The sequence below is a fragment of the Odontesthes bonariensis genome, chromosome 19, assembly GCF_027942865.1.
Source record: "Odontesthes bonariensis isolate fOdoBon6 chromosome 19, fOdoBon6.hap1, whole genome shotgun sequence".
Lineage (NCBI taxonomy): Eukaryota > Metazoa > Chordata > Actinopteri > Atheriniformes > Atherinopsidae > Odontesthes > Odontesthes bonariensis.
Window position 1 is genome coordinate 25229920 of NC_134524.1, and position 72089 is coordinate 25302008.

General features: G+C 42.2%; 1 protein-coding gene across 1 annotated transcript; it reads right to left on the bottom strand.

Moving 5' to 3' along the window:
* Positions 1–26535: 26535 nt before the first annotated feature.
* Positions 26536–53765, bottom strand: LOC142369303 (uncharacterized). The gene is made up of 3 exons (XM_075451640.1): positions 53578–53765; positions 47645–47925; positions 26536–27463 (listed from the first exon to the last, which is right to left on the bottom strand). Exons 2-3 carry the CDS (start codon positions 47897–47899, stop codon positions 26762–26764), a joined length of 957 nt encoding a protein of 318 aa, XP_075307755.1. The 5' UTR covers positions 47900–47925; positions 53578–53765; the 3' UTR covers positions 26536–26761.
* Between the last annotated feature and the right edge of the window lie 18324 nt (positions 53766–72089).

The following is a 72089-nucleotide window of genomic DNA, read 5'->3' on the forward strand; positions in this document are numbered from 1 at the left end:
TATTTGAGGACATTAGTCAAATTGTAGCATTTTAGCTTCAGAAGTTAACAACTGAAAACATTAATCCCTACCTGTCCTTGTTGCAATTTCCACCGTGTGGGGTCGGGGGGGGGGGAATAGGGGTTCGCCCTCCTCACTTCTGATTGGTGATAGTGCTTCTCTCACACGCCACTCTTGTCAGTCATTTGTTGTCACGAGAAGAGAGCGGCGGTGATAGGTCTAGTGTAGTTTTGAGGTTCACAGTTCCACTCGCTAGTTGACATGCTCACCCCCCCCCCCCCCCCATTTTTTTTTTCTCCTCGGATCTACGCGATTCAGAAGAATGACCCATTTTGATTTCAAAACGGCGAATTTTGCCGAAAGGTGGCAAGTTTGCATGCCTGCATTTTGGCTAAAAGAAGGCTATGGCTGACTGTTTCGAATGCCTTTTTAAGATCAAGAAACACAGCTCCAACCACTTCACCCTTATCTAATGATTTTTTTATGTTTTCTATGAAGCAGCAGTTGGCGATCTCAGTTGAATACCCAGCTCTAAAGCCACACTGCTGTGGGTGGAGGAGTTGATTCTCCTCCAGGTGCTCAGTTAGTTGAGCTGCCACCACTTTTTCAATCATTTTTGACAGTACAGGTAAAATTGCTATCGGCCTATAATTGTGCATTGAGTCCTGCTTTCCTGATTTAAAATTGGGACAATCGCAGCTTTTTTCCACCCTGAAAGAAATTTACATTTTCTAATAGACAAATTGACAAGATGTGTCAAAGGTTTAACGAACAAGTTACCATAACGTTTGAGAAAGAAGGAGTTTATATTATAAATATCATTTGCTTTGGAGTTAGACAGTTTTTGGATGGTCCTTGCTACCTCAGTCTCATTCACTTCTTGTAGACAAAAGTATCCAGAAGAAGTCTGCAATGATGTGACTCTCTCAAACTCTTTTGTGAGCTCTTCTATATATTGTACAAAGTGCTTATTAAATTCATGAGCCATGATGGCGTTTTCATTAATAGTTTTGCTGTTAATTCCTTAATTCCTTTGGGCTTGGTATTTTTATTAGTCAGATTATTTAAATGTTTCCAAAGGGAATTATTGTTGCCGATAGAATTGCCTATAAGGTTTGTATGATATGAAGCTTGTGCTTTTCTGAGCTCTTTCACTACTTTATTTCTAAAGCTTTTAAAAGTAAAATTGTCTGTGCTGAGTTTGGATTGTAGTGATTTCTTCAGGGCTAGATCTCTCTTTTTCATGAGATTCCTTATATCATTATTTAGCCACGGGAGACTATTTTCCTTTTCTTTGCACTTTTTTTTTATTGTTAAATTTGTTAATTAATTGAGTGCTCGCAGCAGTGATTGAATTGCAACATTCATCAACATCTTCCAAGGCTAAAATATGTTCCCAATTGAGATGTTTTAGTTCCCTCTCAAACTGTGGGATTTTGGATTTCGGGATGAAGGATTTTGTGCTATTGTCATTGTTCTTTAATTTACCAAAGTAGCAAAGTCTCTTTTTAGTCAGCTTCCTAGCAGTCAAAGTCAAATTGTGGTCAGATAGTCCCGTTATTAAGTTATGTTTTTATAATGCGCTCAGGTTTGTTTGTAAATGCCATGTCAATTAAGGTTTTTGACTGCCGGGTGATCCTGGTGGGCCCTTTAATCATTTGATGGTACAGCGGAAACCGCTTATAGTGGTCACGGATATAGTAATCAACCGCTTTTATCATTTCTATACAAATGCTGTTTAAATAATTTGTTTATAGTAATCAAGAAATCCACTTATAATGTTCATTTTTGGCCATTTTATGAATGTAAACATGTGCAAAAATGATTTTAAAACTACGTGTAGCTATTTTATTTTTTACTCCCTTGATTCCTTTCTGGACGTCTGCCTCTGCCTCGCTAGCTAACGTAACGAGTTAGCAAGCAAGCGTGCGAATCATGCTGGAAAAAGGAAATCATTTTCTCTGAATGAAAAACGTAGTCTCCTCGAGGCGTATGACAAATTACCAAAAACGAGCCAACGAGATGCTGCGGCGAAGCTTGGCATTCCTCAGGATACCTTGTGTAGTCCAATTAAGCAACGAGAGACGGTCATGAATGCTAACGACGGAGAAAGAAAACGACGGCGGACTGCGCAGTACTGTAATTAAACTTGCATGATAATAAAATTCAGTAAATGCTGAAGCTATCCGTTTCATTTCATTTTTCTCATTGAAAAACAATACAAATGGCATTTAGATGATATTCTGCATAAAAAAAATAAGTGAAATACCTGTACTGTAATACAAGATCGGTTTTATTAATCAACCGCTTATAGTGTTCAAATTGGCTCTGGACCAACGTGATCACTATAAGCGGTTTCCACTGTGATTAAGTTTTGTCATGATTGTTTTAAGTCTTTGTTTGCAAACTTTTTCAGTCCAATTAATGTTAAAATCCCCGTACCATATTGTTTCTTTGTAAGTCTCAAGCTGCTTAATTGCACGAGTTAATTCATCATAAAAAGACACATTATGAGAAGGTGGGTTATAGAGAACAAAAACATTAAAATTCATGGATTGTGACAAAATTATATTTAAGGCTAGACATTCAAGAGGAGTGTTAAGTTCAATTACTTTACAATTAAATTGATCTTTGATATAAATTAGAACTCCTCCTCCCTTCCCAGAGTCTCTGTCCTTTCTGAAGCATTGATATCCTTTAATGTCTATCATATCAGTAGGAATATTGCTATGAAGCCACGATTCAGTCAAACAGAGGTAATCCAAATGGGAATCCACGAGGAGAGCAGCAATCTTCGGATGTTTAGTTGCCCCCCAAGAATTCCCTTTGGTTTGCCTTTAGGTTCCCATAGCACTCTGGCGTGATTCAGTTTCAAAGAATAGATATTGCTTTTGTTTTTGCACTGCGTGATTGTCTTTAGAACGCATTTGAGCTGTGTTTTCTGCACCAGTTTTAAAGACCCACTAAGGTCACAGTTCAAAATATTTGTAGCTTTTTGATCAAAGTAAAAAAAAAAAAAAAAAAGGAATAATTACTCTGTAGACCGACAGCCACTGTGTGCAATATCCCATAAATCTCATCTGAGTCAGTGGAACACCATCAACTTAAATCATTTTACTACATTAAGACAATGATCCTGTTTGAGGAAAGGGTCCCAATATCATCCCAAAGACTGAGGTTCAGATTCTCTCCGTTTCTAAACAGGTTCTCATTTCCAGAACCTTTTTATCATGTGCTCAATCCTTGTTGATTCGTGGATAACAGAAAATATTGGATATGTAAAGGAAAGTGAATAATGAAGCTTTCATGAGACACTTCTGAAGAGGACAGTCAGTATGTCTTTTAATGGGCTTCTGAGTGTAAATCTGAGAAATCACACACTGATACTGAGGAGAACTGGATTTCTACTGCTCCTGTGATTCTTTCCTGGATCACCCACAAGTCTTTATAATAATGCTATGACTCCTCTTCACACAACTTAAACTCTTCATGTCATTAAAGGATGTATATTGAGCATAATTAAGTCCCATTTTAAGATCTAATCATGAAATATGGCATATTGTGTACGTTAAACACATCAAATCACATGTTTTGGCTGCACACTTCTATCAAAAAGCCAAATGATATCAGACATTCCAAGTCTCCCGGAAGCTCCGGGAGTCTCCCTGATATTGATAGTTAATCACGGATGCCCGCGAGTCGGATAAAATATCCCGGATTTTAGACTATGCTAGGGAGTGTTTTTTTTTTTTTTCAATGCGTGTGAGAGCGTGCAGGCAACACAATAACTCGTGCACCATGCGCGTTTCGACTGCGCAAGCACGAGAGAGAGGGGTGTGGGGACAGGTGTGAAACCTGTGCGTATCTGTCCAAAGCGATGCTCTGTTCAACGAGCGTTCAAGGCGACTGCTTGTCAGAGGGCGCGCTGATTGGTTTAGTCAGCAAAATAAGCCAATAATGTTCGGTGTGGGAGGGCTTCGATTTACTCTCTGACAGTTACCTAAGTTACCACTCAAAACTGTGCATCCTGCCAAATGGCAGAGGGTGAATCCTCGAGTAAAAAAAACGAAAATATTAGACTCATTTTACAGCAGAATATACTAAAGTATATTCCATGTCTAGAGAAGGTGAAGAATGATGACACCGTGCGAGGTGCACTGTATGCAATAGTGACTTCAGTATTGCCCACAGCGGACTTAATGACTGTAAAACATGTGGAGGTAGGTGAACGCGCCATCACCTGCATTTTATTTCTGTAGGTTAAATGCTATATATGTTATAAAATGTTATAAAATAAAGCAAAACGTATCAAATACTTATTTAAAGTATCAATACACATTTAGTTACTAAATTGTGTAGGCCTATATCTAACTAGCCAGCTACATTGGGGGGGGGGGGTCTCGATAAGCATCTCCCTGAAATGAGTTTTTGGAACTTGGGATGTCTGTGATATTCAGATAAGTCTGGAAAGAACCATTCTACATTTGACATTGACCATCAAACATTTTAAATCACAAAAGATTTCAGCAAAACAACAGAAAGAAGTTCAGAAAACTCCAGCTTTAGTGGGATATGTGACAGGATGGTCAAAAAGTGCCCCAAAAGGTTAGAAAAGAGGAAGAAAAGGGCCAAGAAGTATGTTTCACACACAGCTAAAAGGATAAAGCTCCATTTTGTTTGGCCATCTGGCCGGCTTATTGAAATCTATAGCTGAGGTTGTGTTTCTGGGATGGTTTAACGCTTTAACGGTTAGCATTAGCGTTAGCAGACCGGGCTAACAGTGAATAGCAGCCAGGTTATCTGAACTTTTTACTCTCTGCTGCATGTTCTGACTGCCCGTGTCCAGCAGCAGGAATCAAACCAATGACACAGAGCACTTTGAAGACATTTCTGCTAACGTCTGACCGCTAAATTCATTCTTTTCTGGACTCACCTGCACGCAGCTTTCTGTTGCTATGCTACCAGATGTTCCAAGATGTTCCGAGATGAGCCGAGATGAGCCGAGGCTTCGCAGTGTGTGTCGGGTAATGGGCCGTTTCTCAATGTGCGTATTTGTCTGTAGTGATGTTTCCTATGACTCTGAAGCGCGTGTCCAGTAACTTCGGATGTATTTTGAGAAGCTTGTACCGAGGCGCGTGCCGATGACTATGTGGTGACGTCATAGGCCTTTCGAACCGGCCGTACCATGTGACCGGTTTAGGAGGGGTTTTTTTCTCAATAAAATGTATTGTTCTATGTAAATGTACAAAAAGCATGGCATACAAAACATTGTACAGATATCTGCAGTGCTGAGCTGACTGTAGAAATATAAACATGTTATTCTGTGTATGATTAAGTTGAAAAATTAAGAAATAATACATTATACATCCATCCATCCATCCATCCATCCATTATCTTCCACTTGTTCGGGGATCGGGTCGCGGGGGCAGCAGCTTGAGCAGAGAGACCCAGGCGTCCCTGTCCCCGGCCACTTCCTCCAGCTCTTCTGGGGGGACCCCGAGGTGTTCCCAGGCCAGCCGAGAGACATAGTCTCTCCAACGTGTCCTGGGTCTTCCCCGGGGCCTCCTCCCAGTGGGACGGGCCCGGAACATCTCACCAGGGAGGCGTCCAGGAGGCATCCTAACCAGATGCCCGAGCCACCTCATCTGACTCCTCTCGATGCGGAGGAGCAGCGGTTCTACTCCGAGCCCCTCCCAGATGACCGAGCTTCTCACCCTATTTCTAAGGGAGAGCCCAGACACCCTGCGGAGGAAACTCATTTCGGCCGCTTGTATTCGCGATCTCGTTCTTTCGGTCACTACCCACAGCTCGTGACCATAGGTGAGGGTAGGAACATAGATTGACCGGTAAATCGAGAGCTTCGCCTTCTGGCTCAGCTCCTTCTTCACCACGACGGGCCGGTGCAGAGCCCGCATCACTGCAGACGCCGCACCGATCCGTCTGTCAACCTCCTTCTCCATTCGTCCCTCACTCGTGAACAAGACCCCGAGATACTTGAACTCCTCCACTTGGGGAAGGATCTCATTCCCGACCCGAAGAGAGCAATGCTCTACATTATACATATGAGATAAAACACAATAGACAGAAACTATTTATCAGAAAAAAATATATCTATATCTACATATATCTCAGAAGAAATTAAAATCTATATATTTATCTATCTATATATATATATATGTGTGTGTATATATACTAATGGAGTTTATATTTAATTACTCTGAAGATATGATAAATAAATATATCCATGATACCCCATAGTGATGCTGACATGATTCTGTTGGACTTAAATGATGCACTAACTGAAGGTTAATCTGACTGATGAAAGTATTTTGGGAACAAAGAGGGAACAGGATGAGACCAAGAGGCTTCAGCTGAAGATGGTGTCATAAGTCTCCCACTAACAATCTCTGGGGAAAACAGCGAGAACAATAAATATGTAGTTCCACCATCCTGTCCTCACACCACACTGCTAAGATTCCAATAAATGTCAGTCTGCTGTAGTTCCCCTACAATCCAGCAGAGGGTGCTGTGACTAAGAGGAGGTGAACAAGTGGAATCTGTGAGATGCAGTTTTATCTAAGAAGCAGATGATGTTCTGGTAGAAGAGACATTTCCATCTTACTGACATGGCTGCGGGTGATAAAGTCAGAGGGTGGGACATGGTTGAAGATGGTTGTTCTGGGAACTACCAAGAAGCTGAAGATGTAAAAAATCTACTTTTATGGAGGAGACTAAGAATGACAAAGAGTTGTGTTCCTGAAAGTGACTTTTCAGTGATTCAGACCTGATCCCACTCACTGGTGATTGATGGAAATGATCAACATGACCATCTAACCCAACTCCAGCAGAGTTGCTTCATGGTTCACATGAGATACACAGAATAATTAGGTTATACGGCGACATCAAAGCGCTTTTATTTATTTTTTTATTCAAACATGTCACATAGACAAAACAATGACATACTCAAATGTAAACAGTTTTTTTTTTAACTTTACATATTCACACCTCCACATATAGAAAATAAAATTGAAGGATCTTAAATGCACAAGATAAAAAAGGGATAATAAATAATAAAAAAACGAGGAGAAAAGAAAAGGTAAGTCCATTCTGAACAGTTACAGGGGGGTTAGGACAGGTTCATATTTTCTATGAGTGTGTATAATGTATCTGCATGGGGATTATTTATATGTTTCAGACATTTTTGTAACAAGGATATATCATTTTTTAATGTAAGCCATGAAGGTGGGGATTTGGCACATCGACACTTGTGAATATAATATGTAGTGATGATGATGAGGTTATTTATCAAGAACTCTGTTTTTTTTTTATCTTTGAGGAATACGCCTACTTGGATGTTTTGAAAAAAACAGAAATCCGTGTTTATGGAACTTTGTTTTGCAATTACAACAGTTTTCTACAACAAATTGAATTCTTCTTTTTAACAAATCATTTTAGGGATAGATGTTGTTTATATTTTTGAAATGAACTTCTTTACATTTTGGGGGAATTTGAAGTATTTTGTCCCAATAGTTGATTTTTCACATTTGTTATAATCCCTAAGAATGAATGAGCTTCTTGCTATACCTGGATATAAGGTGTTTACTGAATACTGTCTTAAAAATGTATTGTTACATTTTTCACTTACTAGGTCCAAATCATCTAACTTTATTTGATGTAAACTTGGAGTTGGAATGTTCAAGATATTTTTCTTTACTGATTGGATAAGGACTTGTGGGATATTCTGTATGACTTTCCTATAAGTCTCACTGGAACAACTCATGCTATATTTAGCATTAAAATAATTCAATTCAACTATGTTTCCATTATCATCCAGTATGTGTTTAACAGACCAAATTTGTTTAGTCATCCAGTCTTCCATAAACATAGACTTCCTTCCATTCAATATTACCTTATTATTCCACAATGGTATATTATGAGGGCTGAAATTATGCTTGAACATCAGTTTCCAATTTAACAAATGCTGTTGATGAAATTTGGATAGTTTTATGGGCAGTTTTTAAATTTCAAAATCATGTACTCATAGAAAAGCAATACCTCCAACTTTGTTAAAAACAAGAGAAGGTAGCGAGAACCATATCTCATCATCATTTCTTAAGAAACAACAAAGCCATTTGATCTTCAATATACCATTCATAATTTCAAAATCAATTGCTTTTAAACCACCATCCTCATAATCCTTTATCAAATCTCCATTTTTGATGTAGTGATGCTTATTTTTCCATATGAAATGAAAGTTTATTCTATTGATTTCTTTTGTAATTCTAGGTGGGATGGCGAGGGAGTATGCTGGATAATTAACCTTGGTTAACATGATTCTGCCGAATAGCGTTAAGTCTCTTTGTAGCCAATTATTTAAAGTTTTTTTAATAATTGGCTATTTTGCATATTCTTTTTTTCACTAACTTCTTCACATTTAGTTATCCAAATCCCTAGATATCTAGTCTCCTTTTTGACAGGCATATCATACAACAAAGAATCAGAACAGTTATGGATACTCATGAGTTCACATTTGTCCAGATTCAGGTGCAAACCTGAGGCCTGAGAAAAAAATATTTATTGTTTCAAAGGCTAATGGAATTTGATCCTTATTTCTTAGAAAGATAGCAAGCTGACTTATAATCAATTTGTGGTTGTTAATGTCTAAACCTTCAGTGTTTGAATTTAAAACAGTAATAGCTAGTAGTTCAGTGGCTTTAATAAATAAAAGAGGTGAAATGCTGCAACCCTGCCTGATGCCTCTTTCTACCCTGAATCTGGAACATGTACCTTCTGAGAGACTGAACCGGTGGAGGTACCAGATCGGCTCGGGGGCAGATGTCTGCTGAACGCGTCACAGAATATGGCTGAACGCTAGCCTGGCTGACGCGTCCACAATCTCGATGAGATGGTGGTCTGGGAACTAGGTGTGCATTTTCTCGTATTTGAGGCGTGGTTTACGAATGGCTAGAGCCGTTTATTGGGCGCTACGAATGTCTATCAAATGACGTCAGGTTCTTCCCATGCTGCTTTGCGCGCGATTCATAGCCAATTGTATCACTTATACCAGATGACGACAGAAATTCGACGAGGAAGAAGAAAAAAATGGAAAATAAAAGTAAACTTGCGCTCTAAGCTACTTAAATTGACAACAAAGTAGGCCTATATGCTATATTCTACATGAATTTTTATGTTGTAGAGTTGTGAATTTATTTTGATAATAGAGAAATTGAGCAGCCTTGCTTTGTTGTCTACAGTAGTAGATCAACCCTCATCTTACTTTGAAGCTCCCAGAAGTGACGTCAACGAAGCTTTAGCAGCAGAAAAGCTATCAGGCTTGTGTTGATGATAATAATAAACTCCTGGACTATGTACAAACTTCCAAATGCATCGTTTTGTGATTACAGACCATATTTGTACAACTGTAGAAGTTTGGTGTCATGACATGTGATTTTAGTGTAGTAATTTTGGAGATACTGCCAGGGTCCGTTAGCGCTTGTACTAAGCTATTCGGGATAACTCGGTAACTCAGCTGATGTTCAGCCAATATCGGAAAAACTTCGGGTGGGCTACTTGGCTGGATGTCACGGTTCAAATGACCCTAGGGTGAATCTACTCCGAAACACTTTCTAAGGCTGCATTGAACGGTAACGTTGTGTCCGCTGTCATGTTGGATTAACGCTCTACAAGCTTCGGTGTAGCGCATAGACGTCGTCATCGTCTTGCTGCCCCCCCCCCGTTCTGTGATTGGTTCCCAAACTCTAGCAAAAATAAGGGCGGTGGTTTCCAGGCTGACTTTGCAGTGAGAATGAAATCGAGCGCAAAGCAGCATGGGAATTCCCAGGCTAGCTGAACGCTGGAATGGGAGTACATTGTGATTGGCTGTACATCGGACAGTTGTGATTGGCTCGTTTTTTTCTTTCATCTCATAACCTTATGTGTGCCTTGCACATGTACACCCCGATTTACCTTTGTGTATACATGCCACATGTTTCTGTACATTTTGTTAAAAATCTTTAATAAAAATTTTTTTTTTTTAAAAGTTGTGATTGGCTCAGACAAACTTTGTTGCATTCGACTTTCACAACAAACAGACAGAAAGATAATTGGATGCCATTTGTTTAAGCAAATTTTTCAGTTTGTGTATTTGTCTTATTTACCTAGACTATGGCCCAATCCCAATTCACCCCTTGGCCCTACCCCTTACCCCTTCCCCTCCGTTTTGCGCGTTCACGTGAAGGGGTAGTGTTGTCCCAATACTCTTCCAAAGCCGTTCCCCTTAGCCCTACCCCTCTGTTGTAGCCCTTCAAACGGAGGGCTTCGGCCAGGCAGACTCCGTTTGAAGGGGTATGATATATTTCCCAGAATACAACGCGACTACCGGGAGATCGCGAGTCTTTTTAAAAATGGCAGAGGCAAGAGCACCACACAAATGTAAGTTCTTCTATTTTTTTTGCCATAATTTAACTGTTTTAATCGTTTTAGGTTGTGATAACTGGTGTATTGTGTGAGTTTAAAGTGGTGGCAATGTGTAGTTGTTTTCTGCTATAAACGCACATGGGAAAAGTTGCTATTTTACATGGAGTAATCGGTCAATGCATGTGAAGATGCTGCGAAAGAGTTGTCGTTTTTCAAATTGTAACACGAGTATTTACAAGCAATGTAGTTGGTTAACCATAGATACGTTCCTTTTGAGTGACATGAGCGTCATTTCGCTACCTATAATCACAAGTATTCATATACGTGACTGATTCACAGGGACTCAAGCACAAACAAAGAGCCTGATCAGGTTTAGCGCCGAAAACGAAGATCTGTTTCTAAAGTCATCCCCATCCCCAAAAAGAAGTAGGAAGTCCAATCCCATAATGGATTACCTGATACAGGAGAGCCTGAAGGAGCAGAAGCGCTACGAGCAGAAGACGGAGCGCTTTTTAGCTCTGTTTGAGCGCATGATAGACAAACTTTACGGTGAGTTGATGCGCCATGCACCTATTGTACACACAGCCACAATTACCGCATTCTGAAACACCTTTTTTAATTTTTTTACAATGGATGAAAGTGCATGCTATAATGTCATATCGTGTCTTGCTCCCCCAGAACATCACTGAGCCCATGCAGCACCTCCGATGCGCCCTCCGCTGTTCCTGCTCCGGTCATCTCGTTCTTGATGATTGCACTGTTGCCCGTTTATATTCATACTGTTTATATTCATACTGTTTATTGTCCATATTTGCACCACACACTTTACAGCAGACACTTTAAGCTGTTATTTCTGAAAATAAGCTGCCTTACCAGTCTGTAATGTGAGCCTAATAAAATAAATTAAGGACAAAAGGTTTGGGAGCATGATTATCACATCAACATCATATGAACGACTGGAACGGATATTGGTATGAAGAGATTTATTATACAAGGGATAACAAAAAAAATGGGGGTACATGTTGTGGTCCAATGGGCAATAATTTGTAGGATGACCCGTCTGCTGGAAAGAAAAACATGGAAAGATCAGGCTTTTATCCTCCCAAACCAACACATTGATAGCACACACAATGCAGTGCATTTATTTATGTCATCAAATCTGAACCTGGAACAAAGAAAACCGCTTCAAAAACGCATTGTTTATTCCAAACAGAACGAGGCGAGTAACAAAGGCTAAACGTTAGCTTATGCTTTCAGCTAGGTTAGCCAGGTTAGGATACTACTCCAATCAATAAATCAGCAAATCCAACGAGACAAGCAAATTGTTTCTATATTACACGATATCACAAATGTACAGAAGCACTTTCAAACACACACACACACAATCATTTTCACACGCCGGCTCTGGAAGCTACCAGCTGCTCACTCACAAGCGTTATTTGCATTAATTTCTTATTCTACATACCGTAACAAGATCCAGCAATGCTCCCAGATGTTGAAGACGCCTTCGCCTGATGGCACTCCGTCGATTCTACGCAGATATTTCTAAAAATATCCGAATAGCCCAGGAGAGCGCGAACACCACAGCACCGGTCATGTTTGTTTACTTCTGGCTAAAGCTGTCGCTTTTGGTTACGTAACAACTGACGGCGCGGACTTATTACGTTTGTGAGTGTGAAGTGCTGTCCCAATTCGAAGGGGTGACATTCCTAGCCCTTCGCCTACCCCTCCGTTTGAAGGGGCGAGGGGTAGGGGCGAGGGGTAGGCGAAGGGGTAGAAAATAGAATTGGGATTGGGCCTATATGTATATATATGTAATGTATGTAGATTTATATATATTGTATGTATATACACACATATCCAACAAAACAATTTTTACTAGTTTTATGTACATTTGTGTGCAGGAGTCCACACTCATATAGTCAAAGAGGTTATTGCTGCTCAAAGCTGAAAATGAAGCTTCTCTTCAGAGTGAACCAAGACAAAATGATTCAACAAAACAAACTAGATCTTAAAGCTTTGGGGCTAGTGGTGGTCAAGGTGTGGTACACACTATTTTGTAGGAAATATTTAATTTCTTCCTAAAAGCTCTCCATAGCTGCTGCCGATCACCGAAAGACCGAGAAAAAAACTCTCCTAGTTACGTTTACTATGGCTACTACAGCCAATCACAATGTACTCCCATTCAAGCCGACAGCCATATACTGTGACGTAATTCGGAAGCGTTGTGCCGAAGCGTCCCGACTCTGAACATCTGGTAGCATAGCAACAGAAAGCTGCAGGTGCAGGTGAGTCCAGAAAAGAATTAATTTAGCGGTCAGACGTTAGCAGAAATGTCTTCAAAGTGCTCTGTGTCATTGGTTTGATTCCTGCTGCTGGACACGGGCAGTCAGAACATGCAGCAGAGAGTAAAAAGTTCAGATAACCTGGCTGCTATTCACAGTTAGCCCGGCCTACTAATGCTAATGCTTGATAGAAGTGTGCAGCTAAAACATGTGATTTGATGTGTTTAACGTACACAATATGGCATATTTCATGATTAGATCTTAAAATGGGACTTAATTATGCTCAATATAAATCCTTTAATGACATGAAGAGTTTAAGTTGTGTGAAGAGGAGTCATAGCATTATTATAAAGACTTGTGGGTGATCCAGGAAAGTATCACAGGAGCAGTAGAAATCCAGTTCTCCTCAGTATCAGTGTGTGATTTCTCAGATTTACACTCAGAAGCCCATTAAAAGACAGTCTGACTGTCCTCTTCAGAAGTGTCTCATGAAAGCTTCATTATTCACTTTCCTTTACATATCCAATATTTTCTGTTATCCATGAACCAACAAGGACTGAGCACATGATAAAAAGGTTCTGGAAATGAGAACGGGTTTAGAAACGGAGAGAATCTGAAGTAATGAGTTTAATGGAATGTAACAGGATGGTTAAAAACTGTGCAGACCAGAATGGAGCAGCTGAAGCAGGAGCAGAAGCAGGAGCTGAAACAGGAGCAGAACCAGGAGCAGAACCAGGAGCTGAAGCAGGAGCAGAACCAGGAGCTGAAGCAGGAGCAGAACCAGGAGCTGAAGCAGGAGCTGAAGCAGGAGCTGAACCCCTCCACCAGGAACAGAGCCGGCTCATCCTCTGGGTCCACCGGGCCACAGGTCAGTGTGGAGGAGGTTTTTATTTTATTTCTTATTTATTTGGTTAGGACTCTGCACATTAATCAACATATCAGCAAAGAATCCATGTAAATATGCCGGAGTTAGCACAGCTGCTAAATTTCATCCGTTGTCCTCAGGCAGGTATCATAAAAACATACAGACAATACACCATGACAAAAAACTAAAGAACAAACAAACAGAAAATCTTACAAATACGAATACGAATACTTTATTGTCCACAAGGTGGAAATTTGTCTTCAGTTTCACCATAGACATATAAACATTTAAGACAATAATTTCACAATACACAAGCATTCAAGCACTGCAATTGTACAAAGCAAAAGAGGAGAACAGAAGTTATAAAATACAAATTTAAAATACTAAGTTAATATGAAAGTACATTAGCACTCAGTAGAGTATTTAAAAGAATAAAATAGCTGATGAGTAGTAAATATAGGGAATACACTAATAAATAAATAAATAATTACACCAATAAAGGACTGGGGGGTGGATTAAGTGTGAATTCCTATGTTATTTATCGCCCTTATTCCTTTAGGGACAAAGGAGTTCTTAAAAATGTTTTTATTAGCATTGGGGACCCTAAAACGCTTCCCAGAGGGTAGGAGTTTGAATGCACTGTGGAGAGGATGGGAGGGGTCATTTATGATTTTCCTGGTTTTGTTCAAAATCTGTTCATCATACATCACACTTAAATGCTTTTGCTGCTGTCCTATGATCTTTGTGGCCATATTCAGTATTCTCTGTAATTTATTTTTTCGCTGCATGTTCAGGTTCCCATACCACATTATCATATTAAATGATAGAACACTTTCTACAAGGTTTTTATACACTGTTTGCAGGATGTCCTCGTTCACGCCAAAGTTTCTGAGCCTACGTAGGAGATACAGTCGTTGTGAACACTTTTTATAAATAAAATCTGTATTTTTTTTAAAACTAAGGTTGCTGTCTAGAAGAGTGCCAAGATATTTAAAAACATTCACAACTTCCACTGTCTGTCCCTTTATGGTTATTGGTAAAAGCTCCTTATCATTTTGAAAGGTAAGTTCTTTAGTCTTACTTACATTCATTTTTAAAAAACTATTTTGGCACCATTGCTGAAGAGATGATGTGTGGCAGGCAAAGGCATGTTCTCTTTCTACATTATCTTTCTGCATTAAACCAACCAGGGCCATGTCATCAGCATATTTAAGTAATCTAAAATGTTGTTCTTGAATTTTGAATTCATTTGTATATATAGAGAACAATAAGGGAGATAAAATGGTACCCTGCGGTGCTCCAGTGTTTAACACAGTGGGCTCTGACTTAATATTCCCCAAGATAACCTGTTGAGGGCGGTCGGAAAGAAAATCCCTAACCCAATGAATAACTCCTCCATTAACCCCTAAATCAACAAGTCTTTGCAGCAGTACATGAATTTGCATAGAATTAAAAGCAGATGTAAAATCTATAAACAGGACTCTAGCATAATGAGAGGAAACCTGTAAATGTTTGGTTAAGACATTGAGAAGTGTTGTAGTTGCATCATCTGTACCCCTTTGACATTTGTATGCAAATTGTAGTTGGTCTAAGGTGTTGGACACACTGGACATTACTGTTTACTCACTACTCTCGCCATGCATTTGCATAGAATGGAAGTGAGAGCAATGGGTCTAAAGTCATTCATTTCAGTTGCGCCAGGTTTTTTTGGAACTGGCACAATATTTGACTGCTTCCATGTCTTGGGAACTGTGAATGTCTGTAGCAGTATCTGAAACAAGTTGGTCAGCACACCCTTTAGCTGGTAAGAGCAGAACTTGAGGACTTTACCACTCAAACCATCAGGGCCCGGGGCCTTATTGGGCTTAATACGGGTCAGGCTTGAGAGGATTTCATATTCAGTCAGATTAATTGAGTTGTATTCCGGCACAGATTTACAGACCTCCTCCCGCTCAGTGCTGAAGTCCATATTATCAAATCTACTGTAGAAGGTATTCAAGTCATTTGCAAAAGACAGGGTAGGGGGTGGGCCACCTCCTTGTTTTGTTTCCCTCCCCATCATTTGATTTAGACCTTCCCATGCAGTTTTTGCATTGCCAGAACAGAATTGCTTTTCCACTTTATTTTTGTAGTCCAACCTAGCCTTCTGAAATTTGCTTCTCAGTTCACACCTTTTTTCCCTCTCAAGTTCCACATTGCCCTGGACAAAGGCTTGTTTTTTCTCTATTATGCATGCTTTTAAGTCTCTCGTAATCCATGATTTATTATTGGCGTAGATCCGTACAGTCTTTGTCGGAATGACGGTGCTCTCGCAGAAAATTAAATATGAGGTGATAGTTTCGGTCAGTTCATGTGGGTCGTCACAGGAATTAAAAAAGATCTGCCAGTCCGTTTCGTCCAGACAGTCTCTCAGCTCCTCCTTACTTTCATCAGTCCATACTTGAATATTTCTCGTTACTGGCTTGTCGCGCTTCAGTTTCGCTCTGTACCGTGGCAGCAGGTGCACAACGTTGTGGTCCGATTTTCCTAGTCCAGGTCTTCCGATGGATTTATACGCGTCTTGTATGTTACCAAATGTAAGTCCCCTAGGATAAACACTGGCTGTTCCGTTGACCGAGCCATTGCATTGTTATAGCTGTCCGCAAGCTTGGATTCCCCCCTTCGAAGTCCGGTCCGGGCACATAAGTTAAATCAAAGTACATGCATAGGCCACCTCCAATAGATTTGTTTGATTTGTGCGCATCTCTATCTGCCCTTATCAGAGTGTAACCAGGCAGTATTGGATCTGGCCTGTCCTTTTTAAGCCAGGTCTCTGTGAAGCAGATTTACTTTGTCTATAGTCTCTGTCGTGCTGAAGTTTCGCTATCAATTCGTCAATTTTGTTGCTGATTGATCGGACGTTAGAGAGAGTCATTGTGGGCAGAGGGTGTTTGGATCGGCGTCTCCTTACTCTCTCCCGTACACCTCCTCTAGAAGTCCTCTTTTTAATTTTGGCTTTGGGCCTTGTTTTTGTTCGTTTGAGTTCAGGGTGTGTATTAAAAATATCCCCGTACAGATCCTCTTGCGTTGCTGAGGATTTCAGAGAAAGTAGGAACTCACGAGTGTAGGTCAGGACGCCGACATTCCTACCGTGAGAGTCTTCAAACGCCCAAACATTGAGGAGGCAAACGGCCAGCGCCAGCCACTGAATTAATCCAGAACTCATCTTCATTTTGTGCAAAGTGCAATGTCCATTCATTCACGTAAAATCCACAAAAATCACAAATTCCGAACACAAAAACAACAGGTGAAACTCAGGGTTAGCAGCAGAGCCGCGCCCCCGGAAACGGAAACGAGAGAAAGATTCACATCAAAGTTAAGTCCGTACACAAAAGGGAAAAGACGGAGAGGTGACCTATGAGAGCAGCTCTGGCTGTTTTCAACCACTGTTTAAGGCTCTTTTTAAAGGTGGTGGAATTGTCCCAGTTTCTAACACGAGTTGGCAGTGTGTTCCTCTGATGGACTCCACCATTTGGCCAAACTTAGTCCTTCATCATTGCACATCAGACTCCTCTAGTGCTCTGGGGTTTACTCTAGAGGATTCTGTCTTTATGAAATCCTGCTGATTCTAAAGGTTCCAAGCCTTGCGATTAAAATGAGATATTGTCTGGATAATAATTTATCCGGGAAGTCATGTTAAAACGGGCTCAAAAGGAGCCACATTTTGTCTTTTTGTGCGAATTCTTTTTTTAATGCGTGACGTCATAGGGTTGACACAGAAGTTCTCGTAGTCTAACTGTAATGGCGGCATCTATGGCTAAGACATCACAGCACGGTGGAAAATATTGTGTTGCTGGAGGAACAAATGGTGTTAGTTGCAAAAATAGCAGCTTCACTGAAGGGATCTCTCTGCACATGTTTCCCAAACCAAAAACTACTGGAACTGAGGCTGACAAGGAGAAGGCAAAGACAAGAGCACGGTGGATACAGTTTGTACGGAGGCATCGTCGTGATTTTGAAGTGTCCTCAACATCCGTGTTGTGCTCCGTACATTTCCATCACAACTGTTTCACTAAAAATGTGGAGATCGCTGGAATGGTTGGGAATAGGAGACGTCTTTTAGCTGAAGCTGTTCCAACTTGACATCGCTGGACCTGGTGTGCCGACGGAGACTGTCCCTGCTCGAACTACTGCTCGGGCGCGAAGACAGGTGAGTCTGAAATTTCCAGATCGGACATTACTGGACTTGTTTTTTTTAAATATAATAATGTTCGGTTACTGTTCGCTTCTGAGAGGCAAGTGTCGACCACTGCTATTGGCTGAGAGCACGGTGGATCGTATCACTGCGTCCTGCCGCCTGCCGATAGCTGCACCTGAATTGCTGCTCGGAAGCAGGGGACTGCTCGCTTTGCTCTTCGGTCTGCACACATATCCAGCTAGAATTGCTGTCTGGTCTCTCCGGTGATTGCGCCGGCTACGACATCCGAGGCTCCGTGGATCAGTCCTACCGATGGCTGCTGTCAGTCGTGCCGAGGCCGGGTGCCCATCTCCCTGCCGCCGACCCGTGAGGATCCGCAGATGGGGCCGCGCACTGGAGGATCTCCGACCCGTTAATCCACGCCATTGTTTATTAAGCTTACATTAAAACCATGTTATTATCACATACGTTTTTTTTAAGTGGCTGGATTTCAAAGTGCCCCTTCGTTAGGTTTCAACGTGTCAAAGACAGCGCAGCAGAATGCCATATCTGCGAAATCGCCATGTTCAAATCTTTTCCAGTTTACCACAGCAAACATACACTATTGTGTCATTTGATTGATAACATCTTAATAATAATCAGCGTGTAGTATGAGCGATGGCTGTTTTGTGCCGCCGATCCTGTGCCGAAAATGGTAACTTTCATTTCCATTACCCATACGGAGGTGCAGAGAGCCTCTACAATATAGATATTATATCAATTTAAATTCAACGAAAGTTTTTCCACATAATGTTAGAGGTGTGTTCTTTCGACCTGCTGATGTTTGTATCAGAATTTTGGTTCCTTTATGAGATATAGGTCCATTAAATGTATGTTATTATCGCAGCCAGCCATACTAGCAAATAAGGGAGTCAACCCTATGACGTCACGGTCATGTGGCCAATTTCGCACCAAAGGCCACATAATTCACACTTTTAAATGGCCGTTTTAACAAGTAATGCCTGGAAAATTTAGTTCAAGTTGGATTGATGGTTTTAGAAAAAGACAAAAATTTCATTTGAATGATAGATGAACATTCGTTTCAGTTCATCTTTAAAGATGAGACAGACATCCAAAAACAGCTGATAGCTATCAAAGTAGCTTTAGTCAAAGTTCCTCAACTGAGCCAATAAAAAATCTATTGATAACTCTCGGTAATCTCCAGAATGTCAGTTAGCTCATCATTTACCTGGAGCTGTGATCATTAAGATGGGGAGATAACTCATTTAGATTGTTCCATATTAGCTTTTAATCACCATTTGCACCATTTATGGCCTCAATATAGAATCTACTTTCACCTCATCCTTAAGACTTTATCTCTATTTTTCATTCATTTTATAATTTCATTGTTCAACCAGGGCAGATTATTTCTATGTTGCTTGGATTTACCTTTTTTTTTTTTTTTTTGTGAATCGTTATAATATCATTGAATTTTTTAATAAAGTTATCTGAGCTAGCCTCAATGTCGTTATTTTTCCAGAAATCTTTAACGCAGTCTGAAAAAGGTTTGGAGTTGTTCCCTGTACTTCCCAGACAGCTGTATGATGCTCATGACTGAAGCTGAAAGTTAAGGCTGTTCCAACACTAAAAGGGCACGAGGCTCAACTTCAAGCTGTGAAACTCTTTCAAATGTCTGTTGTGTTGGAATCAGATGTGTGAACGGCTTCAGGCTGTTTTTGTTCCCTTTCGTTTTAAGCTGACTGTGTTTGGCGTACCCTGATCATTTCAGTGGAAAATGTTCAGCACAGACTTGGAGTTGTATTGTGTTCTTGTGGTAACTACGTCCCCACAGCTATTATGTCCTTAAGAGTTTCTTAGAAAGCGCTTTGTGCCACTCACAGTGGGAAAATCTCACTGACAAATCCCACTTTGGCCCTAAAGATGTGATCAGCGGTGACTTTTGTGTGTTTGCGACTGGCGCTACGGTCCTGGCTGAACAGAAAGTAGCCACCAGAAATGCAAGACATTCGCTGTAGCCACTGCATGTTAGGCAGGACTGTCAGACAGAGACTGCAGATAGAGCGGTAACAGGAAAGGAGGAGGATCACAGAGCTGGTTAACAACAGATGCTGTAATCCTGGACGTGTCACTGAGAAGGAGCGTCTCTGCACCCCAGATGTTGAACTGCTGGCTGTGAGTTTCTGTCCATGTTGTCTGCTGACAGAGTTCACCTGAGTTACCTGCTGACGCTGTGTGTGACATCATCAGCTAAGCTGTTGCTAAGCTACAGAAACAACAGCCCAGCCCACTGATGGAGACCTCTTAAGGTTTCTACCACACCTTCCTCTCTGCTACACTTCAGCTGATTACATTTTATTTAGTTCTCTGTAACAGCAGCTGATCTTTAATAATAACTAATCCTGCAGGGATATAATTTACCTTCAGGGATTAATGAGTATTGTTGAGTTGAATTTAAATGAGCTCATTTACAAAACTGATTTTGTTTGATTCATTTAAATGTTGATTAAACTTTATCATAAAATCACATTCACTTAGTTAATGATAAAGTTTCCCGTCTCATGGCCTCCCCGTCCCAACGAGATGCTGTAAGGTGTGGTTGAGGTGCAGCTTTGAGCTTTCTTTCTAAGGCAGAAACTGAAGTGTTTTACCTTCTGTCAGTGTGAGGTCCCAGCCTGGAGCCCTGAGGCACCCCTGAGTGTGAGAGTCTTTCCCCTCGCCATCCTGGACACATGCCTAAAGTCTCTGAAGGATAGGTGGAGGCTCTAAGTTATGGGGAAAGGCCTGGCCCCACCCCTGGAACTGGCCCCACCCCTGGGCCTGGCCTGACCCCTGGGCCTGGCCCCACCCCTGGGCCTGGCTCCACCCCTGGCCCCGGTGACCCGCGTCCGGGCAAAGGAACGTGTCGTCCACTCATTTTATTCATCATAGGGGGTTTTATGAGTTGTTCTTTGTCTTCTGTGCTTTTTTATTTTTTATTTTATAGGTGTTCTGGTTAACAGAATGTGTGAATATCTGTTCTAGGTAAACTTCATGGAGGTTATTAGTCATGCTGTATTTTATGTTAAATATTTTTGTTAAGCAAACTGAATAATAGCAGAAATTGACTTTTGATTTGAGTTAAATAAAGATTTAAATTTGTTTTTAAAAAAACGTGCAGAAAACCGTTATATAATTTTTTATAAAAAAAAACGTGATACTTATTTTTTCCAGAACCGCCCAGCCCTAGTCCACAGTGCTGGATGGAAGAAGAGTTACTCTCATGTCTCCACATGAAGACTTTCAACTTTTAATTGGGGAAAATATTCTTTCATCTTCTACATATTCGTGAAGAACCCCTGATGAAAGGAACTTTGGTTGGAACAGAGTGTTTACAGGTGGGGTGTGATGGAAGCCAGAGGGAGGATGTGGGTAATCATGAAACTCTGAGCAGGGAGAAACAAATGGGAATGACCTGTTCTTACTGATTCCAGGTGGATATCCAGAGCAGAGGGGAGGATGCTGGCAGCGCTGCAGTGGTTGGGAGCCGGCCGCGGGCCGAGCAGGCCGGTAGGTGAACAGGAATGTGTCGGGGAACACTGAATGCTCGTCCTTAGCGTGGGAATCCAAAGCCAGGAGAATCATTGATGGAGGCGGCACTGAAGAGGACAAGAAGGCAGGATGAGTAATGGCAGATACACTCACTGTGCACACAGGAGTCTTATTACCTAATTAGCCTAATTACCACAGGGGCAGGGAGACCATCTGGTGAAGGCCGGCTTCTCCTGCAGCTCCTATCAGGGGAACGAGGACAGACGGGGAACAAGTGTGAGGGCAGGAGTAATCCAGACTCTGACCTCCTGGAAACCTGCTCAGCTCCACCTGAGGCCCAGAAACCACAGCACAAGCACAGCCGAGCATCATCGTGACCATGAGTCTGTCCCACACATTTTAAAGTAACATTCTTCTGTCGTCGTGCTGCCAAATTTACTGATTTAATGTGTGAGGAGCCTCTGACAGCATTCGTAAAGGTCTTTATCTTTTTCTTTATCATGTGGAACAACAGGCCTTGATCATGATCAGATCTTTAATAACTCCTGATGGTGGCCTGTATACACTGAATTATCCAAAGCCCCTGACTCACTTTTTATGGAGTATCTTTAAAACATCTCTCGAGTCAGAGCTGCAGAGCCACATCACAGCTGTTTTATAAATGAATTTCATCTTTCTTTAACCCCCAGCGAACCAGCAGCGTTCAAGGCCTGGCGCATATTTCCAAATATAAAAGCCGGCGACACGCCAAAGATCTGCTGTAGAAACATCTTGTGGATTTAGAGCCTGATGGAGCGAGCTGATTGTTTATTTATTATTATTAATAAACATCTATTCTGTATTAAAACAGATGGAGTTAAAACACAAACTTCATGGAACATTTCTGGTTTATACGGCTCCTGATTTACATGAGAAAATATTTCATTTCTTGATATTTCAACTAAAACAAATCTATGGAATAAAAACTTCTCCAGGTTCAGATCTCAGCTGCTCTCGAGGGAATCGTGAACATAAATAACAGGAAAGACACTGAAGACATTCATTTGTCTTTAATTCTGTCAGACAGAAATACATTCATGAGGCCAGATTGGCACATTTGTTGTTTATGAAAATATCAAAGAACTCAAAATGTTTAAAAAGTGAATGTAAACTGGTTCAGTGAGAGGCTGCGGGCCTCAAACTGGTCCCAGCAGCTGCACATCAGTGGTTGGACTGGTGGACTACCTCAGTGAAGAGTAGACGACATCTGGCTCTGCTGGCGACTCTGAAAACAAACACACACAGGTTCAGCTGCAGGAAACACAACTCCAGGAGAAAGGATTGGTGAGATACTTCTTCAGAGTCAGTGAAGGCAGTCAGATGCTCCAGTTTAAGAAGCAGAAGGAAGAGCAGCACAGAAGCTCCCAGAGTCTGCTGGGAGTGTGTGTTTCAGCCTCCTGAAGAGAAGAACTGCCACAGCAAAGCAGCTGTTTGTAACAGTGAACTGAAGCAGCTGCAGCTTTACTCTGTGCTGCTGCAGAGGCAGAGGTGGACCTGCACCTGCAGCGTGTTAAAGGCCTAAAAGCACTTTGGAAGCTTATAGAACGGCCTCAGTTCCCCAGTGAAAAGGGCTTCAGCCGGATGAAAGGGTACAAATGTTCCAAAGCATAGAGATAACCCATTCAGAGTTTTAGCAGCTGATACACACGGAGATCATGGAGACACATATACTTAGATATGAGATCAATAAGTGCTGCCAGCACACTGCAGAGGACCCAAACTCTGAATGCTGAGCTGGAGTCAGGTTGGGTTATCTGAGCATAGAGGCTGGAAGCAGGGGGAACAGCTGACCTGCTTCTGTCCAGAGTTGGGAATAAAGAGCAGCTGTACCTCTGGTCCTGTTGGATCTGATGACTGTTTGTCCAGAAGTGAGGTGGTCTGTCCTGACTGCAGAGTAGACTGCAGCTGGATGGCTTTCTGCAACATGAAATACATCCAGATTATATCCCTGCAGGTAAAACTTTAACATCACTGCTGCTGGGGAAAACATTAGATTTTCCTCCTGCAGCAGGATGAAGAAGACGTGATAAGACGTGCTGGTCCCACTCTGTATTACAGCAGTACCAGAGAACAATAACTGACAACAGCTGATGTTTCCTGTTTGATTTTTATTTGGGTAAAAAGAACAATGTGTTCACCTAAATGATTCATTCATTCATCTTCTTTGCCTCCTGTATCCATTGAAGGTGGCCTGGAGTCTATCCCAGCTGCCTCTGGGCAGGAGGTGAGGTGCACCCTGGACATGGGACCAGCTGACCTAATCTGCAGGTTAAGGATACTGGAAGGACCCGGAGAGAACACAAGGGGGAACATGCTATAACTGAGGGAAACAATCCTTTAGAAGTCTTTGTTTTTGTGATGTTTATTTCTGCCACCAGGGGGCGAAGTGAGCCCACACATTTCCCTGACACCTGAGACACCGGAGAGGACAAAGGTCTGTGTCCAGCTGCTGTTTCCCTCTTTGTCAGGTCCTTGTTCTTCCATCCATGGAACCGAGCAGAATGAAACTTTCTCAGCAGAATAAACCAGCAGCAGCACATGAATAAAAGCATAAAAAATAAAATAAAAACTGATCAGATCTCCTCGTGTTTTAATGATCCATCACTGATATTCATCCTTTTATTGATTTACACATGAACATAGTCTGACATCTGAACATCTGAGCACTGACATCTCCAGTGTTCGGGTTAGTTAAGCCCGATAACCAGCAGATAAGCTGCAGATAACCTGCAGATAACCAGCAGATATCCTGCAGATAAACCAACAGATAACCAGCAGATAACATGCAGATATACCAACAGATAACCTGGAGATAACCAGCAGCAGATAACCAGGCGATAAGCTGCAGATAACCAGCTAACCTGCAACAGATAACCAGCAGCAGATAACCAGGAGATAACCAGCAGCAGATAACCAGCAGATAACCTGCAGCAGATAACCAGCAGATAACATGCAGATATACCAACAGATAACCTGCAGATAACCAGCAGATAAGCTGAAGATAACCTGCAGATATACCAACAGATAACCAGCAGATAACCAGCAGCAGATAACCGGCAGATAAAAAGCAGATAACCAGCAGATACCAGTCCAGTACCGTAGTCAAGCCTCTTTTGGGGAAATGTGGAGTGAAACACTTGATTTATGTCAACAAAGTAACATTGACACGACTCAGCAAAAGCCTACGAGGCCGAGACAGACAACGAAGGCGCTTCAGGATACTGTCGAAAACCACACCTTGGGACAGCATGTAGTTCCAGATAGCAAACACACATTTTGTGTCTCTGTGTACTATCCGGTTCTGGATAACATGGTTGGAGATCAAACTGATTAAATTCAGTTAATATACATCTGCCATTTGTTGCCACCCCTCAAAAATTCATGTCCCCCCTCGCCCCCCCATAAATATTTTTCTAGATCCGCCCTTGCCGAGTCCCAAAGCAATTTATTGCCCCTCTGAGCGATGCCTCTGCTGCTTTGTGCTGCTTTCTTGGCACTTTTTACCTGAGACTGATGACCACAGACACTATCTTTTAGTCTTCCAACATGTTTCCTGTGAAGCAGCTTTGCTCATCAACTGTCTCTGCTTTGTTCAGCTGCTGGGTGTTCTGTCTCATGCTCTGTATCCCAATAAAGTCTCAGACTTGTTGGTTTCAAACTTTGAAGACTGAGAAAAATTGAGTGGAACCTGGAAAAGGCTTGAACTCAGTCCCTATGAAAAGAAAATGAAAAGAGAAAGTTTAGGATTCAACCTCTCAGTGTGTAGTTGATCCATGTAGTTGTCTTATCCACCAGTGACCTCACATTTCCCCTGATGATTGAGGGAAGAAATGCTTTAAACTTTCTCCTCCTTTTCCTCCAGGTTGTTCCTGCTCTGCATCCTAGACGTCTCCTCTTCAGCTCATCCAGATTTGGGGTATTTTTCCAGCCATTTCTTGGGCTTTTGTGAAGCTCAGTTAGCTGCACCAACAGGTGAACAACTTTCCCGTTGCTACGGTTACGCATCATAACAGATGTGAAAAACTACCAGAGTGACCAGCAGAGGTCCTTCCAGCAGCATCCACACCAGCTCAGAAACATGTTTCAGAAGTCTCTGTTTTCACAGAGAAAATCTGAAGAAGATGCAAAGAATTCTGGAATAATGGTGCTGACCTGGTTCGGTTCCACCTGAACCCAAAACATTTCATCCGGAGCCAAAAGCTTCCATCCAATTTGTATCATCAATCTACATTCATAAATAACTAAAGCTGACACATGAGTTTATCATTTTATTTTTTAAACTAGAATTATATTACGGTGAAATTCTGCAGTTAAAGAAAGAGGAAAACCTCCATTTAACCAGGAGTTACAACAGATTATTATAAGTTAGTGTTTATATATGGCGAAAAACACTAACTTCATGGTCGCACTGGAGGAAACTCAGGTATTCTGCAGAAGCACAGGAGTTCATCCCCTTCAGATCATGAATATCTGACTGTGATTCCTGCTTTTAAAAGAATCAATGAGAAATCCCCAGTGAGACGACACTGCCACCAGGAGATCAGATTGGAACATTACACTATTGTTTGGATCCAGCACTGTGTTCTTCAACAACCTTCAGTTTTACAGATCATTACGGAGGTTGAAAAAGTAAGTTTCAACCCAAAGTTTGGACTAAAATCCGTTCACACGTCTGATTCCAACACAACAGACATTTGAAAGAGTTTTACAGCTTGAAGTTGAGCCTCGTGCCCTTTTAGTGTTGGAACAGCCTTAACTTTCAGCTTCAGTCATGAGAATCATACAGCTGTCTGGGAAGTACAGGGACCAACTCCAAACCTTTTTCAGACTGCGTTAAAGATTTCTGGGTCTTTGGGGCAGATAATAAGGGTCAACTTTCCCTCGTAACCAAACACACATTTTCTTCAAAAATATCTGTGTAGCAAGAAGATGAAAAGCATGAGAAAAGTTAACATCTGCCCTTTAATGAAATGCAGAACAATGAAATACAGACGAGTGTAAAGCTCGACTTCACATCAAACTGAAATGATATATTGCTTCTTCAGATGTTTACATAAATACCCACAGCTGGTACAAAGCTACTTAGTGGATCTTAACTTTAAACAAAACAAATATGTTCAGTATAACAGAATAAACATGTTTCTACTTTCAAACAGACTGCATTTTGTTCTGTCCATCAACTCACAATTGATGCCATGTTTGTCTTGAACGTCGGGAGATCCGTCCCCAGTTAAAGCAATCCAAACAAATTATAAAGCACTTTCAATGGTTCTTCAAACATGTGCTCCCCACAGAACATTCAGAACTAAAGTCCTGACAAGAGAAGGTGGTAATCCACAAAGAAGATTTTTAATCTGAACAAAGGCAAGGCTTCTGATTGGTAGTTCCTGTTGCTGCTGCCAGTTGAATGTTTACTTATCTGCCGTAAAAACTGTTGTTGATTTAAGCCAATCATTTCTCTGCAGTGTGACGACGACGTTGGTGTTTCTTTAGACTATCTAATCTAGTGAAAGCTGCCCCACACTGACCACAGCTGAAAGGTTTCACTCCAGTGTGAATACGTTGGTGTTTCTGTAGATCAGATGATTGAGTGAAAGCTGCCCCACACTGACCACAGCTGAAAGGTTTCTCTCCTGTGTGAATACGTTGGTGTGTCTTTAGATGACCTAATTGAGTGAAAGCTGCCCCACACTGACCACAGCTGAAAGGTTTCTCTCCTGTGTGAATACGTTGGTGTGTCTTTAGACTACCTAATTGAGTGAAAGATGCCCCACACTGACCACAGCTGAATGGCTTCTCTCCTGAGTGAATACGTTGGTGTCTCTTTAGATGAGATAATTGAGTGAAAGCTGCCCCACACTGACCACAGCTGTATGGTTTCTCTCCTGTGTGAATACGCTGGTGTGTCTTTAGACTAGCTACTGTAGTGAAAGCTGCCCCACACTGACCACAGCTGTATGGTTTCTCTCCTGTGTGAATACGTTGGTGTGTCTTTAGACTTGCTAATTGAGTGAAAGCTGCCCCACACTGACCACAGCTGTATGGCTTCTCTCCAGTATGAAGCCTCTGATGATACCTCAGATTTGATCGTTTAATAACTTTCCCACAGTCCTTACAGCAGTGCCATCTGGATCCCTCTTGGGCTCCATGTTTCTGCAATGACAGAGAGGAAGAAGACTTAGATCCTTTTGAAGTTCACACAAAAGATTTCTTTAAGCTAACCTACGCTAACCAACATATTCTAACTGGACCTGGACAGACCGAGCCACACAGGTCTCAATATTTCAGATCAAACGTGAACGCTGAGGGTGCGTTTATAAGTGCCCTCAGCTATCAGCACTGTGCTCTGATGTGTTCTGCACACGTTCAGCTTTTTAAGCAGTAAACTCTTGCTTTTTGCTCTTTTACCAATTATTTTTGTCATGATGAAACTCTGAAAAGGAACTTGAGCTACAATATTTCTAAATGATAGATAGATAGATAGATAGATAGATAGATAGATAGATACTTTAGTAATCCCAATTTGGGAAATAGTTTTGGATGGAATGAACCAGAGTCTTGTTCAAGTTGTTCACTTAAACACCATGTAGAGGTTGGGCTGAAAAAGGTTGATGCCCACTGGTTTAAAGGAATAAAAGCAACAGTGGTGGTAATACATGACATTCTTTATACTAACCGTCTGTTCCAGCTTACAACTCAGAGGTCTGCAGCCATTCAGCTCAACAGCCATCAGGGAAACACAGTCCGTTTTAACTTAACCTTTGTTTCTCTTTGTTAAAACAACTCTACAAACCTGTCATCTAACCATTAAAGACCCAGAATATTACCACCACTAGGTTCAATTCATGTAACCCAGAGACTTTAAACACAAATAATGAAGATTAGCTCCTGAACCTCTCAAATCTGCAGACTGAGAGCCAGAAAACGTCCCAGCACAACAATCTGCCCACTGATTTTCTTCCAGCAGATCATTCAGCCTGCAGCACATGTTGAGTCTAAGCACATCTGGATCTGCAGCTCAGAGAGAGGAGATTAAACCAGGAAACACTTTGCTGTTTTTAACCAGGAAAAACACAAACTGAGCAAATGGAACATTTATTAACCCCTTAAGTTTTTATGTCACGTTGCACACTTCAGCGCAAATCTGGGGTTTTCCTCAGCCCGCCTTTATATGTACCTACATATGTTATATACCGTTGGAAACCTAAGGGTCTTGTGATTCCAATGATGTATCCAGGATACAATCAGAAGTGTGGACACAGTTAACACTTGTGTAAAACCAGTCGCAAAAACATAAAAGTATCAAAGTCACCTATAAAGCCTCACAGTATTCTAAGAAAAGATACAATTCCAATAAAAACAGTCCTGTCACGTTGGCAATGGTCCAATTAATGTACTCCAGTAAAATAGTTAGTCTACAACAAGTATTTCGCCCGCAAAGACACAAAGTCTGCGGCGGCTAACTTTCAGAATTTCTGTCGGAAGCATATTTTTCCGCACATTTTCTGCACATTCTGCAGTTATTCGTCTTCTTGTGTCTACAAAATGGCTAAACGGACTTGGAAAACTAAATACACTATGGAGGAAGCCTTGGAGGTTTGTCTACGGCGGGACAGTGATGCTTCTGACGAGTATGTGTCAGAGGAAGACAGTGATGTGTCGTTCATTGACTCTGAAGAAGGAGAAGCATTTTCTGACGACGGAAACGTTACTCTTGACAAATAAGTATTATTTACATTTTATTGTTATTTTATTTAATATTATTGTACTCATAGCCCCCCCATGAGCTGTCACCTTACCGTGGTGGGGGGGTTTGCGTGCCCCGATGAGTCGGGGAGCTATGTTGTCTGGGGCTTTAAGCCCCTGGTAGGGTCACCCATGGCAAACAGATCCTAGATGAGGGACCAGACAAAGAACAGCTCATAAAACCCCCATGATGAAGAAGATTTTTGGAGAACGTGTACCTTCGCCCGGACGTGGGTCACCGGGGCCTCCCCCTGGAGCCAGGCCCAGGGGTGGGGCCCGCCGGCGAGCGCCTGGTGGCCGGGTCTGTGCCCGTGGGGCTCGGTCGGGCACAGCCCAAAGAAACTACACGGGTCCCCCTTCTGACAGGCTCACCACCCGTGGGAGGGGCCATGGGGGTCGGGTCAGTGTGAGCTGGGTGGCAGCCGAAGGCGGAGACCTTGGCGGTCTGATCCTCGGCTACTGAAGCTGGCTCTTGGGACGTGGAACGTCACCTCTGTGCTGGGGAAGGAGCCTGAGCTGGTGCACGAGGCTGAGCGGTTCCGGCTGGATATAGTTAGACTCACCTCGACGCATGGCTTGGGCTCCGGAACCAGCCTCCTCGAGAGGGGTTGGACTCTCTTCCACTCTTGAGTTGCCCGCGGTGAGAGGCATAGAGCAATTGTGGGCATACTTATTGTCCCCCGGCTGTGCGCCTGTACATTGGGGTTTACCCCGGTAGACGAGAGGGTAGCCTCCCTCCGCCTTAGGGTGGGGGGACGGGTCCTGACTGTTGTTTGTGCTTATGCACCGAACAGCAGTTCAGAGTACCCACCCTTTTTGGAGTCCCTGGAGGAGGCACTAGAGAGTGCTCCTCCGGGAGACTCCCTCGTCCTGATGGGGGACTTCAATGCTCACGTGGGCAATGACAGTGAGGCCTGGAGGGGCGTGATTGGGAGGAACGCCCAGAACTGTCCAGAACGTCCATATGTGCACTTGGCACCAGGACACCCTGGGCCGCAGCTCGATGATCGACTTTGCGGCCGTATGTCCTGGACACTCGGGTGAAGAGAGGGGTGGAGCTGTCAACTTATCACCTCCTGGTGGTGTATTGGCTCCGCTGGTGGGGGAGGAAGCCGGTCAGACCTGGCAGGCCCAAACGTATTGTGAGGGTCTGTTGGGAACGGCTGGCAGAATCCCCTGTAAGGAGGAGTTTCAACTCGCACCTCCGGCAGAGCTTCAGCCATGTCCCGGGGGAGGTGGGGGACATTGAGCCCGAATGGGCCATGTTCCGTGCCTCCATTGTTGAGGCGGCCGACCGGAGCTGTGGCCGTAAGGTGGTCGTTGCCTGTCGTGGCGGCAACCCCCAAACCACCCCCAGTGGTGAGGGAAGCCGTCAAGCTGAAGAAGGAGTCCTATTGGGCCCTTTTGGCCAGTGGGACTCTGGAAGCAGCTGATGGGTACCGACAGGCCAAGCGGAACGCGGCCTCGGCGGTTGCTGAGGCAAAAACTCGGGCTTGGGAGGGGTTCGGGAAAGGCCATGGAGAACGACTTCCGGACGGCCTCGAGGAGATTCTGGTCCACCATCCGGTGGCTCGGGGGGGGGAGTGGTGCACCATCAACGCCGTGTATGGTAAGGGCGGGGCTCTGCTGACTTCAACTAGGGACGTCGTGAGTTGGTGGGGGGAAGACTTCGAGGGCCTTCTCAATCCTACCGACATGCCTTCCGATGAGGAAGCAGAGTTGGGGAGCTCGGACGCGGGGCCTCCCATTTCTGGGGCTGAGGTTGCCGAGGTGGTTAAAAAAGCTCCTCGTGGCAAGGCCCCGGGGGTGGATGAGGTCCGTCCTGAGTTCCTCAAGGCTCTGGATGTTGTAGGGCTGTCTTGGTTGACACGCCTCTGCAGCATCGCGTGGACATCGGCGGCAGTGCCTCTGGACTGGCAGATCGGGGTGGTCCCCCTCTTTAAAACGGGGGGCTGGAGGGTGTGTTCCAACTATAGGGGGATCACACTCCTCAGCCTCCCTGGTAAGGTCGGGGGTACTGGAGAGGAGGATCCGCCGGATAGTGGAATCTCGGATTCAGGAGGTGCAGTGTGGTTTTCGTCCTGGCCGTGGAACAGTGGACCAGCTCTACACCCTCGGCAGGATCCTGGAGGATGCATGGGAGTTCGCCCAACCGGTCTACATCTGTTTTGTGTACTTGGAGAAGGCGCTCAACCGTGTCCCTCGGGGACTCTTGTGGGGGTGCTCCGGGAGTATGGAGTGCCGGACTCCTTGATTTGGGCTGTTCGGTCTCTGTATGACCGGTGTCAGAGTTTGGTCCGCATTGCCGGCAGTAGGTCGGACATGTTTCCTGTGAGGGTTGGACTCCGTCAGGGCTGCCCTTTTTCACCGATTCTGTTCATCATTTTTATGGACAGAATTTCTAGGCGCAGCCAGGGCGTTGATGGGGTCCGGTTTGGCGACCTCAGAATCGGGTCGATGCGGTTCTGTTGGTGTCGTCGGGCCGTGACCTTCAACTCTCACTGGAGCGGTTCGCAGCCGAGTGTGAAGCGGCTGGGATGAGAATCAGCACCTCCAAATCCGAGACCATGGTCTTCGGCCGGAAAAGGGTGGAATGCTCTCTCCGGGTCGGGAATGAGATCCTTCCCCAAGTGGAGGAGTTCAAGTATCTCGGGGTCTTGTTCACGAGTGAGGGACGAATGGAGAAGGAGGTTGACAGGCGGATCGGTGCGGCGTCTGCTGTGATGCGGGCTCTGCACCGGCCCGTCGTGGTGAAGAAGGAGCTGAGCCAGAAGGCGAAGCTCTCAATTTACCGGTCAGTCTACGTTCCTACCCTCACCTATGGTCACGAGCTGTGGGTAGTGACCGAAAGAACGAGATTGTGAATACAAGCGGCCGAAATGAGTTTCCTCCGCAGGGTGTCTGGGCTCTCCCTTAGAGATAGGGTGAGAAGCTCGGTCATCCGGGAGGGGCTCGGAGTAGAACCGCTGCTCCTCCGCATCCAGAGGAGTCAGATGAGGTGGCTCGGGCATCTGGTTAGGATCCCTCCTGGATGCCTCCCTGGTGAGGTGTTCCGGGCCCGTCCCACTGGGAGGAGGCCCCGGGGAAGACCCAGGACACGTTGGAGAGACTTTGTCTCTCGGCTGGCCTGGGAACGCCTCGGGGTCCCCCCCAAAAGAGCTGCAGGAAGTGGCCGGGGACAGGGACGTCTGGGTTTCTCTGCTTAGGCTGCTGCCCCCGTGACCCGACCCCCGGAAAAGCAGAAGATAATGGATGGATGGATGGATGTACTCATAGATAGACAGTTAGATACTTTATTGTTACCGAAGGAAATTGTGACTCAGCGTTATCATTCAGCAGCATTCTCATCAGTAAAGCTTTTTTCCAAGGTCCTATCCTTGGAAAAAACTGTACAAAATACAAATTTAAAGAACACGCCAGAAGGAGAGGTGAGGTTCCAATGCACCAGAAGGCATTCAGGGAGACCTTAGCCTTGGAGTTGGCAGAGGCAGGGTCTACCACCACTGCTGAAGCTGCACCATTTGTAGCCAGTCACCACAGACCTGTGCACATATCAGGGCACAGCACAGCTGGGCGAAGCAGGCCAAGACTCCCGTGAAGTGTGCCACGTGGGATGTGCCCCTGTGCTTTGTGCCAGGCAGAGACTGCTATAATGATTGGCATGTTGCCAACAACAAATGATGTCAATAAAAATTGTAAATAGTGTTCAGTGTTGTTTGTCATTACTTATATATATATATATATATATATATAAAGTAATTGCATTTAGAACAATCTATTTTTTTGGACTTTTATTGTATGCAAAAAGCTCTGGTTATAGACAAAATGTGTTTGTGCTTCAGTTACTCAGTAATACTGACAGATAATTTGGATGTGGGATTAGACAGTCCAAAGTGTAACCTTTCATTAGAGCCCAAGATCATGACTGTATATTGAACTTTTCAAATTGTTGAATTTCTTGTTGTATTACAGTCAAATTTGAAGTGGGAATGGGTAAGACTTCAGGCTGTAGTCCCATTGTGTTTTTCAGTCCGCAGCCCTATGCTAAAGTCACTTTTAAGACACACATTTGGGAAGAAAAATTTGGCAGGCATAAAAATCCATCTCTTTCACTGTATTCAAGCTACTTTCACCGCACATTGGTTGAGATCATTGGCAAGCTACCATCAGACCTCAGGCCCAAATGGTTACATAAGAACTATGAAATTACAAAAGAAGAACATCTTCCAAAACTTGACGACGTTGTCAGCTTCGTAGAGACATAGGCTGAAAAGAGGTCTGATCCAGTCTTTGGTGGGTTAGTTAGCTATAAGAAACAGGAGAAACCAAACAATTTTACATTGACTACAAAGGGGTTCAAAAAACATTTTCAAAACTACCCCACAGGTGTTAAGGCAGCTGCTGTTCAGGAGAACAAGTCTACACGTACCAAGTAACCAGCTAATCTAAAGTGTCTGAAGTGCTTAGAGCGCCACTTCTTGAACCCATGTCCACCTTTCCGCTCACTAACTGTGCCAGATCGCCTCGTGTTCGTTCAGGAGAAAAACCTGTGCCAAAACTCTTTCATGATGGGGCACAACACTGAGGTCTGCACACCCTATTGGGTACGTAATGTGCCTGGCTGCGGACAGAAACATAACAAATGGTTGCAGCCTAACCACACGAGCAAACAGAATACTACAGCAAGTCAGGACCCCACTGATGACAGTAAAACTACCCAACAAACAACCTACCAGATCACCTAATGTCACTTGTGGATTTGCTGGAGCTGGAAATGGTAAGGTTTGCGTACCTATTGTTCCTGTTGTGGTTACAAGCAAGGCTAGCAGCATCAGTTCTGTCACGTATGCATTACTCGATCCAGGAGACAACACCAGTTTAGTGTCGGAAGAACTCACCAAGAAACTTGGAATGGGACGGGGGCTGTTTAACCCTTTGGAGACGGCGCATTGAAATATCGTTCACTGGGGAACGATGGCGTTGTGGTTGTTATGGCAACAAAATATACATCTGCCAATAAAAAAAATGTTTGACTGACATTACTACAGCCTAACCAATCAAAAGAGAAAGACTTGGAAATGCTTAGTTGTGATTGGTAGGTTCATGCGCGTCGAGAGACCTGGTCATTCGGGGCTTCAGCCCCAAATCTCTCTGGACTGACATAAAGAAAAATATGTATAATAATAATAAGAAGAAGAACGAAGAAGAAGAAAAAGAAGGAGAGCTCCGTCACGGGACCACACTTTGAGCGGTGATAGACTACCGCGGCGCTGCTGTCATCATGCAACTTTGTAACCAGCTCAGACCGCAGGATTCTGACATGCCCAAATATGGACATGTGTTGATTCATTTTGTCGCGAAAATAACAAATAAAGGTTTCCCATCATGCAGAAGGGGTTTATTCTACATTGGTTTGCCATTTTGTCTGAGGGTGACATTGAAAGTAATAGCCTAAGATGGACATCAGGAATTTTTTCAGGGGAAAGGGGGCAGTGAGACAAGTGGAGGCTGAGAGCGTTACGCCTACTGAGAGCGTTTCAATCGCAGGTTCGTGAAAAGCATCAAATGAATAGCTTTTGATCATTCAATAGACTGGCTTGTCAACTAGCTAGGCCACCTCACTTTTTTTAGAGGACATATGAATTGCAAGAAAATATACTTACCTTTTACCTAGCGCCAGCGCCAGACCAGCGATTTCTTCTCCTGCCTGGGGTTGAACGGAGGTTGATTTTACTCTATATCGCCACCTCCTGGCCAGAAAAACTGCCGGTCCGGCGCTATCAGTTAGCCTGCTAATTCTGCAGTAAAACTCAGCTATGCTGCGTATAAACTTTGGTTAGGACATGCCAGTAGGATTATTTCTGCACACTCTTATGGTATGTATAGGTGTTTTTTGTATGCAATACACTTCAAAATGACATAAAAATCGCACATTGTGCCTTTAATAGGAGGGTTTCACTTGACGTCACTTCCGTATTTTTCTACCCAGGTGGTGGGCAGCCTGAGCTGGAGCCCATTGAAAACACTGTGTTTTGTCTGCCACTTTTTGCCCAAAATACCTCAGTTTTGTGCCGTTTTTGGATGTAGCAATCGGTCTAACCGAGAGAAGGGAAAGGGTTACTATCGGGTACCGAAGGTAATCGCCCATAGAGGTGAGAAATGGAAAAAAAACTCACAGAACAACGCCGCAAAAAGTGGATAGTTAACCCACGTTTACAGACTGGAGGAGCTGAATTTGCAAATGCTCGTGTCTGCGGTGACCACTTTTCAAAGGTATGTGGGAAATCTAACTGTTTAGTAGTAGTGCAGTAAAGTATTATGTTGCTAAATGCCAATCAACAGTAATGTAATACAGGCTACGTTTGGGCTTTGTTTTGAAGGCTGCCCCAGCGCGTTGTTAGCTACTGTCAGTGGACTGTAGAGCCTGGATCGGGCCGGATTTTTCTGTCCGAGCCCGGCCCGCAACCGACAGAAAAGTGCTCAAATCCGACCCGAGCCCGACATTAATTAAAATATTTGTGTCCGAGCCCGCCCGAAGCCCGAGACCAGTGACCAACGCAAGACGGCGCACCCTAATCAGTAAATACACATTGGTGACAGCGCACCATTATCCACCATAATCCATTATAAAACATACACATTAATGGCGGTGCACCATAACAAATGCACAAGCACTCTTCGACCAGAATAAACAACCATTAAACTCAATACAGAGAGAGAAAGAAGTTGACTAATAAAACAATAGAAACTCGAGTGACCAGAACAGTAGCCCAACTATGCTAACCAGAGCTAAATGCAAACCAACATGGAGCGAAGATAGGCTACTGTAAAATATCAGCAAGACCAGTAGTCAATTCAATAACATATTACTGAGTTACAAAGTTAGAAATCACTACAGCAGCCCTGTCATAAATTACCACCAGATCAAAAGGTTTGCATACCGTGAAATGTGCGCATTCTTTCGAAAGCCAGACTAGCCAGAGACATACCTGTAGTGTTACGATGGTAAAAGTGACAACAATAAAACCCTATGCGAAGGACATGACATGATATCAAAATGATGCCACGGCGGACATAATGATTAAATTAAACCTCTATGCCCCTACCTTGTTTTCTTCGTAGCGTCTGAGTGTGCATCATATCTTCTTGGTGCTGCTTTCCTCCAAAGTTTGTTACCATATTGTGCTCTTCTTGCTAGCCCATGCTGCAATGCATTCCTTGGCGAATGCAGTGATTAAACTTCAAGAAAGCTTAGAAGGCATACTACAACATATATTAAAAGACCGCGCTTTCACTGGCAACTGATACTTTGGCTATTATTAAGAAAACAAGGTAGGTTGGCTCACAGCATCTTCCGTGCTGATTCTGAATCGGCTGGTTCGGAGAGTCGGCGTTCAAACGTTGCCACTGGCAACTCGCTCATGCACACACCACAGATGCACACAGATGCATGCTGCACGGCATGAGGCACGAGTAGCCTACCAACATTTTCATTTATGCATATTCAATTATTTATGTTCATCACAAAAACTGATGTTTGCAATGAACTGAAAACTGTCCTCTGGCTGTTTATAATTTTCACGATGTCTGCTTGCTTTCGAGCCCGACCAGAGTCCGACAAGACATTCTAATTTTTTGTCCGAGTCCGACCAGGCCCGTCGGGTTCCGACCGGGCCCGTCGGGCTTCGGTCGGGTTGCCATACTCTAGTGGACTGTGCTCCGACGGTCAAGCTGAGTTACCAAAACACAGAGCTAAGACACCGTCATCGGTGTTTCATGCGATCTCTGAGAGTGGTTGATCTAAACAAAACAAATTTGTCACGTCGTCACAATCTTCACGTTTCAGTAGTATCCACGAAGTGCTTAAGTGATAACAGCGCACATTAGCTCCCAGGTTCTTGACAACAGAATCGCTCGCTCTCTCTCTTGTGCATTAGGCTAACAAAGACACAATGTCAGCATTGGGATATATGGATCTCGGCATTTTATCAAAACATGAATGCCAACATTCACAGCTCGGCATTCAACATGTTAAGCAGCTGGTCATGAACTGTGTTAAATTTTCATTTTAACACCCCCTTTTTTTTAAAAAAAATCCCGGGGGAAAAACCCCCTGACCCCCGTTAAAAATTATTTTCATGTCTGGGCTACAGCCCCGAATGTTTGCTCAAGCTACAGACGCCCCTGGGTAGGTTTATCTGTCATGTTAAAAGTACTGCCTTCAATCCTTCAATTAGCTGCGAATGTCCAGCTGCGCTCAGCCGTATTGACATTCCGTTCACTTTTTATGATGGCTGCTCCACCTTGCAAGCGCGTTCGCCACACTCGGGATGAAGTGGTACAAATGATGACTGAAAATAATGCTGACAGCGACATTGACAGCGAAACCGGTGGTATGTCCAGTGATGAGGAGTTGGCCTTGGACGAGGAGTTGTGTCGGAGTGATTCTGAAGCAAGGTAAGTCAAGTGACAGCTACGTATCATAACAACTTTAGCTAATAAGCTAGCTAACTTTTGGCTAGCTAACTCCGGTGAAGTTTGAAGGGATCTCGTTGTTTTTTGTTCCAGTATGTGGCCCATTCCCTCCTCTAGTATGTAATTGTGTTTGAAAAGGTTTTGACCGAGTATAAATGGTCTATTTACTACTGGTAGCGATTCATTCATTCAATCTGTCAGTCAGTACCTCAGTCAAGATTCTGACGCTACTCCCGGCCCGCTCACTTATTTACCTCAGGAAAATGAATATTTTTCATGAATTATATATGTAAAGGAACCGTGGTATCTCTGAAGCCCCGATTGAGCTCATTAGATGTATCAGCACATCTTGTGCTTTTCTGTTCAAGAGGTCCAAGCTATGACGTTATTTTCTTTGTTCTCACAAATTATTCAGAAGAGATGTAATGTCCAAACTTTGATTACATTGTTGTGGTATCCCATTCGAAAAATACTAAAACTACATGGCTATACAAATCTTACATGTTAAAAAATTTAGAAGGAAAATAATAACCGAAATGGGCCACTTTCATAGTAGCTGTGTCCTCTAAGTAGCTCTCTACACATTCCATGAAGGGTTATGCTAATGTTTACTATGCCTTATTATACATTTGATTTTATACTGTAAGGCCTATGTGCCATATAAGCATTGTGTAGTCCCTGTGAATCTTTTTGTAAGTTTTGTATAGGCTCATATGGTAGATTTTATATACTGTAATTCTTTTTCATACGCATGACTATACAAATCTTAATTTATGTGGAGGAAAAAAGGGCCACTTTACTGGAAGCCTACACACCATCTAAATGCACACTTCATGAATGGACAATGTTTGTGTTTACTTTGCCTAATTTATAAATATGATTATGTAGGCCTATAGTCCTATGTAGAGGTGCACCGAATAATATTCAACCGAAAATATTCGGCCGAAAACTAAAAAAAAAAAAAAAACACATTCGGCTTTTGGCCGATAACCAAATGAGTGGCCGAATCGGAGGCCGAATAGTGGTGAAGCAAAATTATCCAAGCAGACAACGTGCAGTGACTGAGTGACACGTAAAACAGACAGCTCTCTCTCCCTCTCAAACACACAATCACACCTACCTTACATACAATGACAGAACCGCGGGAACTAAGCTAGGGGCGAACAAGCGAGTGAGCTACAAACTGGCGCATCCTTAAAAATGTCGTTGGTGTGGAAATATTTCAAAGTTCATGAGGGCGAGAATAGATTTGCGGTTTGTGAGGAGTGTAAGACTAAAGTGTCTAGAGGGGGTCTCAACGCTAAAACTTTCAGCACGTCAGGTCTGATCAATCATTTGAAGTCCAACCATCCTTCAAAATGAGGAGTACGCGAGGGAGATCAAGAGGAAAGCTAATACCGCTAAAACAGCTTGCACAACTCCATCAGTGGCTGACATCTTTGAAAAGATCAGGAAATTCACAAAGGACAGTGTCAAAGCAAAGGGAATTACTGAGAGGGTAATGGAATACATGGCTTTAGATGACCAACCATTCAGTGATGTGGAGGATGTGGGGTTTCGGAGACTAATTCAACATATCGAGCCCCGCTACACCTTACCTAGCTGATGCAACTTTGCCGATGTTTGCTTGCCAGAGCTGTACAACAGCATCGCCAGTTGTGTGCACGAGCTCTTGGCCAAAGGCAGCGATCTACCTTACATTAGCTTCACGACTGCTATATGGAGCTCTGACAACAAAAAATACAACATATTATAAAAGTTTTATAATATGTTGTCTTTTTTGTTGTTGTATGAAATGAATGGAAAAAAAACCCAGAATGAATTGAAAATGGGAATTAATGAAACTCATCTCTAGTTATTAGTTATAGTTATAGTTATTAGTAATAACTTTTGAAGATTTCAAATAAACATTTATTTTCTTTGAAAAACATGTCTAAACATTTATTGTAAGACGTAGAGTTAAGCAATATTTAAAAATGGTGAAATATCTAACTTTTGATTACTTAACTGAACTGTAATACTCGGTTTCGGTATTCGGCCAAGTGATTAATTATTATTCGGTTTCGGCCACAAATTTTAATTTCGGTGCACCTCTAGTCCAATGTGAATCATTGTGCAAGTTGTATACTGTAAATATTTTTGGTACATGAGTAATATGTGTCCAACAAATGTGCTCAAAAGTGGTGTGTGCTGTCTGAGTGAGCTACCATGATTAGTTGTTTTTTTATGATTGTATGATCACCAGTGTCCTTGACTGCTTCCCTTCTAGCTTTCATCCGGAACCAGCAGATGACCTAGAGTATTCATCACTACTTTTGCATACATCCAAATTGTCCTGTTTCAATCCAAATACTCAAATACATTCTTTACAAACAAGAATTAATAAAGAAATGGTTTATTGCACCAGATTTTGTTGTATTTTTGTATTAACTTCCAGTGCATAGCTAGTTCTCTCTAATGGTAATATTTATGTCAGTAAAAGAATCCTCGCAACATTCTAAATTGATATAACTGTATTTTGCTCCCATAACTAAATGTATCATATCTTCTGAACAGTATGTCCTAGCCACATAAACTTTATACATTTATGCAGCACACAAAATTCTGATTATTTGATACACTCTATATTTTTGTCTATCTAGTACAGAAATATGTCAAAAAGGGATTTCTGTCTGGAATTTACATTTTTTTGACAGATTTTAGTACAAGTACTTACTTTTTTTTGTCAAGATATTTCATTACTCAATCAAACTATATGCTGAAATTTATATCCTTTTGTAGCTCTGGTTCTCCTGATTACAATGGTATATAGAACACATATGGTGTATGTAACATAATTTAGAAACAGAGAATTTTGCTGCAATGCAGCGTTATCAAAATTGTTCTTGAGTTGACGCAAAGCCATTGGCGTAATGATCAAAATGTCCAGATGATGTGACGCTTTGTTTTAACGGTGTGTCTGGTTCTCTAACGTAGCATGGCTACCAGTTCTCTTCCTCCTTCTCCTGCTTTCACCTGCTCCGTGTGTCAGATGTTTAGTTATTCCTCTGCCTCCTTTAGCGATAATGGTACATGTAACAAATGTAGTCTTTTTGTAGTTTTGGAGGCGAGGTTATCTGAATTCGAAGCTCGGCTCTGCACTGTTTAAAATCAACCGATAGCGAGCCAGGCCCCTTTTGCCAGTGTGGAGCCACCTAGCGTGTCTAGCTCAATTAGCCTCCCCCTAGCAGAACCTGAGCAGCCAGGATTACATCGTGGCTGGGTGACTGTCAGGGTGACTGTCAGGAAGAGGCATAGCTCTAAAGTCAAGCCCGTTGTTCACCATCGACTTGTCCACGCTTCTAACAGATTTTCCCCACTCAGCGACACACCCGCTGAGGAAAAAACCCTGGTAATTGGCAGCTCCATAGTCAGAAACGTGGCATTAGAGACACCAGCGGCTATAGCAAATGCATTCCAGCAGCTTCCCACCTGCTGCTACCCACCCAATCGATTAACACAAAGGGAGCAAATCCTCTTGTGCAAAAAAAAATTATTAAAACAGTTGAGTTGATTTGTGATCATCATATTGATATATTTTGTCTTACAGAAACCTGGCTGCAGCAGGAGGATCATGTTAGCATTAATGAAGCAACTCCCTCTGACTGTTTAAATGTTCACGTTCCTCGAACCACAGGCAGAGGAGGAGGAGTGGCAGCTATTTTCAGATCAGGGTTACTCATCAGTCCCAGACCCAAGATTAGTTTGAGCTCTTTTGAATATCTGATTCTCAGTTTTTCCCACGCAAAGTGGAAATCCCAGAAACCTCTTGTGTTTGTTGTTGTGTATTGTCCACCTGGCCCTTATTCTGAGTTTCTGTCTGAATTCTCAGAGTTTTTATCCCAGTTAGTGCTGAGTACAGATAAAGTCATTGTAGTGGGTGACTTTAATATTCATGTAGATGTTGAAAATGACAGCCTAATATGAACTTTAATTCTATATTGGACTCTATTGGATTTTCTCAGAGTGTTCACAGACCGACTCACTGCCTTAATCACACCCTTGATCTTGTTCTGACTTATGGCATTGAGAGTGAAGAGTTAACAGTGTTCCCTCATAACCCTGTCTTATCTGACCATTTTCTGATAACTTTTGAGTTTACATTACTTGACTATACAGTTTCTGAGAAGAAATTTACGTATAGAAGGTGTCTATCAGAGGATGCTGTAACCAGATTTAAAGAATTAATTCCATCATCCTTTTCTTCACTGCCATGTGCAGCTATGACAGAGGACGACTTCCTAAACTTTACTCCAGCAACACTTGACTCTCTTGTTGACAGCACTATAGTTTCAATGCGTACAGCACTGGACAATGTTGCCCCTCTGAAAAGGAAGGTAATCAGTCAGAAGAGGTTGGCTCCTTGGTATAATTCACAGCTGTGTGCTTTAAAGCAGACTGCAAGAAAGCTGGAGAGACAGTGGCATTCCTCTAATTTAGAAGAGTCTCAGTTAGTCTGGAAAGATAGTTTAACAATGTATAAGAAAGCCCTTCGTAAAGCTAGAACTGCTTATTATTCATCATAGATAGATGAGAAAAAGAATAATCCCAGGTTTCTTTTCAGCACTGTAGCCAGTCTGACTAAGAGTCCGAGCTCTGCTGAGCCAGTTATTCCTTTAACTCTCAGCAGTGATGATTTCATGAGCTTCTTTAGTAATAAAATTGTTTCTATCAGAGAGAAGATTGATGGAGTCCTTCCCACTATTATCAGTGATGTATCATCAAGTACAGCAGCTTTAGTAGTATCTTTAGAACCTGATTTGTATTTAGACAGCTTCTGCCCAGTTGATCTGTCTGACCTAACAACAGCAACAGTCTCTTCTAAACCATCAACTTGTGTTTTAGACCCAATCCCAACCAGACTGTTCAAGGAGGTTTTCCCATTAATTGACACTTCCATATTGGATTTGATCAATCTGTCTTTGTTGACAGGATATGTACCTCAGACTTTTAAGGTTGCTGTAATTAAACCTTTACTTAAAAAAAATCTACTCTTGATTCAGAAGTGTTGGCTCATTATAGACCTATATCCAATCTCCCTTTTATGTCTAAAGTTCTTGAAAAAATAGTTGCAGCTCAGCTTTTTGATCACTTACACAGAAGAGTTTCAGTCAGGATTCAGAGTGCATCATAGCACAGAAACTGCACTGCTGAAAGTTACCAATGATCTCCTCTTAGCCTCTGATAGCGGACTTGTGTCTGTGCTTGTCCTGTTGGATCTCAGTGCTGCATTTGATACGGTCGATCACAGTTTCTTATTACACAGACTTGAACATGTTATTGGGATTAAAGGAACTGCATTAGGCTGGTTTAAGTCATATTTATCTGATAGATTTCAGTTTGGTGTGTGAGGAAGATTCTTCATTTACAAGAACAGAGTAAGTCATGGAGTTCCCCAGGGTTCTGTGCTTGGACCGATTCTTTTCACTTTATACATGCTTCCATTAGGTAACATTATTAGACAGCATGGCATACATTTCCATTGCTTTGCTGATGATACTCAGCTGTACTTATCTATAAAACCAGATGAACCCAATAGGTTGGTCAGACTACAAGCATGTCTTAAAGACATAAAGACCTGGATGACTCAGAACTGTCTGCTTCTAAATTCAGACAAAACTGAAGTCATTATCTTTGGACCTGAGCGTTTCAGGGAGAAATTGTCTAGCATATAGTTACTCTAGATGGTATTTCCTTGGCTTCTAGTTCTACAGTGAGGAACCTTGGAGTTATTTTTGACCAGAACTTATCATTTGACTTGCATATAAAACAGGTTTCTAGGACTGCCTTCTTTCACCTTCGTAATATTGTTGAAATCAGGAACATCTTGTCTCAGAGTGATGCAGAAAAACTAATTCATGCATTTGTTACTTCAAGATTGGACTACTGTAATTCTTTATTATTGGGCTGTCCCACATATTTTCTGAAAAGCCTTCAGTTGATCCAAAATGCTGCAGCCAGAGTTTTGATGAGAACTAACAGGAGAGATCATATTTCTCCAGTTTTAGCTTCTCTTCATTGGCTCCCTGTTAAATTCAGAATAGAATTTAAGATTCTTCTCCTTACATATAAAGCTCTTAATGACCGAGCTCCATCATATCTTAAAGATCTCATTGTAAGATATTTTCCTAACAGAGCACTTCGTTCCCAAACTGCAGGTTTACTTGAGGTTCCCAGAGTTTCTAAAAGTAGAATGGGAGGCAGAGCCTTCAGTTATCAGGCCCCACTATTGTGGAATAAGCTGCCAGTAAATGTCCGGGAAGCAGACACCCTTTCCACTTTTAAGACCAGGCTTAAAACTTTCCTTTTTTATAAAGCTTATAGTTAGGTCTGTTGAATCTGATAGTGTGTCTGCTAGTGTGTCTTGTTCTGCCTCCACCTCTGGCACCCTCTATACTTTCATTACCCCCTTCCCGAACCAGGGTTTGAATCCCATTCCCGCTTATCTTGCCTCTTTTATTTCTCCCCCTACCCGAACCAGGGTTTGAATCCCCACCCCGCTGTGACTGGTGTGCAGTTGGTGAGAGGCTGAGGTAGCTTGTGGCTGTAAAAAGATGGTTGTTGCGGTGTGAGGAGCAGATCTATATAGGGAGTATAGGGAATTACTCACTGGGTCTGGTCCTTTATTTTATTATTTAGTTTTTCGTTAGCACAAGTTTCTTGTGTTTACCTTGAATAGGGATGGCTCAGGTAATCCTGAAACATCCCATAGTTAAGCTGCTATAGGCCTAGACTGCTGGGGGGCCTCATCTGTCACACCTTTCCTCACTTTACTCTCTTTATGTATATGTGATATTATTGTGGTCATTAACTCGTGTTTCCCTGTTCCAACAGATATCCTTTGAATGGTGTTACAGTGCCGCCGCAGCCGCGGCCCCCTTCCCCCCCTTTCTGTCTTCTCAAACCCCAGCTGGTCGAGGCGGATGGCCACCCTTCCTGAGTCTGGTTCTGCCAGGGGTTTCTTCCTGTTAAAAGGGAGTCGTTTCTCTCCACAGTCGCCTCAGGCACGCTCTGGCCGGGAGATTGGACCGAAAAACAAAAAGTTTTCAGTAAAATCTGTTGGTTTTCTTAGCTAGGAAATTGTTTTTGAATTGGCTCTATATGAATGAATTGGATTATTTTATGAATTATGATTATTATTAATTAACTGAATTCCAATTGGCTTGAATTGGACTTTCTATCTAAGTGCCTTGAGATGACATTTGTTATATTTGGCGCTATATAAATAAAAATGAAAATGAATTGAATGATGACACTAGTTTTTGACTGTCATCTATGTCAGTTCTGTTCATCACATAATTACAAAAATCACACAGAATGTGCATTAGAATGTATAGATTCCGAATCCATAAAAAAAAAAAACCTGTAAAAACGTATTTTTACCATGTGGGAGCCAACGCATGGGCAGTAAAAACATAGTTTTACGTGACTTGGGAGTCAATGTGTTAAGTGGGCTAAATCGCTTATATTAAAAGTATTGATGCTCCGATCGATCGGCTGCCGATCATGATCGGCCGATAATGCCCAAAAATAACCTGATCAGCGATCGGAAAAATATGCCGATCAAAAAACCGATCACGTGACGTAAATTACTAGCTTTTTTTTTTTTTTTTTGACATAAATTACTAGCGACCACTTTCTAATGTGGTACATGACGTGTGTACAGAACCGAACAGGCAAAACCTCTACAGTGCATGTCGACAACATGACCTCTCCTGTCTGGAATTTCTTCAAAGTGTGTCAGAAAGATGTGAAACTTACTGCGGTCACGCCATCTGCGGTTCGGAGAGGCACGGTCGCGCTAGCTACACTTGAAAATCGAGTGCCCGTTTACATCGCGTCGTACGGTAAAGCGTGTGAGCGGATTTATGGTGCATTCAAGTGCACCCCGTAAACTCAGAAATCTATATCAAAGTTGATTTTTCATTTGTTGGAATACATACACCTGTCATTACTTGGTTGTTTTTTAACTACATTCTTTTTAATGATTAAAACAAAATGATAGAACAAAATTATTGAAGCATATTCAGAATCAAACTCATTTCTGCATAGTCAGATTTAAAAACTTTATTTAGAACCAAATCAAAATGTTCTCTGCAAACCAGATTCTTGTTCTACATGTCCCCAGCTACCTCTGGCGGTTTAATTTCTATAAATGGTGCACTCTCTGCTATATGAAAGGCATGGAAATGTCAGATTCCTTCCGTGATCGACAATCGGGCAGATCATGATTTTGGTGATTGGTCCAAAAAATGCTGATTGGAGCATCACTAATAAAAAGTAAACCAATGAAAATTGCTGCTGTGATTTGATTCTTTTAATAAGCCATGTAACTGGCTATGATCCAAGGTGTTGAACAGTTGTGATGCAGGTGCGTGGCCGCAGCGTGCACATCTGATGCTGCTCACAGTGCTCCTCAATGTGCTCAGGGAGCTGGTGTGTTTGCCCAGACACATGAAAAATTAGAGGGAAGGCAGATAAGTATGATGGAGTATCCCTCAATGACGTCCACTATTTCTGCCTCCCTTCATATCAATGCTAACAGCCACCTAGCGATAGCCGCAGCTGTTATGGTGTTTGCTGCTCGGAAGCAGGGGAGTGCTCGGGCTGCACTTCGGTCTGCACGGTTTACACAGCAGGCAGTGATACAAAGGGAGAGAAAATAGGGCCAAGCGATGTGAGCTCTGACTTTTTCTGGAGGGAGGATTTTGTGATGCAAATGTATTACTCTTTTGAACGCATATTGTTTTGAGAAGTAAAACGCTTTATTTTCGGGACCCTAGCAAACTAGCCGGACTACTTTCATCAACACCAAAACGAGGCTGGAACACTGCTCACAGGACGCAGCAGGGGGTAAGAAGATGTTCATAAATGATGTTGATGATACAGTGGAAACCGCCTATAGTGATCACGTTGGTCCAGAGCCAATTTGAACACTATAAGCGGTTGATTACTATAACCGAATTTGTATTACAGTACAAGTATTTCACTTATTTTTTTATGGAGAATATCATCTAAATGCCATTTGTATCGTTTTTCAATGAGAAAAATGAAATGAAACGGATAGCTTCAGCATTTACTGAATTTATTATCATGCAAATTTAATTACAGTACTGCGCAGTGCGCAGACATACTGTAGGCTAACTCAAATACAGTACGTTACTTATTCTCTGTTGTGCCGCCGGTGCATTTTTTTTCTTACAAGTCAGAAAATAAAGTTTGAATTCAATCCGCCTTTCAGCACCCCTGCTCGGATCCATGCTCCTCCGTGCCGGTGTTCTGTCGATTTGTGCTACAGTACTTGGCGTGAAAACGAAACTTAGAAAATCGGCTTGGCGCATGCGCAAAACCACAAAGTAGCAATTCTCGACAAGTAGGAGAAATCGAATGAACACCGGCCTCCCATCTTACAAGAACCAGCCTGGAGCTTCCAGCGGCCACACGCGCATTCAATCCGCTCTCCAGCACCCATCCTCGGACATATGCTCCTCCATGACTTCCTTTTTCCAGCCATGATTCGGGCGCTTGCTGCCCGGTGTCAACTCGTTACGTTAGCTAGCGAGGCAGAAGCAGACGTCCAGAAAGGAATCAAGGAAGTAAAAAATAAAATAGCTACACGTAGTTTTAAAATTATTTTTGCACATGTTTACATTCATAAAAAGGCCAAAAATGAACATTATAAGCGGATTTCTTGATCACTATAAACGAATTATTTAAACAGCATTTGTATAGAAATGATTCCGTCCCAAGCCTTTTGATCCATATAAGCGGTTGATTACTATATCCGTGACCACTATAAGCGGTTTCCACTGTATAAGATGTCACACAGCTTCATGTCAGGAGAGGCGAACTATCCCTTTAACTTTGATGTGATTCTTTGTTTGTTCTTTAGTTTTTTTGTCATGGTGTATTGTCTGTATGTGTTTATGATACCTGCCTGAGGACAACGGATGAAATTTAGCAGCTGTGCTAACTCCGGCATATTTACATGGATGCTTTGCTGATATGTTGATTAATGTGCAGAGTCCTAACCAAATAAATAAGAAATAAAATAAAAACCTCCTCCACACTGACCTGCGGCCCGGTGGACCCAGAGGATGAGCCGGCTCTGTTACTGGTGGAGGGGTTCTGCTCCTGGTTCTGCTCCTGGTTCTGCCCCTGGTTCTGCTCCTGCTTCAGCTCCTGCTTCAGCTCCAGCTCCTGCTCCAGCTCCTGCTCCAGCTCCTGCTCCAGCTCCTGCTCCAGCTCCTGCTCCAGCTCCTGCTCCTGGTTCTGCTCCTGCTTCAGCTCCTGCTTCAGCTCCTGCTTCAGCTCCTGCTTCAGCTCCATTCTGGTCCGACTGATGGACTCTGCAACTGTCAGCACATACGATAAGATCCAGCTGTGGCGTGCAGCGTGTTAAACCACACCCACTTTTCTTCTTCTCTTGATAACCTTTCTGCACAGTTTTTAACCATCCAGTCACATTCCATTAAACTCATTACTGTGCTTTTTATTTAAATGTGAACTTTAAAATGCTTCTTTAAAGACCCACTAAGGTCACAGTTCAAAATATTTGTAGCTTTTTGATCAAATTCAGAATTTTTTTTTTATAATAGCAACTCTGTTGACCGACACCCACTGTGTGCAATATCCCATAAATCTCATCTGAGTCAGTGGAACACCATCAACTTAAAGGCCATGGCGGGATGCGCTCCGGCTGATTTCACCAGAGGAGGCAGGCGGACAGGGAGACACAGACACAAAACCGCAGGTCTCTCTGCTTCCTCTGTCCCCGGTGGTGTGAGCTGCTGAGGGCAACACACGCACCCACAGCACTTCGTACATCTACTCGCAATAAAAACTGCACTGAACCCAACGTTGTATTGCCTTCACCACTCAACAAGCATACTAATAGCGGCAGCCAGGAAAACCCATGGCACCTGTGACGTCACACGGAAGCCCCGCCCCCAGTTTGGAATTCCAGGAAGGATTTCCAAGCGGCAAATTCAAAATCGCAAATTTGATGCGTTTATGAAATGTTTTGGTGTAGAGTCCAATGATCATTATTATTCCTCTGTGTATGTATTATCATTATGTATTGGGTGTAGTGTCAGCTTTCTGTAGGCCTTTAAATCATTTTACTACATTAAGACAATGATCCTGTTTGAGGAAAGGGTCCCAATTAGGGTTGCCAACTCCCTGAAAAATAAATAAGGGACCCCTCATTAGAAGGGCCGGCCGACCCGATTGCCTTCTCTCTTCCTGGCCTGATGAATTTTTTAGCCCCTTTTTTTGTGAATGAAACGATATTTTAACTATCTAACTCGAACCGGAATTGAATTAGATGCATATTTTTTGAGTGACATGAACACATGGAAAACAAATTATTATTCAGGAATTCACTTTAATACAAAATCAACTGAATAAAATAAGTATCTTTCTTAAAGGGACATTATGTAATTTCTTCCCCCATCTAGTGGTGCAATTCTATTTTGCAAAGTCGAATGAATTTGCTCTCTAGCGCCTCGCGTTTTCAAATGTGCGCTGCAACTTCTTGAACTATGGCAGGCTGCATGTGTCAAGATTCAAGAAGCTATACTTTCAGACTCAATGTCCATACAAACAAAAAGACATCAAGACACACAGTACAAAGGATTACAAAACACACATACAATAACACTATAAATACAGATGACAGATAACATGTCAGTTAACAGAAGTTGACATAGCCTTTGGTGTGCAAGCAATGCAATTAGTCATATTCCGGGAGTTACCGGAAGTGACGTCGACGCAGCGTTAGCAGCACTGTTGCTGTCTGGAAAGTGTTCTTTTAAATAAACTCCCGGTAAACTTACAAACTTTCTAATGCCTCGTTTTGTGAGTTAAGAGCCTATGTGTACTACGGCAGAAGTTTGGTAACAATCAATGCATTATTAGTGGGATAATTTATGAGATAAAATCTATTTAGCATTAGCGCCAGTAATAAGCCATTCGGTGGATAGCCCTATCTTGACCAGTGTTGACCATTGCTAAAGATGCTTCTGATGGGGTATTTGGCTGGATGTCATGGTGGAAATGACGCTAGGTCATCGCTTTAACGGGACCAGGTTGAAGTGATGTATACACATTATTTTGCTAGGAGTTAGCTCCTTAGCTACCCGACCTAGCAGACCATGCTGTTTAGGCTGAGCATTCTTACGGTGTTAGACACATATATGTGTATATATATATATATGTATTACCATTCCCCCACACCCCCAACCCCGCTGGGTGTAGTAAGAGGTTAAAAAATAATATTACTACTTCATGGCATGCATAAGACCATCATTTACCACCGTCTAAACGTGAAGTCAAAATGACTTAATTTTTGTCGTTTTTCATAGACCGGAAGGACATGGCAGCCTCCATAGAGCTTGCCCGCTCTATGTAGATACAGACAAGTTATTCTTCACTCAGGAGGATAAGTGAGATTTTTGACAGAGATAAATTTACACCAATGAGGACTAATTTATGAATTAATATGTTGATTTGAGCTAATGAATGACTTAATATATTACATAGTGTCCCTTTAAAGGAGAAGTTTTTTTAAAACCTGGACCTTATTTCTGGCATAAAATACCTTCATCTACTCACCGATGACAGTTTGGTGAAAGTCGGCGTCCTTCGGAAGATATTTAGATCACTGGAGACCGGCTTATTTCCATATAACAGGGCAGAGACAATACAGCCTCTAAATAAGGCATTATCTGTCTTTATTTCACCGATACTTTAAGATCAATGAATGAATGAACACCACTATTGCTCTGTTAGCTCAGAGCTGCCCTGTAGTTTGTTATTTTATAGCAGAGTGGTGCAAAAAGTCTACATTAAGTGCTTTCAGAGGGTTACATGGTTCTGTAAAAACATTCAGAAAACAATACAGCAATGTACTGATATTAGAAAACGTACTTTGTACTTTTGAATACTTAAGTATTTTTAAAAGTAAGTTCTTCAGTATTTTAACTTGAGCAAAATTTTGAACTTGTAGTTGACTAAGATTTGACCATGAGTATCAATACTTTAACTCAAGTACTGGAGTTGAGTACTTTGTTAACCATTGCTTAAAGCAGTGTCTGCTTACTTTCACCCATGCTGCTGCCTTGTTGTCTTCCGCCATCTTCTCCGCGAGCAACATTAACTCCTCGACCAATGAGCTGACAGCTTATTCTCGGGTGTGAATATGCTGTCAGCTCATTGGTCACAGAGCAGGACAGGGTTTGGGAACAAGTTTACCGCACATTTTCATATAAAGCCCCGTTATTCTTTTCCATTGGCATGATACTGACTATTTTTAGACTCTCACAGTAATACGGGACAAAGTGCGTCCCTTTTCAGCTCAATACGGGACAGGTGCTGTTGTTTCTAAATACGGGACGATTCCGTTTTTCAAGGGACGGTTGGCAACCCTAGACCCAATATCATCCCAAAGACTGAGGTTCAGATTCTCTCCGTTTCTAAACAGGTTCTCATTTCCAGAACCTTTTTATCATGTGCTCAGTCCTTGTTGATTCATGGATAACAGAAAATATTGAATATGTAAAGGAAAGTGAATAATGAAGCTTTCATGAGAGACTTCTGAAGAGGACAGTCAGACTGTCTTTTAATGGGCTTCTGAGTGTAAATCTGAGAAATCATTAGAGATGCACCGATTGCAAAATTCTTGGCCGATACCGATTTCCGGTTTTAGAGGAGGTCTGACCTGCCATAACCGTTTTTTCCGATACCGATTTTCAATCTAAGAAATAATTATAATCATTTAATAGACACTATATTTGTTTGGCTTGAGTACCCTTTCCCAAATTTAATACAAGTACCCTTCTCCCAGACAACATTTGGCAGTGCTGTGTCAGAAAAGTACCGCCTACTTGGTCATTTGTACCGTGGACGATCAGTGCCATGAACTCCATTATTTTCCTAGTGGTGGCGATGGACTTTTCAGTGTTGATGTTGAACATAGCAGCCACGGTGGAGGGTTGTTGTGGTTGCTGCGACTCTGCTGCATCCCTCCTCTTAGCGGCAGTGTCCTGCTTATTTTTGCTTAACAAACCTAGGTGCTTCTTTTCCAAGCGTACCGCTTATGGTGATCACGTTGGTCCAGAGCGAATTTGAACACTATAAGCGGTTGATTACTAAAACCAAATTTGTATTACAGGTATTTCACTTGTTTTTTTATGCAGAATATCATCTAAATACCATTTGTATCGTTTTTCAATGAGAAAATTGAAATGAAACGAAACGAAATGAATAGCTTCAGCATTTACTGAATTTTATTATCATGCAAGTTTAATTACAGTACTGCGCAGTGCGCAGACATACTGTAGGCTAACTCAAATACAGTACGTAACTTATTCTCTGCTGTGCCACCGGTGCATTTTTTTTTTTACAAGTCTGAAAATAAAGTTTGAATTCAATCCGCCTTTCAGCACCCCTGCTCGGATCTATGCTCCTCCGTGCCGGTGTTCTGTCGATTTGTGCTACTTGGCGTGAAAACGAAACTTAGAAAATTGGCTCGGCGCATGCGCAAAACCACCAGCCTCCCATTTTACAAGAACCAGCCTGGAGCTTCCAGCGGTCACACGCTCATTCAATCCGCTCTCCAGCACCCATCCTCGGACACATGCTCCTCCATGACTTCCTTTTTCCAGCCATGATTCGCGCGCTTGCTGCCCGGTGTCAACTTGTTACGTTAGCTAGCGAGGCAGAAGCAGACGTCCAGAAAGGAATCAAGGGAGTAAAAAATAAAATAGCTACACGTAGTTTTAAAATTATTTTTGCACATGTTGACATTCATAAAATGGCCAAAAATGAACATTATAAGCGGATTTCTTGATCACTATAAACAAATTATTTAAACAGCATTTGTATAGAAATGATTCTGTCCCAAGCCTACTATATCCGTGACCACTATAAGCGGTTTCCAAAGTTTGTTGTTCCAAATGTCTTTGGCGTTGATCCTCCACGGCTTACTTTTGACTTGCAAGCATTACAAACAGCGTGTTTTGGGTCGTCCTGGCACAAAGTGAAATAAGTCCAAATCAGTGACATGTTTTCTTCCTGAGTCTTGCTAGTTTTTAGCTGTTTTGCTCTGGGTGCTTTGAGCTGCTAGCACCGCGCATGCGGGTCAGTTTGATCAGCCGAAAACCGGAAATTACGACAGTGACCGGCCGGTCACCGATTGGATATAAAACCGGCTTTTAAAAAAAAAAAAAAAAAAAAAAAAAAAAAAAAAAAAAAAATCGGTAGGGCCGATTGATCGGTGCATCTCCAGAAATCACACACTGATACTGAGGAGAACTGGATTTCTACTGCTCCTGTGATTCTTTCCTGGATCACCCACAAGTCTTTATAATAATGCTAACTTAAACTCTTCATGTCATTAAAGGATGTATATTGAGCATAATTAAGTCCCATTTTAAGATCTAATCATGAAATATGGCATATTGTGTACGTTAAACACATCAAATCACATGTTTTGGCTGCACACTTCTATCAAAAAGCCAAATGATGCTCAGATAAGTCTGGAAAGAACCATTCTACATTTGACATTGATCATCAAACTTTTTAAATCACAAAAGATTTCAGCAAAACTACAGAAAGAAGTTAAGAAAACTGCAGCTTTAGTGGGAAATATGACAGGATGGTCAAAAAATGCCCCAAAAGGTTAGAAAAGAGGAAGAAAAGGGCCCAGAAGTATGTTTCACACACAGCTAAAAGGATAAAGCTCCATCTTATTTGGCCATCTGATTGAAATCTATAGCTGAGGTTGTGTTTCTGGGATGGTTTAATGCTTTAACTGTTAGCATTAGCTTTAGCATTAGCATGCCGGGCTAACTGTGAATAGCAGCCAGGTTATCTGAACTTTTTACTCTCTGCTGCATGTTCTGACTCCCCGTGTCCAGCAGCAGGAATCCAACCAATGACACAGAGCACTTTGAAGACATTTCTGCTAACGTCTGACCGCTAAATTCATTCTTTTCTGGACTCACCTGCATGCAGCTTTCTGTTGCTATGCTACCAGATGTTCCGAGATGAGCCGAGATGAGCCGAGGCTTCGCAGTGTGTGTCGGGTAATGGGCCGTTTCTCAATGTGCGTATTTGTCTGTAGTGATGTTCCCAACAGGGTCTTGACTCTGAAGCGCGTGTCCACTTCGGATGTATTTTGTGAAGCTCGTACCGAGGCGCGTGTCAATGACTATGTGGTGACGTCATAGGCCTTTCGAACCGGCCGTACCATGTGACCGGTTTAGGAGGGTTTTTTTCAGTAAAATGTATTTTTCTATGTAAATGTACAAAAAGCATGGCATACAAAACATTGTACAGATATCTGTAGTGTTGAGCTGACTGTAGAAATATCAACATAATCAACATGTTATTCTGTGTATGATTAAGTTTAAAAAATGAAGAAATAATACATTATACATATAAGATAAAACACAATAGACCGAAGCTATTTATCAGAAAGAATTATATCTATATCTACATATATCTCAGAAGAAATGAAAATCTATATATTTATCTATAGATAAATATATATACTAATGGATTTTATATTTAATTACTTTGAAGATATGATAAATAAATATATCCATGATACCCATAGTGATGCTGACATGATTCTGTTGGACTTAAATGATGCACTAACTGAAGGTTAATCTGACTGATGAAAGTATCTTGGGAACAAAGAGGGAACAGGATGAGACCAAGAGGCTTCAGCTGAAGATGGTGTCATAAGTCTCCCACTAAGAATCTCTGGGGAAAACAGTGAGAACAATAAATATGTAGTTCCACCATCCTGTCCTCACACCACACTGCTAAGATTCCAATAAATGTCAGTCTGCTGTAGATTCAAGATTCAAGATTCAAAGTTTTATTTGTCACATGCATTGTTATACACGGTACAACATGCAGTGAAATGACTTTTGACCACCGTCCACAAAATACAAAATATAAACTAGGTAGCAAAGTAACATTACTGGAAAGTTAAAGTAAAATTAAAAATTCCTAAATAGAATCGTAGAATATCAAATACAATATATACAATATATAAGCAAGATTAAAGTACAAGGTAGGATTAAAAATATATACATATAGAATAAAATAGAGTGCAAAATAAAGTAAAGTAAGTAAATAAATATAAATATATGCACGTATGTGCACAGGTTAGAGTCCGAGCTATGTTCAAAAAATGCACCGTTTAAAGTCTGGAATATGTGCAAAAATGTGCAATTGCTGTTGAATGTGCAAAAAATGCAAGAAAATGCAGTCCGGTTGTGTGTGAGTGAGATGGTGGACTAGTCTCTGTTCTCATTCTGTAGTTCCCCTACAATCCAGCAGAGGGTGCTGTGACTAAGAGGAGCTGAATAAGTGGAATCTGTGAGATGCAGTTTTATCTAAGAAGCAGATGATGTTCTGGTAGAAGAGACATTTCCATCTCACTAACATGGCTGCGGGTGATAAAGTCAGAGGGTGGGACATGGTGGAAGATGGTTGTTCTGGGAACTACCAAGAAGCTGAAGATGTAAAAATCTACTTTTATGGAGGAGACTAAGAATGACAAAGAGTTGTGTTCCTGAAAGTGAGTTTTCAGTGATTCAGACCTGATCCCACTCACTGGTGATTGATGGAAATGATCAACATGACCATATAACCTAACTCCAGCAGAGTCTGGGTCCTCTATGACATGAGAGCTAACAGCATCACAGTGTGAACAAAAAGCAATCAGCCAATCAGCTCAGAGAAGAATCTACTCAATATTTAAACATGTGGGCTGAAAAACACTGTGGGGAACAACTCTGAGACACCTTCTGATTCACATGAGAAGACATTTTAGTTGTTATTTGATTTCATTCAACAGAAACAAAACAATTCAAACATCTCCAGCTTCAGAGTTTTTTTCTGGAGTTTTTTCTCTTCATTAACAGCCACTGAATAAAACTCGCTTTCACTTTAATCTTCTTTGTTATTGTTTTTGAATGGGCTCCGGATGGATGAATTTGACTACTATTGAATGAATTGGATGATGATAACAATGAATTGGACTGTATTATTGAAGCGTCTTGAGATGACATTTGATTGTGATTTGGCGCTTTATAGATAAAATGAAGTGAAGTGAATTATTCTGAGGAGCAGTTTATGTAGGTGAGCCACAGCTAAAGCGGAACAAGTCCAATATTCTCTCTGCCTTCTGCTTCTGCACAAGAGAAACAACAAAGAAAGCAGAGTGCTGCTGAGATAACAGCAGCTGAGTCCAGAACTCATTAATACAACATGAATAACAGGAAAGTTTCTGAGGACATTAAACAGCTTTGGCTTGTTGTCAGATTCTGATCAATTCATGAAGCTAAACTGGTGGTTTGGTGCAGCAAACTGGTCCCAGCAGCTGGACATCAGTGGTTGGACTGGTGGACTACCTCAGTGAAGAGTAGAGGACATCTGGCTCTGCTGGAGACTCTGAAAACAAACACACACAGTTCCAGCTGCAGGAAACAACTCCAGGAGAAAGGATTGAAGCTGATTATCTCTGGGACCTTCAGTCAGTATTGGGAACCTCATCAGTTAAAGTTTCCACTTTTAACTCTGCTTGTATTCTGCAAAGTGCTTTAAAGTGTAGTGGGGGAAAGTGTCTAAGGGTGTTGGTGTAAATATGTGCAACCCTCCTAAGCAACTATAGTGCAGGTAGGTGTCCAGAACAAACAGGACGGCAGAGAGATGTGTCTATAAATAAATTACAATTTTTATTAACAATAACGATTTCGGACACAATAGACTAAAAATAGCATCAGAGTTTGTAGACAGTCTATCAAAAATAGAGCCAGTAACTCTACAGGCCAATATTAGATTTCAGAATGATGCATTTAGGACCTAAAACACCACATATCCACAGAGCTACTTAAATATGGCACCAAGTTCACGGCTCACACTACACACAGATGAGGTGCTTAAACAGTTCAAGTCACAGCAAAAAAAGGTGCCCCGATGTTTGCCTGGTCTAAAACGGCTGTCTCAGGAAGAGGTTGCTCAATACCAAATAAAAGAATGGATTATGCCCTCTAACCATACAAATGTATTAAAAACGAATAAACAAATAAAGAAACACAGAGAACAAAGGCCCGCCCTAACAGCCCTAACAGTCCTGTCTAATGAACAATGCCTTTGTCAGTGTAGTGGACCTATTGACCCATCCCACGTGACGTCACAAAAAAGCGTCAGCCCTTTTGGACGTGAAAACAAGTAGTCTACCACAGCCAACAACGGAGGAGCGAGGAACATTCAAAGGAAAATATTGATTCGATCAGTAAGGTTTACATCATGCCGGCATATTGTTGCGCGCCTGGGTGTACCAACAGTCAGCAGACGAGGAAAGATTTGCCTTTTTACCGGATCCCCACTGACCTTGAGCGACGGAGAAGATGAGTCGCGGCGATCAACAGGAAAGACTGGCAACCTTCAGCATACCAGTGGTTGTGTAGTGACCACTTTGTTGGAGGTAAGTGTCGAATAAAGATCTATAACATACACATGAAAAATAAAGATAAAGCCTGAGAGGGATTTTCCACGGCACACCAGATGATCTCTCACGGCACACTAGTGTTCCCCCGTGCCATTTCAGGGTTGCCTTTCTACTAGATAAAACATAACACAGCGCCTTTAGTAAAGCACTACGACTTGGTCATTGCAATTCTCGTAATAGCAAGATTATAACACAGTGTCAACGGGTTTACATGTCGTTTATCCTGGTGAACAACGTTAAATGAAAAATGTAAACAAACCTTAGCTGTAAAAAGATGGCGCCCACCGGCTCCAGGGACGATCCACTGGTAAAAGGCAGGTCACATAGCCCGACACAAAATATTTGTAGGCATCCAAACTCTTGTATGCCTTTAGATCCTTTCCCGTGTATGGCGATGGGTTTTTTACAACATAAATATAAAGGTCGTGGGGGCCGAAGTCGGGTAAAGACGAGGCGGTGGCATGCTGTCGGACGTCTGTAAACAGCCCTAGTGGAAGCAAGTACACGTCGTTTTCTAAACCTCCAATTTTCAGCTTCTCCAAATACCTCTCCCTCTGCTGGCCCACTAAATGCCCGACCTCGCTGGATAGTGGAGTTTTTTTCTGCATCTTGTTCTTTCTTCTTTTATTCAATTTTCAGTCTGTCTGTATCGTTACTGTTACTATCGTTACTCGCAAATCGTTGTCTTCTATACGTCCAAAATGGCGGTTGCTTTACGAAAGTCACGTGACTGGGAAGGGTCAATAGGTCTTAAACAACCCAGGTAGTCAACCTGTAAGCACCTCTTTAGCTCTTCCCCATGCTGTATATAAAGCCTCAAAATGGCTGCCTTCAGCCTCTTGCTGAGCTTGTGTTGCGACCTCATTCAGGTGGTTCCCTTGCTGCTGTGCTTTGTCTTTATTAGTTTGTTTGTACTGTTCTGCTGTGCAGTGTTTGGTTGGTTCTACTTTTGTTTTGCTTGTGTAGTTCTTTGTCTTTTAGTGTGATTATTGATTTGATTATTAGGTTTGTTAACCTTTCCTTTTTTTTGAGTTTCAGTGTGGCCCGGGTGTCATCAGGTGGGAGGCTCGGCACTGTGGTGAGGACCTCACTTCCGTTTTTAAAAGTACACTGGGGCACTTTTAGCGTGTTTGTGGTGGCTTTTCAATTGTAGTGTTGCACCCCCTGCTTAAGAAAGAGACACACATCTGGTAGCATGCCTCCCACTGAGGCCCCGCCCACTGATTTTAATTTTGTTAGTCATTTGGCTTTTAATATGGTTCTAGCCGGCCTTTTAGCTTTGTCATTAAAAATACTTTACTAAATTTGTCTTGTGTTTAACCTTCTTTCGTTTCTTCGCAGCAGCAGCTTTACTTAAGTTTTATTCATAAAGATTATTTTAAATAAATAAATATATATTCTTTACTTTACTGTCTCTGCCTCCTCAGTCACGGCCCTGCGTCCTTACAGCAATTGGGTTTCAGTTGTCATATACTGAGGTGCGAGTCCCCAGGTGGCGTTGTTGGCTCTAACAGTTTCATCCTTTACTCCGCTCCTCGCCACATCAGTATGAGGACGCCCGTCAGCCAATCAGCCCAAACAAATTACATAAAAAACATATTACACTGGACATTCATTCAGTTTGCATAAAGCCTCATGCATCAGTATGTAACACTCACATGTACACGCCGTATGTTAGTGAGCAGTGCCCCTGCGTTCGGCCACGCTAAGGAAATCAGAACGTAAACAACAATTACCCTGCCGCACAATGTGCACATGAACGGGGTTAATTATCAACCGCATTATGGAATGAAAGCGTGTGCACCTGTACAGCAACTGATTTCTTATATTCAGTGGCGACTGAGCACGGAAGCCCGGCGTCCCCTCACACCGGCTGAGTTCCCCATGAGCCGGCAGAGGAAGAGAAAGGACCAACCTGCTACAGCCGACCTAAAGAAGCAGAAGGAAGAGCAGCACAGAAGCTCCCAGAGTCTGCTGGGAGTGTGTGTTTCAGCCTCCTGAAGAGAAGAACTGCCCCAGCAAAGCAGCTGTTTGTAACAGTGAACTGAAGCAGCTGCAGCTTTACTCTGTGCTGCTGCAGAGGCAGAGGTGGACCTGCACCTGCAGCGTGTTAAAGGCCTAAAAGCACTTTGGAAGCTTATAGAACGGCCTCAGTTCCCCAGTGAAAAGGGCTTCAGCCGGATGAAAGAGTACAAATGTTCCAAAGCATAGAGATAACCCATTCAGAGTTTTAGCAGCTGATACACACGGAGATCATGGAGACACATATACTTAGATATGAAATCAATAAGTGCTGCCAGCACACTGCACAGGACCCAAACTCTGAATGCTGAGCTGGAGTCAGGTTGGGTTATCAGAGCATAGAGGCTGGAAGCAGGGTGAACAGCTGACCTGCTTCTGTCCAGAGTTGGGAATAAAGAGCAGCTGTACCTCTGGTCCTGTTGGATCTGATGACTGTTTGTCCAGAAGTGAGGTGGTCTGTCCTGACTGCAGAGTAGACTGCAGTTAGATGGCTTTCTGCAACATGAAATACATCCAAATTATATCCCTGCAGGACATCACTGCTGCTGGGGAAAACATTAGATTTTCCTCCTGCAGCAGGATGAAGAAGACGTGACAAACAGAAACACTTTTGCACAGTTTGCTCCTCTTCTTAACACCTCTGCTGAGAGCAGTAAATAACCAAATATAGATGGTGAGAATCAGCCTGAAAGCGGAGAGTGGACGACCACGAAGCTGCAGCTTCTGTTTCTACAAGAGAACAGCTTTGAGCACAGGGTGGAAAACAGATCTGCTGTCACACTATCAGCAACCACAGCAGAGCTCTGTGCAGAGAGAAGTCTCAGCATCAGAGAACAGACTGCAGGAGGAAGCTGCAGCTGTGCTTTCACATGCACACTTTCTAACTCCACAGGACTATTCTGTCAGAGTTCATAATACAACTTTAGGTAATACAGTAACATTTGCTTGTTGTGTGGAAATAAACCGTCTAACGTGGTCCCAAACCAGCTCAAACTTCATCTCCAAACTAAACATCCGTCACTTCAGAACAAGAACACCAAGTATTTAGTTTGCCTGCATCAACACACTGAGAAACAGACAACTTTCATTAGAAAAACCTCCACGTGTTTTCTATGTGGAAGCTGAAGTCAAAGCAAATAAAAACAGCAACACAGGAGCAGAGGCGTGAACACTACCTGCCTGTGTAGCGCACTTGATTCTGCGTTGTGTCTTGTGGGAATTAACAGCCGGACAATAGCTGATCTGAAGGCACCTTTAATGCTCCTGCATTCAAATAGCAGAAAATAGTAAGCAGAAACAGGCTTTACTCATCGGTGTTCCACAGCGCCTTCTCCCACAGAATCCGAACAGAAAGGAAAAGCGTGCGACTTGTGTAAAATAACACCCTCCTCCTGAGGGTTCTCAGGAGGAACAACCAGGAGCTAAAGCTTCTGGTGCCACTATTGAGAGCATCATCGCGTACGGCATCACACCATGGTACGGAGGGTGCTCAGCAGCAGACAGGAAAGCGTTACAAAGGGTGATCAACACAGCCCAGTGGATCAGTGGCTGCTCCCTGCCCAGCCTGGAGGACATTGCCACTTCTCGCTACCTCAGCAGAGCGGACAGCATCATAGGAGACACATCCCACCCCAGAAATTACCTGTTCGACCTGCTACCGTCTGGACAACGTTACAGGTCACACAAGTCCAGGACAAATAGGCTCAGGAACAGCTTCTATCCAAGAGCCATCACTTTACTGAACAATAGAAATAAATAGATACCAAATCTTTACAGTTCATTCATCACCACACGCAATAATGAGAACTGTGCAATACACCTCATGTGCAATTTCGGAAAAATGTGCAATATTTTATATTTTATTACTGTGCCTTCATTTTATTTCATTTTATTTAAATATATTTAAACTTACTTAGTCTTGTTATAATTTCTGATGTCTTATAAGCACCTTTGGAGTTGCAACCAAATCTCATTGTAATGCAAATTATAATGACAATAAAGGCGATTCTATTCTATTCTATTCTAAAATAAGTACAATAATTAATAACTAAACCCAAAAATGGGCATAATAGTCTTAAGCAGTACATGAATAACAAAAAAAGTAATAATTAAACAAAATAATCCCAGACCAAAAATAATGAAACATCACATTCCTGCATTCAAATAGCAGAAAATAGTAAGCAGAGACAGGCTTTACTCAACGGTGTTCCACAGCGCCTGTTTAACCATGAACAGTACTATTTTCAGCACGTGGATGTAGCATTTTTATTAGCAATGTTTCATGTAGCATAGATCAGCTAAATATCTGGTAACACAGTTACACAGTGCTCCAAAACACACTATTTTACAAGAACAGTAGTAAAACTATCACTTATTAGGCTTAAAAAACACTTAATAGAACACAGAAACAAAACTTCATACCTTCTCCCACAGAATCCGAACAGAAACAAGCGACGGAGAACGTGGGAAAACCTTTCACGGACTGTAATAGTATGATCCATTAATTTCGTTTTCTTGACCCCGAGCTGACACTCAAAACAAAAGTCCATGAACTCAAAATGTTCAACAGTAACGATAATAATTCACATTTTTATTCACAGCACATAAAATTTTAATAAAAATAATAATTTTGACACAGGAAGTTACCTGCTGTATTGTCGTCTTTTCAAAATAAAAGCTAACGGTGCTCACATAATTTCCTATTCGAATAGCTTCTCGCTTGACAATCTAATGTAACAACATCACACTGCTACACCTGCAGAGCCTTTGTAATGAGATGCTCGGGCCTAACGCTGCTTAACAAACAGCTAAAGTTCCTCCGTCAGAGAACACAGTTTCAGACATATTGATGATGGAGTTTTAGAGCATCTGAATGAACTGAACACCGACATGAAAACCCGCTCACAAGCACCGACAATGGATTCTGCCCAAAGATGCACCTTTGGAAACAACACCTGGAACGGGCCAACCTGGACATGTTCCCCCTCTGAAATGACTGAAATGAAGTGTTGCAGCACTTTGGGGGATAAAAGATAACAGGTGAGCACCTGAAAAAGCCTCGACTGGGTTACGGATCCTAACAGCTCAGCTGGGAGGACCTAACTGAACTAAGACGAGACCGAGGTCTAGAGCTACAGGACACTTTGCTCATCCACCTTTGGACAGTTTTTGGTTGACTGCTGCAGAGGAACTGCTCCCATCGTCCAAATATATCTAAGAGAGCAAGAAGTGTCCAACAACCGTCTCACGGCTCTAAACAACAGAGCTGCTGTCCTGTTGGCTCTCAGTGTAAACCGTGATGCCATCATTCACAACACGAATAGAATCCGTAACGTGATGGAGGGCTTTGAGTTCTCCCAGGAACCTGAGAGCTTTGTTGTCGGGGGTTACCTTCCTGGTGGGGTCTCCCCTGGCACCTTGTCTCAGGGGTTGAGACAAAGGCCTTGATGGAGCAGCACCAGATTGTGAAAGCTAACCCCCCTGGAAAGGGAAACTGGGACACACCCGTGGGGTCAGGCCTAGAGAAGGAGCTCACCTCCCAGGAAAGGGAAACTGGGACACACCCGAGGGGTCAGGCCTAGAGAAGGAGCTCACCTCCCAGGAAAGGGAAACTGGGACACACCCGTGGGGTCAGGCCTAGAGAAGGAGCTCATCCCCCAGGAAAGGGAAACTGGGACACACCCGAGGTGTCAGGCCTAGAGAAGGAGCTCACCTCCCAGGAAAGGGAAACTGGGACACACCCGAGGGGTCAGGCCTAGAGAAGGAGCTCACCTCCCAGGAAAGGGAAACTGGGACACACCCGAGGGGTCAGGCCTAGAGAAGGAGTTCACCTCCCTGGAAAGGGAAACTGGGACACACCCGAGGGGTCAGGCCTAGAGAAGGAGTTAACCTCCCAGGAAAGGGAAACTGGGACACACCCGAGGGGTCAGGCCTAGAGAAGGAGCTCACCTCCCAGGAAAGGAAACTGGGACACACCCGAGGGGTCAGGCCTAGAGAAGGAGCTCACACAGAACTGTAATATACCAAACACAGTAGGTTGTGCTATTCTCCGATATGCAGAGAAAGAGCAGCTGGAGCTCAGGAGCAAGAGCAGGCGCCAATGGGGAGGTTGGTGGTTCCACTCCGGCTTCCCCGGCCACAGGTGGAAGACGCTGAACCCCACGTTGCCTAGCGACGCATCCATGGGTGTATGAATGTGTGACTGAGTAGAAAGCCTGTGTTACAGACTAAGATGTGCTGTGTGAGTGTGGCTGAATGTGGCATGTAGTGTTGAAGCTTTGAGTGGTCATTAAGATCAGAAAAGTGCTGTACAAGAACAGTCCATTTCTACTTTCTGATAAGGTTCTGTGTGGGCGTGGCCTAAAGCCCATCTCTATCTGACACCACTGTCTCTTAGAGTTCCTCAAACATTTCCTGTTGTCGAGTTTAGCAGAAAACACATGAGCTGAAACAAGGTGGGGCGAGCAGTGGTAAAGCCCTGCTGCCGCCCCACACACACTTAAAGTAACACCCTTTCGTCAAACTTAATGAGTTAATGGGGGGCGCTGTTGAGCGATGGAGGAGTAAGACGTGTTCCCACGAGCTCTGATAACTTTTTCTTTATTAATACACTAAACTTTTACAAATCCGCTCTTAAGATCCTTGGAACGACGTAAGAAGACACACAAAAGTGCATTATAAAGACCAATGTAAACAAAACTATGTCAAAAAAGGGGAAAACGAGGAAATACGACCAACAAGAAGCAGGCCCCGACCAGCCCTCGGACCCGAGTGACACACCCATACCTGAGGATATGAGTGACGAGGCGGACCCACCTAACCGTGCAATATTAGCCGCTATCGCTAACCTACGAAATGAAGTCACTCAGATCAAGGACGATATATGTGCCTCCATAGATGCACGCATACAGACTGTCTGCACAGAATTTAGACAGGAGCTGGCTACAACTAAAAAGGAAATTCAGACATCCATTGAAACACTTGAAGGAGCCACGGCCTTGCACGAGAAGACTATTAAAGAGCTGGAGAAATCAGCCTCACTCCACTCCGATGATGTTACCGCTCTCCAACGCCAGGTAACACGGCTGAACTCCGAAGTGGGGAAACTGACTGAAAAATGTGAGGATCTAGAAGGCAGATCTAGGAGGCACAACATTAGAATAATCGGAGTTCCCGAGGGGGTAGAAGGACCCAGACCGCGGGACTTCGTAGCTGACCTGCTAAAAGATGCGCTATCTTTGGATGAAAAGCCACTTATTGACCGAGCACATCGGACCCTCCGGAGAACCCCCGACCCTCGAGAGCCCCCCAGGCCCTTCATCCTGAGGCTACACTATTATCATGTGCTTGAGGACATCCTACGGAAAGCCAGCGCGGCGAAACAACTTTACTTCAGAGACAAGAGGATTCAAATATTTCCCGACTATCCTCCGGCCGTGCCTAAACGAAGGGCTCTTTTCAACCTTGCCAGGGAGCTATTGCGCGACAAGCCCGGCGTCAGGTATGGACTACTTTACCCCGCGAGACTCCTGGTCACACACAATGGTACACAGACATCCTTTACAGACCCGAAAAAAGCCGAAGAATACGCGGGGCGACTCTTCGGACCAGAGTCATCTACAGCAGCAGCGGACTGATTAAAAATGATCTTGGGAATTGTTTTCCTTTTCTATCTGTGACTGGCTAGTTTGCCTCGGCAGCTGACATCAGCACAACAACTGTTACCTGCCAAAAAACATACAATGGACACACAACTGCATGACGGTGAGAAGAAATATGCAAGGTGTAAAAGTCGTGGGATACTACACCACATCCTTTATAATTTAGATACTGTACTGTTACTATCTGACAACAATCCCTTTTTCTCAGTATAAGCGTTATTCATTTATCCATTTTATTTAGTTCTGTGATTAGACTCAGCTTTATGTCTAAGTGTGATGCCCATTGTGACCCACTCTTACCCTGTAGAATAGATGTTCAGGTTTGGGGAGTACATCTGTGTTTTACTCTGCGTCTCCCAGGTACATGTGATACATGATGATAGATGCACTTGTATAAATGGGGGTGTGTGTGCCCACATGTACACCCCCTGTGCGATCGCTCGTTCCCTTTCTAATATTTTAAGTTCTTGATTATCAAGTTTCAGATCTCGGGAGCCGTTTTTGAAGTTAACAGGCCACCAATAGGTGTGGAAGTAACCTTAGTTATCGATTTGTTTGTTTTTCGGCTTCCTTAAGAAGGCTCGTGCCATTCACTTGAACTGGCTAGAGTAGTTTATTTTGTTTTGTTTAGTTTTGTTAATATGTGGGTCAGGTTGACTTGGGGAGGGAGCTGGGTTGGGGACAGAAGACCTTACAAAAACTGATTACCAATATGCAAGATACTATGAATGATACCACCAAGGTGAAAAAAACCCTCACTTTTTCCAGTTGGAATGTGCGTGGAGTAAATAATCCAGTCAAAAGAGGAAAGGTTTTATCCCATCTTAAAACACTGGCCTCGGATATTATGTTTTTACAAGAGACCCATCTGAATAATAAATCACATGACAGGCTCAGGGCAAAGTGGATAGGTGAGATCTATCACTCGGCTTTTTCTTCCAAAGCAAGAGGTGCAGCAATCTTAATTAGAAAGGGTGTACCTTTTTTGCAGAAAAAAACAATAACCGATAAAGAGGGTCGCTATGTTATAGTGATTGGAGAGACTCAGAATATCTCCCTCACCCTAGTAAACATCTACGCACCTAATACTGATAACCCTGTATTCTTTCAGAAAATGTTTGCATTAATTCCAGATATGTCACAGACTAATTTGATAATCGGAGGAGATTTTAACACCGTTTTGGATGCATATCTGGATAGATCCTCCACAAAGACACCTCCCAGAAATGCCTCAAGTGAATTCTTAAATACATATATAAATAACGCAAATATCCTAGACATATGGCGGATGATGAACCCCTCTGGTCGGGACTATTCATTTTATTCACCTGTGCATAACTCTTACAGTAGGATAGACTATTTCCTAGTTGACGCCAAACTGGCACCTTTTGTAGTGGATGCTCGTTATCATAGTATTGTGATTTCAGATCACAGTCCACTTTCCTTTTCAATATGTTTAGACCATTTAGACAAACCGCATACCTCTTGGAGACTAAACCCTCACCTACTTACAGATAAAATATTTCGTGAGTACCTAAAAGATCAAATTTAATTTTATTTTGAGATGAATGATATCCCAGAGACTTCTCCTTCCACTCTCTGGGAGGCGTTTAAAGCCTACATTAGAGGTAGCATCATCTCATTTGAAGCATCAAGCAAGAAACAAAACATGTCCAAATTGAAAGACCTGGAAGGACAGATCAAAGCAATGGATCAGGAAAATGCTCGATCCCCATCTACAGTTCTGCACAGGAAAATAACAACATTAAAATATGAACATAACCAAATTGTGTCTGTGAAAATAAGTAAAGCATTCCTGTATACCAGACAAAGGTTCTTTGAATTCGGAGATAAACCACATAAATTATTGGCTCGTCAACTCAGAAAAATGGAGAATGATAGGACAATAAATAAGGTAAAAGCCTGTGATAACAAAATACTCACAAAACCCAAAGATATTAAAAACAGGTTTCTCGAATTCTACACAGATTTGTATACTCCTAGATCCACCTCAGAGCCCGAGATTATTAATATGTTTTTAGATAAGTGTAATCTACCCAGGTTAGGATTTGAAGATTGTAAATCGCTAAATGCGGAGCTCACAATCCAAGAGATTCAATCTGCTGTTGCCTCATTAAAGGGTAATAAATCACCAGGCCCTGACGGACTCCCTGGAGAATTATATAAAACGTATAGTGAAAAGTTATCTCCTTATTTGTTGAAGGTATTTAAACACGCTCAGGAAAGTGGGGCTCTACCACCGACTTTAACTGAAGCTGTGATCACTGTAATTCATAAGAAAGGGAAAGATCCACAGGAAGTAGGTGCATATCGTCCTATTTCACTCCTGAATGTTGATGGGAAGCTATTTGCCAAATTACTTGCTAACAGATTGAGCCCCCTGCTGGAAGATTAATCCATCCTGACCAGACGGGTTTTGTACCTAACAGAAACTCTACTTTCAATTTGAGACGCCTTTTTAATATCATGTACACGAAAAGAGAACCAAACTCTGATCTTGTTATACTTGCACTCGATGCTGAAATGGCGTTTGATCAGATTGAGTGGCGATATTTATTTGAAGTTCTCAATAGATTCAATCTCGGAGATGTTTTTTTATCACTAATTAAACTTATCTACAAAAACCCTACAGCCCAAATCCTAACTAACCGAACACTATCCTCCCCATTTAAGTTATGTAGGGGGACGAGGCAGGGATGCCCCCTCTACCCTTTAATCTTTGCTCTTGCTATTGAGCCGCTGGCTCAAAGTATTAGACTTGACCCTCAGATACATGGGTACACCACTAAAGGAACAGTTAGCAAAATATCATTGTATGCAAATGATATTCTTCTTTATTTAACACGTCCACAAATTACCATTCCGGTACTTTTAGATAAAATCAATTTATTTGGCACTTTTGCAGGATATCGGATTAATTGGACAAAAAGTGTCTTAATGCCAGTCCACAGGGATGATCTGACGTTCCTGATTAATTTTCCATTTAAAATCTCCTCGGAAAATCTCACCTATTTGGGTATAGAAGTGACAAGATAATATACTTCTCTCTTTCAACTAAACTTTCCTCCCTTAATAGAAAAACTACGGTCTAGGTTATTGTTCTGGGATACTCTCCCAATTTCGATGATCGGGAGAATAAATGCGGTTAAGATGGTCTTACTCCCAAAGTTACTATATCTGTTTCAAAATATTCCAATATTCCTTAAAAAAACTTTTTTTAAACAACTAGACTCCTTAATTATTCCCTTTTTGTGGGGACACAAAGCTCCCAGAATAGGTAAGAAATATCTCTGCAAGCCTAAATCTGCAGGAGGGTTAGCATTTCCAAATTTCTTGTTTTACTACTGGGCCTCAGCGATCAAGACTTTTACTTTCTGGCTAAACACCACAAACTCACCACCTAATTGGCTACTGAAGGAACAGGAGGAATGCCATCCATATTCACTGGCTACAATTCTATTAGCACCAACCAAGGTCAGTAGATTATTATATAACAACAATCCTATTATTCATAATATGATTTGTATCTGGAAACAAATCAAATCCAGTTGTAATCTTAAATCCCTATCCTCTGCATTACCCATAGATAGAAACCCCACTTTTGCCCCGTCTGGTTTGGGTGGAGCCTTCTCTAAGTGGAATCAGAAAGGTGTTAAATGTATTAAAGATCTGTATATACAAGGTGTACTTGCCTCGTTTTGTCAATTACAGCAGAAATTTGGATTGGAAAATAATAATTTCTTTCAATATCTGCAAATCAGGGACTACATACGTAGGCATTTGGAGAATTTTCAGACTGAACCCAAAACATTAATAGATGAGTGTCTGGAATTGCCAGTAAATGAACCAAAATTGATAACACGTATCTATAATAATCTCCTGTCATTAAGTCCTCCCCCTGCCCATACACATAGACACAAATGGGAGAAAGAATTTGGCAAACCGATCTCAGAGGATCTATGGGACAGTGCTCTTGAGAAGATCAACACCTGCTCACACAGTGCAAGACATTGCCTTATTCAATTTAAAATTATACACATGCTCCACTTCTCAAAGGAAAAATTACATAAAATTTATCCAGAAGTATCACCTGTGTGTGATAAATGCAAGTCTTCCGTTGTAACCCATCTTCATGGTTATGTACTATGCCCTAAGATTTCCTCTTTCTGGTCTGGGGTTTTTAACATAATGTCCGAGGTTATGAAATTTGTGATAAAGCCAGAATCCATTCTTATTATTCTTGGGGTGTCTGAAACCTTTAAAAAATTAAACAAAACACGACAATGTTTTATTTCATATGGTCTTATAATAGCAAAGAAAATTATCCTTATGTCATGGAAGAGTGTGAACACACCAACAGCTAAGATGTGGCTAGGGGAATTAACTAATACACTCCACTTGGAAAGAATTCGATATGTTCTAAAAGACAGACTCCAACATTTCGACGCAACTTGGCAACCTCTCATACAGTACCTTGCTAATGCTAACCCAACTTGATACCTGATCTCCTATAAGCATAGCAGGGTTCTTGTGATATTTTCCTTGCGGGTCTTCTCCACGGGGTGGGGGGGTGTTTTTTTTTTTTTTTTTTGTCAACCTGTTTCTGTTGTCTCTGTTTAAGCGTTCTGTAATGAATGTTTGTTTGTATCCTTGTATTATAAAAGCTCAATAAAAATACATGGGGAAAAAAACAAAAAAACTTAATGAGTTAATTGGATGTGACAGGCGTGACAGGTGAACTCTAGTTGACCCCTGGGTCACGAGGTGAACTCTAGTGACCCCTGGTCATGAGGTGGGGGGGGGGGGGGGGGGGGGGGTGCTAAAGGGGAGAGGGGGAGGAGGGGTAAGGGGGAGTGGTGTTAGGGGTGGAGTTACGGATTAAGTCTAAATATTTATTGAGAGATTGTTTAATTACAGAATAGGGAAAGTTTAAGTTTTAGGAGCAAAGCTGACAACATTTTAAGTATCCTATGAGTTACGAAAAAATAGCTGTTTGACAGCTTTGCAGACCCTCATATAATATAATAAAGTGATTAGGTCATGTAAAGCCCGTGACTTTGAGAACCAATGAGATGATAGAAGGGTGGATGGGTTTAAGAACAATAGTTGATTGTTCTTAAACGTCGCTGATCCTCTCCCCTGTAGGGCAAATATATAATAAAAGTTGGTTATTCTCAGAATAGAAAGAAAAAAAAAAGTGACCGTAGGTTAATAAGGATATCCTGTGAGTAGTCAATATGCACCACTCTCCGCTAATAAACTTGGGTTTAAGAAAAATAGTTGATTGATAACGTCGCCGATCCTCACCCCTTTAGAGCAAATATAATACAAGTTGGTTATTTTCAGAATAGAAAGAAAAAAAAAATGCACCACTCTCCTCTAATCAACTAACTGGGGTCGATTCATACAGGGAGGCTGTGAACAGGGTTTCAAGTCATGAGAATGTTCCATTGTTTTACCACATGACCATCAAGTATGAATCATGTGTAGCTAATTTTAGGAGGGGTGGGGGAGAAAGAAACAATCTATGTTAATAGCATGCGCATGTCCATCTATGCGTTGACCCTCATACTTTGCTACTGTGCTTCTAAAAGATTTATTTCTCTTCAGTTGCACAGTGGAAAGAACATTTTCAGGAACCATGTTACTCATCCTTGTAACTTACTAAACATCTAATTAGCTATGTTCAATATGATCTGCTGTATCGAATGCAATTTGTTATTAATAAAGGTAATCACATAGGAGTCTGCATACCTATTAACTAACCCAGAGTGAATAAAAGTTTTTAAAAAATAAAATCCTCTTCTGATGACATTGAGGGTAGACAAAGCATACGCTTCATATAGTGAGGCTGTGAACAGAGTTTCAAGTCAAGAGTATGCTCCATTGTTTTACTTCATGAGCACCAAGCATGAATGGTCTGTAGCTAATTTTAGGAGGGGTGGTAGTAAGGCTGGAGAGAAAGAAACAATCAATCAGTTGAAAAAGAAATGACTTCCTAAAGCATGTTTCCTTTACACTTCAGCTGTCTCTTCTCTTCATCGTATGTGTTTATCAGCTTCCACATCCCAGAGCAGTTTATGCATGACTGTTGGTTGCATGCACACGTCCAGCAGCCTTGTTACGAAAGTCTCATCCCATGGTCTAAGAGACAAGACAGCCACAAGTGGGAAAGGTCACATGCAAACATTCAGTTGAATAAGACACAGAGAGTGCGTCTACTCTTCTTTTTCTTTTTTTTTTAACATCCATCTAATTATGACATATTAGTTCATATGAGATAAGAAACATAATGAAAAAAACAAAAAACTCACTTCTCTGACAGAACAATGTGATAATTTCACCCTGTTTCTTACAGAAATCAAAGTAATTATGTAAAATGTTAAAAAAGGTTATTTGAGAAAACCCCTGAAACAGGTTCATATGCACAAGGAGCTGTTAATATAATCTCACACCAACAGTATATCTGCATCTCCACCGGACAAGAGTAACATGTGTATGTTACTCCTCATACATTATGTTACTTTGCTGCTTAAAGATTTATTTGACTTCAGTTGAGCAGTGTAAAGAACATTTTCAGGAACCATGTTACTCATCCTTATAACTTACTAAACATCTAATTAGCTATATTCAATATGATCTGCTGTATTCATTGCAATTTATTATTAATGAAGGTAATCACACACACACACACACGCAAACACACATAGCCAAAGACAAACAACTAAGTTTTCAGGAGTGCTGACCGTTTTCTAAGTGTTAAATCTCAGGGAAACTTCATCCGAGAGCAAATACTAAACCAGACAGATTTGTCAGCCTACTTCAAGCTGGCTACTTCTAAATAGGAATCAGCACACCTATTAACTAGCTCGGAGTGAATAAAAGTTTTAAAAATGAAAAAACAAACAAACAAACAAAAAAAACCTTATTCATCCCCTGTGCTGCAACAGCAATGGTAGGAATTTTCCTGAGTGACTATGACTGTTGTACAACAACCCAGAAGTTGATCTCCTAGGGGTGTTTAGAGTTGATATTAAGAGTTATTTAAGTTTTAAAAAATTTAATAAAAAATTTGAAAATTAAAAAAAAGGATGTAAAAACCTCCTAACAACATGCAAATAAATAAACTACAGTCAAAATAAAGTTTTCAAACAGAGTGCAACATGTTCCTAAAGCACCTGAGCACCAAGTTACCTGCGAAGTGATCAGAACTGATCTCAAGTGTAAAGAGATAGATGTTCCCTTGTGATTAATTAAAGTCAACAATTAATAAACTTCAGAATTT

Bases quoted from the DNA above. Each gene is read 5' to 3' on its own strand.
- LOC142369303 (XM_075451640.1), bottom strand. From the start codon at position 47,899: ATGGAGCTGAAGCAGGAGCTGAAGCAGGAGCTGAAGCAGGAGCTGAAG. The intron at 27,464-47,644 runs GTCAGTGTGGAG...CTGTCATTGCAG, and splicing joins CTGGGTCCACCGGGCCGCAG to AAACATGGAGCCCAAGAGGG.